Source organism: Paroedura picta, chromosome 4 (genome assembly GCF_049243985.1).
Source record: "Paroedura picta isolate Pp20150507F chromosome 4, Ppicta_v3.0, whole genome shotgun sequence".
Taxonomy (NCBI): Eukaryota; Metazoa; Chordata; class Lepidosauria; order Squamata; family Gekkonidae; genus Paroedura; species Paroedura picta.
In genome coordinates this window covers 10,396,500-10,466,241 of record NC_135372.1, presented here as the reverse complement: position 1 = coordinate 10,466,241, position 69,742 = coordinate 10,396,500, and the positions used below count along the sequence as shown (strand labels likewise).

The window sequence follows — 69,742 nt, the reverse complement described above, 5'->3', positions numbered from 1 at the left end:
GACTAGACCAAGGTCGCCCAGCTGGCAGCATGCGAAGGAGTGAGGAATCAGATCTCGGTCTCCAGATTCGAAGCCACCCCTTAATCACTACAACACGTTGGCTCTCCCCACAACCTTGTGAGGTAGGTGAGGCTGGGAGAGCTCTGAGAGGACTGTGACTGCTTCAAGGTCTCTCAGCAGGCTTCATGTGGAAGAGCATGGAATCAAACCTGGTTCTCCAGATTAGAGTCTGCTGCTCTTAACTACTACAATATGTTGATATAGAATAAAATAAAACACTGCTGGCAGCTGCTAGCAAAGCAACATTTTTAAAATCTGCATTGGCTACACCAGGGATTCCCAGCCAGGGTGCCCTGGAGCCCTAGGATTCCATGAGAGCTCCCCCAGGGGCTCCCCGGCCTTTCCCCTATATTCTGCCTTAATGGACTTGGCCACAAGCTGTTTAGCCATGAAAGCAGGGAACGGCTGCTTCCATTGATCCGGGGCTGGTGTTCTCGCATGATTACCGTGCCTGGGAAAGGAAGCAAAGCCTGAATGCCTTCTGCCTCAAATTACCTCCTTTCTCTCTCTCCCCCCCCCCCTCCATTCAGGAAGGTGTGGCATCTGACATAGCTTCTTGCCCAGTTCCGGGGCTTCTTGAAGACTGAAAAATATTTCAGGGGCTCCTCCACGGTCCAAAGGATGAAAAAGGCAGGGCTACACAGATCTCTAACAGTGTACCAGAAGTTTCTCTAGGCTGGTGCCCCACCTGATTTTCCCCACTTTTTGAAAAGGCTAAGCTGGTGCCAAGCAAGATAGTAATGGGAACCACAGTGCCTATGGGTTCTCTGTGGGAACTCCTGACGTATGCTGATGAGAACAATTGGAAAACAGATCACGTGGGCCAAAAGATTCCCATCAAATGGGCATTCAAGCAGAACTGCTGAAGGGAGACACTCCACTTTTAACCATTTGTCTTCCTTAAGCAAGAAACGCCAAACCCAAGGTTGCCTGTTCATGTTGTATCTGCAGCATTCGCTCCCTCCCACATTAAACTGGTACTTTTTTCCAAAAAGTTCATACTTGTCTGATTTTGTGAGTAAATGCAGGCTATGCTAGTGATAAGGAAACTGAGCACATTCCTTTGGGGTCATTAATATGAACTGGAAATTCAGGCATAGCAAGAATAGTGAGCACAGGGGACATTCCGGTTCAGGATACAAAGTCTGTGTGGATGATGGGAAAGAAGAGCTAAGATACGCACTCAGTTGTTCCTTTGTCCTGACAAGGACAAACTGCCCCTTGGTGAGAGGAGGGGTCAGACTGTTCACACCAGGTGCCACCTGTGGCACCTGGTGTGAACAGTCTGACCCCTCCTCTCACCGAGGGGCATTTTATAGATAGAAAATCATGGGCACCTATAATATGTCAAATGTTAACTGCGATGCCCTGCATGGCTGAAAATGACATAGAAAGAAATCATAAGCCCAAATACACTGTCTGGCCTGACAGGACAGAGATATTGATGAGAGCCAGAGATAAGCCTCCAGGACAAGCCTGTGTCAGATCCCCGTCAGTGTTCTCAATTAAAGCACTTGGCAATACCAGCATAAGCAGTTTATTGAGGTAGTGATACTAAGTTAATGATTATTAGCTTCTTGCTAAAACAAAATGAGTACCCAGCTTGCTGGGGGGTAAACGGTAATGACTGGGGAAGGCACTGGCAAACCACCCCATATTGAGTCTGCCATGAAAACGCTAGAGGGCGTCACCCCAAGGGTCAGACATGACTCGGTGCTTGCACAGGGGATACCTTTACCTTTTTAAAACTGATTTGATAGGCAATACACTGCTCAGTCCTAGAGGAGATCAGCCCTGACTGCTCCTTAGAAGGCCAGATCCTGAAGATGAAACTCAAATACTTTGGCCACCTCATGAGAAGGAAGGACTCCCTGGAGAAGAGCCTAATGCTGGGAGCGATTGAAGGCAAAAGAAGAAGAGGACGACAGAGAATGAGGTGGCTGGATGGAGTCACTGAAGCAGTAGGTGTGAACTTAAATGGACTCCGGAGAATGGTAGAGGACAGGAAGGCCTGGAGGATCATTGTCCTTGGGGTCGTGATGGGTCGGACATGACTTCGCACCTAACAACAACAACAACAACAACAACATCTATATCACCTCAGAAACCACATCCTCCAACTGACAAGAAGTGAGCTTCCCTATGTTCTCAGGAAAAGTGCATAAACAAGTCTTGCACCCAGGTGCCCATGACAGCATCCGTATTCAAGGCTCACCAATAACATCCCTTTTACACAGTTCCATCCTCCCAAGAGAAAATTGGCAATTAGACTACACAAACAAGCATGCAATGCAAAGCAATAAAAACAGTTACAATCAGTTAACTTTCCCAGGCCCACGCCCACCAGCAAATGTGTATACAGAATGACAAGGGACATTGGCAACTGACCCTAACAGAATCATGACAGGAAGCTGGCAACCAGGAAGATCCTTACAGCCTGGACATATAGTTTAGAACATGTGGGAAGGAACAACTGACCTTCTGTAGACCTCCTCCAACCCAAGGAAGTAACATAATTTAGGACAACAGGTCTCCCAAGAACCCACGACTAATTCATCCATTTCTGATCTCACGTCCTCTGCACCTCAAGAACCACTGATACCTATGGTTCAACTCCCGGAAAACTTATCACGTTTCTCCCAAATCATTGTTTATATTGTTTTGGGGGCAAATATGTCAGCACAGCCTTAGGGAAAATTTTGCCAAATAGCAAGAGGCATAGAATCATAGAAATATAGAGTTGAAAGGAGCTACACAGGACATCTAGTCCAACCCCCTGCTCAATGCAGGTTCAGTCCAAAGCATCCAAGAAAAGTGTGTATCCAACCTTTGACTGTCAGTGAGGGGGAGCTCACCACCTCCTTAGGCAGCCTATTCCACTGCTGAACTACTCTGACTGATGTGATGCCCCTGTTGATACAGCCCAAAATGGCATTTGCCTTTTTACTGCTGTATCACACTGCCTGCTCATGTTTAGTTTACAATCCACAAGTACCCCAAGGTCTCGTTCACACACAGTGCTACCTAGAAGCGTATCCCCCATCCAGTAGGCATGCTTTTCATTTTTCTGACCCAGATGCAGAACTTTACACTTATCTTTATTAAATTGCATCTTATTCTCATTTGCCCATTTTTCCATTGTGTTCAGATCTCGTTGAACTCAGTCTCTATCTTCTGGAGTATTTTCCAGTCCTCCCAATTTGGTGTCATCTGCAAACTTGATGAGTAGTCCCTCCACCCCCTCATCCAGATCATTAATAAATATGTTTAAAAGTACCGGACCGAGCCCTGAGCCCTGAGGTACCCCGCTACTCATCTCCCTCCAGTCTGATGAAACACCATTGACGACAAGTCTTTGAGTGCGGTTCTCTAACTAATTCCTTATCCCCCTAACTATCTGAAAATGCAGATTGCAGTCCTTCAATTTATCCATCAGAACATCATGGGGAACCATCAAAATCTTTACTAAAATTCAAGTAAACGACATCAACCGAATTTCCACGATCCAGCAAACGTGTTACTTGGTCAAAAAAGGAAACCAAGTTGGTCTGACAGGACCTGTTGGAGACAAATCCATGCTGACTTCCTTGGATCACCAAATTGTCCTCCAGATGTTTGCAGATCGCTCCCTTTAATATCTGCTCCATTATCTTCCCCACAACAGAGGTCAGACTCACTGGTCTGTAGTTTCCCGGGTTATCCTTCCTCCCTTTTTTGAAGACCGGAATAACGTTTGCTTATTCGAACCGAATCACCCATGCCTACTGGGAATGAAGGAAGTAGCAATGGAGTTGCCAGCTCTGAGTTGGGAAAAATCTGAAGATTTGGGGGGTGGAGCTGAGGGAGGGGAGGTTTGGGGAGGGGGGAACTCAGCAGGATATAATGCCACCAAGTCTACCCTCCAAAGAAGCCATTTTCTCCAGGGGAACTGATCTCTGCTGTCTGGAGATCAGGAGCAACAGAATGGGATCTTTAGGACCCTCCTGGAGGCTCAAAAAACCAAAAACAGCTGTTCAGTAAAGGCCAAGCTATTCCTGCCAAAACCTGAACAAAGGCAAAGTAACAATACTGAATGAAAGAAAACTATTTCACTGTTTCTTTTCCGTTTCTTTTTCTTTTTTTTTAATTTCATTCTCTCCCGGAATGACATCTGGTTACAACAGTGAGGGTCTTTCCGCACGAGTTTAATGTAGCAGAAGGCTTTCATATTGTAAACGCTACTATTTTGCAGTTCCACAAGACGTCGCACACAATCTGCAACATTCCTGAAACAGTTCCGCGAAAAGCAATTCATTGTAGCGCTTCTAGGGAAATCGGGAAAAGTGGATTCACCCTCCGAAAAGCGCTACACTCTTGCAAACAATCTGCAACACTAGCAAAAAAGACCTGTGCATTCTCATTGTTGCGGTTTCAACAAAGTCCCTCCCCCTGGCTCTCTCCTCCGAACTTCCGGCAAAGTGATCACCATTTTTCCCCCTCGGAGCAAGCGGGGAAAGCAACAAACCAGTGAGGCTTCATTCACCCAACAAACTCCCATTGGCTGTTCGTTTGATTGACGGCCAGGGGCAGGACCAAGCACAGAAAAAATAGCTTCCTTTCTAGCAATTCCTGCGAGACTTTCTAGCAATTCCTGCGAGACCCTGTGGGGAACGAGTGAAGCGCTACTGGATTCCACTACAAATTCAGGTATGTATAACGCTGAGATTCCACTATTTAAAATAGCATTTCCGCTTTGTAGAACCAATTGGCAACATTGGTCCCTGTGCGGAAATACCCTGAATTTCACTTTCATCAGTGGCAAAGAGCCCTCAAGGTTTTGTGTTCAAATTCTTCAGTTTTCCCTTGTGTACAATGAGCATTCATAACATTCAAATGATTTAGTTATGTACTTCCACTGTTCCTTCAGGGAACCAAACCTTCATGATGGCAACATCTGTTTTGATGTGCCAACCCTGCCTCCCAGGCGAGAAAAGATGTGCTAGTCCAGACTGTGAATGCTTTGGAATAATTTTTTTAAATCACAGTAAATCAGCTGATGAAGCAAAGTCAAAAGAGATGCACTAGAGGCAAGCCCAGGAACACAGTCCCTAGGGACTGGTATCCTACATATTCTCAGGCATCAAAGAACGGGCTGGTAGTTTGGCCAGCATAGCTAGAGGGGAAGCAGCTGGTTCCGAACAAAGAAGTGGATATTTGGTTCCATTTGCTTCCAAATGGAACCAAAGGAGTTCAAATGCTATCCTGCCTCTTTGGGTGGTCCAGTAGCAATCCACCTAGCTCTGTAAATTGATTTATTATGGTCCAAGACCATCAAACAAAAATGGATTCCAAAGTACAAACTCCACGGTAATACAGTACTGAAATCTCAAAAGTGGCATACATATCCTTATCCATTGTTGTTCCTCTATATATTTATGAAACAGCCTAGGGGGTGGTACGTGTCTGGCTATCCAAGTTGGAATAGGGCCAATCAGGGTGCAGCCAGCTTTGCCCTGATTGGCCCTGCCCCTGCAGCTCCCGCCCTCTGTCCCTGGACTCTAGCCTCTTTGCTCTCAGATGCCTCAGTGCCTGGAGCCAGCAGCAGGTAAGGGGAGAGGCCCTGGGCAAAGGATCCTGGTGGAGGGCCTCCTAACGAGGGCCTCTTGGCCTGCTGATTGTTTGTTAAGGACTGCTAAGGAGCTGACTAACTGACTGCTAAGGAGCTCTGTCCCGGCCCTGCTAAAGAGCTGCCTAGCCCCCACCTGCCCCACTTGATCTGACTGCGAGCTGCCGCCCAAGGCCACCTTAAGCTGCCTGGTCAGGGGCCAGGGCAGGGGACCCTTTCAAGACCCGTTCTTAGGAACGAGCTTTGAAGCTAGTAATAATATAATATAAAACAGCATAAAATACATGAAATACATAAATCAGTAAACTATACATATTTGAAAACCTTACGCTCTGCGGGTGAAAATTTACTGGTCGTTCCCGGCCCCAGGGAAGCGCACCTAGCCTCAACCAGGGCCAGGGCCTTTTCAGTCCTGGCCCCTACCTGGTGGAACAAGCTCCCGGGTGAGCTGCGGGCCCTGCAGGATCTTTCAGCAGGCCAGGACTGGATGCGATCACCAGGACCGGATGCGATCCCTCCTGAGCTGCTTAAAACTTTCTCAGTGTTCCGCAGGGCCTGCAAGACGGAGCTCTTCCACCAGGTCTGTGATTGAGGCTGGGGCCCTGGGGGTTTGAGTAGTACATCATCAGACCTCCTTCTCCACCCTGCTAGTAGTGGGGGTTGGGAGTGGGTTTTCCGCCATGTTTTTTTTTTTTTAAAAATGTCTTTTAATGGGTGTTTTAATGGAGATTTTATAAGACCCTGTAACCCGCCACAAGCTGGCCAGGGAGTGGTGGGAAATAAACAAACAAACAAACAAATAAATACGACGGGTCACTTGCTACCAGATTGGCCCTTGGCCTGGAATGACCCTCCCCTGTAGCTGAGTCCCTATTGGGAGGCAGCATTCAGCCAGGAAGGGCTGATCAGGAGTCAGCTCTCTGCCCCCAGCTTTCTGCCACCCTCATCATGTGCTGGATCCAAAGGAAGCCAGCCCCACTGAGGAGCTGGGGCGTGGAGGAAGAGGATAAACAGCAGCAGCAGAAGAAGAGGCTCCAGTAAGTAGCTAAGCCCTGGAAGGGGGGGAGAGAAAAGGACAGCCTGCCCCAATGAGTTTCCCTAGTGTAGAGGTTGGTGGAGGAAGCACAGCTTGCCCCAATGAGTTTCCTTACCTGTATGGATACACAGCCTGCCCCAATGGGTTGCCTTGGTGTAGGGTGGGGGAGAGAGCACAATCTGCCCCAATGAGTTTCCGTGATGTAAAAGGTGGAGGGGGGGGAGGAGCACAATCTGCCCCAGTGAGTTTCCTTGGTGTAAAAGCACAGCCTGCCCCAATGAGTTGCCCCAGTGTAGAAGCTTGGACCCCTGGAAACCTGTGGGGCACAAGGCTGCAGCCCCCCCTCCCCCCAAGCAGCCCGTTTCTCCAGGGCGACTGATCTCTGTGGTCTGGAGATGAGTTGTCATAGCAAAATTTCCCCTCCAAAAAAGCCATTTTCCCCTCGGAAATGAGATCTGTATTGCATCTAGGTTGCACCTGGAGTGCAATTTAGGTTGTATCTGGAAGTTGGTGACCCCTGGGTTAGGAATGTTCCTTGAAGCTTGGAGGTGGGGCCTCAAGAGTCTGAGTGGGGGGGGGGGAGAAAGAGTCAAGGCTGCCCACCAGCCCCATGGGACCCAGCGTGGCCTCTGCTCTCCCTGCCTCTCTTCTCCAGAAGAACTGGTGCCTGTTCAGTTGTTATTCCTGATGATCTCCAGGCCTCCACCTAGAGGTTGGCAACCCAGCTGGCTGCACATGAAGGAGGAGTGGGGGATCAATCTGGACTCTTGAGATTAGAGTCTCCTACTGTTTGTCCACCTCCAACACACTGGATCTCAAGATCCAGCAGGGAACAGGGCTGGGAGCAGGTCAGCACCCACGAAAGCCACTAGGCAGGCCCATTGTATTTCTGGGTACAACAGGCTTTGCCCCTAGTTTCAGAATAAAATAATTCCTTCCCTCAATTAATCCAGAGGCTTCTGAAACATGCAGCTAATAGCAGGAGAATGCTGGATCTATTATAAGGCATGGAGATCAGTCCCATTCCGCACACATAGGCTAATGCACTTTCAATGTGCTTTAGGAACTGGATTTTCCTGTGCAGAACACAGGAAAAGTGCACTTTCTAATGTGCATTGAAAGTGCATTTATGTACACAATAGGGCCAAAACTCTTGGAGACACACCTACAAAAAGTTCTCCCCATCTCTAGAGAGACACCTCGGTGTAGTGGTTAAGAGCGGTGGCTTCTAATCTGGAGGGCCGAATTTGATTCCGCACTCGTCCACACGAGGCCAGCTGGCTGACCTTGGGCTAGTCACTGCACTGATAAAGCTGTTCTGATCTAGCAGTAATATCTGGGCTCTCTCAGCCTCACCTACCTCACAGGGCATCTGTTGTGGGGAGAGGAAGCCACTTTGAGGCTCCTTTGGGTGGTGAAAAGCGGCATATAAAAACCAAGTTGTCTTCTTCTAGAATCATACGTTATGAATTTGTAGCAAATAAGCAAATATGGACACCCCTCCAAGAAAAGCAGAAGCCCCACTCACTTCCAAATCCTCAATGGGACTGAGGAGCAGAAAGGATTCGAAACCGCGTCTCAGACGGATTCGCCAATCACTACCCCACTGCCATGCATGTACAGTCACAAGATAATTGCAATCCATGCAAGGAGTCAAGGCCTTACCTGTCTGGATACATTTTAATAGGATGAGTATGATCTGGCCCCTCCAACAGTGGCTGGTCCAGTCCATTCACCCAGCCTAAAACGAGACCCGTTTCATAAACACGAATGCTGAGAATAAATGTCAGAGGCGTTTGGCTCTCTCCGATTTCACTTCATGGCTCCACAATGGGTCGATGGTGAGTATTGGTCAATAATCTCCTGGGCCCTGCCTCTCGAGACAAAAGGGTATCGGATTCATTTCCTGGTGAAAACTAACCCCCTATAATAGGATTCCTATCAAGTCCGGTTGAATAGCTAAATTGATTTCCACACTGTATTCCTCACAACTTAAGGCCGATGGGAAAGAGAACATGGGGTGGCGCCACAAGAGCCAATAGCAGAGCCTCCATGTTGGCAGGATACCATAGTACCAAATGGTATGGGACAGATAGTGATGGCAAGTCTTCACTGGCCACTAGGGATGTGCGGCTTGTCTCGGCTGCCTCGGGCTTTGGTGATCGCCAAGGCGTACATCCCTACTGGCCATTAGTGGGGGGTAGGGATGCCATATCCAGGTTGGGAAATTCCTGGAGGTTTGGGGATAGAGCCTGGGGAGGACAGGGTACAAGGCGATAGAGTTTCCCCTCATCACTTTTCACCATAGAATCATAGAATCATAGAGTTGGAAGGGGCCATACAGGCCATCTAGTCCAACCCCCTGCTCAATGCAGGATCAGCCCTAAGCATCCTAAAGCATCCAAGAAAAGTGTGTATCCAACCTTTGCTTGAAGACTGCCAGTGAGGGGGAGCTCACCACCTCCTTAGGCAGCCTATTCCACTGCTGAACTACTCTGACTGTGAAAATGTTTTCCTGATATCTATCCTATATCGTTGTACTGCGTGTCCTCTCCTCTGCAGCCAACGGGAACAGCATCCTGCCCTCCTCCAAGTGACAACCTTTCAAATACTTAAAGAGGGCTATCATGTCCCCTCTCAACCTCCTTTTCTCCAGGCTGAACATTTCCAAGTCCCTCAACCTATCTTCATAGGGCTTGGTCCCTTGGGTAACTGACCTCTGTAGTTTGGAGAGGAGCTGTAATTCCAGGGGATCCTCATGTCCCACCCGAGGTCAAGCACCCCAGTCCCCTTCTCTGGCCTTCAGGTTGGGATGAAGGAGTCTGGTCAGGGTGGAGGCAAGGAAAAAGAGCCCCAGAGAAGTAGTGTATTTCCACACAACATGTGAAAATCAGATTGTCCCTAATTTTATTTAATGAAAGGCAGACTGTGTTGGAAGGAGAGAAGTTGACAACAGGCATAGAATTACATTTTACAGAGAGCCCTGCAAGGCCACATGACTATTTTGCATACAAAGAAGCTTGATTGACTCAATTAATGCTGGGGCATTCAAAAGGCAACCCCACAGTTATCCTCTTCCCAAAAGGAAAATGCAAACAACCAAGGATAGGATCTTCTTCATTGGAGTTAACATTTCATTTCTGTTGGATGCTTAGGATGGCAGGGAGAGCAACGTACAGATAATTGGTTAAATTAGGACCAGCAATAGGGAAAGGCATGTGTGCATGTGCACAAAACATTTCTTGCAGAGTAGAAAGCAGCGAGTATCCACAGCATCTCTAAAGGTAAAGGTAAAGGTATCCCCTGTGCAAGCACCGAGTCATGTCTGACCCTTGGGGTGACGCCCTCTAGCGTTTTCTTGGCAGACTCAATACGGGGTGGTTTGCCAGTGCCTTCCCCAGTCATTACCGTTTACCCCCCAGCAAGCTGGGTACTCATTTTACCGACCTCGGAAGGATGGAAGGCTGAGTCAACCTTGAGCCGGCTGCTGGGATTGAACTCCCAGCCTCATGGGCAAAGCTTTCAGACGGCTGCCTTACCACTCTGCGCCACAAGAGGCTCTCAGCATCTCTAGGACTAACCAAATTTGTGGCAGAGGAGCAACTTTTGTGAGTCACTGCTCACTTCTTCAGGCACCTCTGCAGCAGCAGAAAAAAGCAAGACCATTTCCGCAGTTATTATTTTCACCACATTGACTTCTGAATGCTGACCCTGATTTTGTGCCTGGCTTTCTACAATTGTGGATTAACCCAGTGTTGTCCAGGAGTTGGTTTGTTGCTTGCATTTTACACTTCCTTCAGAAGAATAGGTATTCCTGGCTCCTGCCACCTCCCTTCCCTTTTAAAAAATAAATCCAAGCATATACAATAACACCATAATCATTGCCATCCTCCCTCCTTTCCTCCCTGTCCCATGGGAAAGGTGCTCAAGCACTCCCCTTTTCCCTATTTTGTGCAACTCATCTCCCCTCCCCCCCAGCCATCTCCGGAGCAATGCAAATTCAAAGACAGCTTGGGAAAAATGGTTCCTGTTTGCACCTTTTTAAAAAATTGCCACTTCAGTCAAGCATTCTGTGCTGTCAATTGCCTCCCGCCTTTCCCCAATATAGTGCATATTAATTTTTTAAAACCCCTCAATTATTATGTAAGACGCTCCTGCATTATAACACGACAGGTCTTTTTTTGCACTCTGTGAAAGCCCGGGAGGCTGCTGGATGAAATTAATAAGGTTCCTAGTCTCCCTGCATGAAATTGACCAAGGCTCCATTTCCCGCCATGAAATTGACAAAGAATGTTGATCATTCAATCTTGCTGGACAGAGAAACAGGGAGGGTGTGTGCTTGTGCTAATTTGGAACTGCATTGTAACACAGTCATGTTCAAAAACATTTTAAATACAGCAGGGAGGGGAGGAGGGCAGGCAGAGATACAGCATTGGTCAGATCTCAAATGTCGTCATTCTGAGGTAGGAAACAGTGGAGGAAGCCCATGCAACTTTTGAGCTTCCACTTTAGGTTACTGCTGATTCCCTCTCAGGGGAGGGGGGGAATTTGCATTTTCTCAGGATTCACAAAATGCACAGCAAACTCAGAGTGCATTTGGCACTACACCTAAATCCCAAGATTTGATTGTAAAAATAATGACATTCCATGGAGCTTTATGAGTGCTGCCACAAAGTTTTTAATGACTGCAGACACCAGGTCCAAGAATCCAGAAGCACCTAAAAGACTAACCAGGTTTTGGGCAGGGGAGGAGCTTTTGTGAGTCACTGCTCACTTCTTCAGATACCTCTGTAGCAGGAGAAAGGAGCACCTGAAAGACTAACCAAATTGGTGATAAGGGAGGCGCTTTCTTGAGTCACAGTGCTCATTTTTTGTCACAAATTGTGATAGTCTTTAAGGTGCTTCTCTGCTCTTGCTCTTTTCTACTTTCAGTAGAACAATAAAAACCCTACAGCCAATCAAAATTTGTAATACAAATGCATTGTGGATTCTGATGAACACACACTAGCGTTGCCAGGTCCCCACCCTGACCACCAGTGGGGGATGGGGGTATAGAGTTGTCAGCTCCTGGTTGGAAATTCTCCAGGACAAAGCAGAAGGGCTGGGGGACCTCCAGTGCCTGATAAAGGTGGAAGCTGTGAAGGAGAAGTAGTGACTGTATAAAGTCCCAGACGTTACAGAAGATTCTGGTTGTTGCCCTATTAACTTCTGAATGGTGTTACTATTGATCAAAAAGGAGACCCAGAGGAAAAAAGGAGGTACACATGGTTTGCTGTCACCACGCCAGGTAAAGTTGTTGTTGTTATTTGATTTATAGAATGCCATTCCCCAATTAGCTCTCATGGCGGTTTACAGCATGAAATAATTAAAATACAATAAAATCCCCCATAAAAGGTAAAGGTAAAGGTATCCCCTGTGCAAGCACCGAGTCATGTCTGACCCTTGGGGTGACGCCCTCCAGCGTTTTCATGGCAGACTCAATACGGGGTGGTTTGCCAGTGCCTTCCCCAGTCATGACCGTTTACCCCCCAGCAAGCTGGGTACTCATTTTACCGACCTCAGAAGGATGGAAGGCGGAGTCAACCTTGAGCCAGCTGCTGGGATCAAACTCCCAGCCTCATGGGCAGAGCTTTCAGGCTGCATGTCTGCTGCCTTACCACTCTGCGCCACAAGAATCCCCCATAAAACCCTCAAATTACACATATATCACACATCATACAGCGGCAATAATCACAGTTCCAGTCCCAATTTCCCAATGTTCAGGATGGTGGGGAAATAACATTTAAGCATTTAGAGAGAGTGGGCACCAATCCGGTAGATCTAATCTAACGATCTCGATGTTACAGATCTCAGCATTGGAAGGGATCCTCAGATGGACCATGGGAAAAACTGCCCTGGCCTCAACCATACGCCTGGCGGAAGAGCTCCGTCTTACAGGCCCTGCGCAAATTTACCAATAGTTACTATATTAGGGAAAACTATTATAAATTGCATTATTGTTGGTACATGGCTCCACATAAATTATCAAAAATGAATAAAAGCTTATCAGGTAGATGTTGGAAATGCGGGGAAGTGAGAGGGATGTTTCATATGTGACGGACCTGCAAGCAAGCAAGACATTTTTGGCAGGATAGCCATAAAGAAATCTCAAAAATATTTAAGGACAGAAGCTTATCTTTTAGGTTTTCTGGTAAATGAAAAAGATAAAAAATATGGAGAGTTATTTAGATATTTGACAACGGCGACAAGGCCTTCACACTCTGTGCTTGTTTGCATTCCCTCCCTAGTAAAGTAGACCTTTCATCGGTGGTTGTTTCCTCCTGTGATTGTGAAACTTATCCTAGAGGTTTTCAATATTTCAATCGACTCCAAGTTGTAATCGAAATTCTATGCACATAATACCGGCCTTCAGCTCGCAGGGATGATGGGAGAGCTTTGTCCAGATCCCACTTCAGTAACCTCAGGGCCCTCTCAGCCTCACCCACCTCACAGGCTGCCTTTTGGGGGACCTCCATGCCCCCTCTTGAAACTGCCCCTAAGAACTGAAGAGGATCCGCTCCTCCTGGGAGTCTGAAATCCCTCCCTTAGGATGGGGCCCAGGCCCTATGGAGGTGATAATGAATCTGTCCTTTTTGGGGCATATCCTCCTGTATGCCTTTCTACTTTCTTATTTGCATTTAAGAGCTGCCTGGCAGGCGGAAACCAAACCGGAACTGGAGAGATGGGTGTCCAGAACCTGTGCAATTATCGGAGGATGCCGAGCTCCATCTCAGAGTTGTCAAAGTTATTGAAGCATCTTCTGTCCATTCTGGATCTTTCTCCCTTGAACACACAAAGCTGCATTGGGCTGAGTTAGACCCTCGGTCCTGCCAGGGGGGTCTTGTCTCCTCAGACTGGCCGCCGCTCTCCGGATTCTCAGTCAGGGGTCTTAACCATCCCCACGGCCAGATCACGCTTCCTGCCCCTGCTGTGGGTGCTGTGCCTATAAACCTGTTGTGGACCAAAGCTGAGGTGGAAGGAAGGATCAAATTCCTGCACCGCCATCAGCCAATGTGCAGCTGGACCTTGACTGCCGGATCCAGTCCGTTGGATCTGAAAGGGATCCCTGGCACACCCTGGCGGAAGGTGGGTGGTTGGAGGGATTCTCCCGTTCAGTTCGAGTTTTCTGTATGATCAGGAGGGGTCCCAAGAAAGAGCCGAAGGGAACTCTCAGGGTTCTTTGAACCCACAGATTTCACAGTGGGGCTTGCAGCTGGGTGCCCCAAGGGGGGAGGGGGCGGTGCCCCTCCCCTGCCCCCTGAAATCACCTCCACCGGATGATGCCCCAAATAATGCTGTGATCCAATGGGGACGGCATTGGCTTACGAGACTTCAAAGAGTTTGGATTTTGGAGAGTCTGATAACAAATTGAGTTTGACAACTATTTTGAGGGAAAGCCACTCATGTGGGCAGGAACTGCGGCCCTCTTGATGCGTGACACGGACGAGGCCTGCTAAGTGCTTATGGGGCTGGTCATTTGGGTCGCTGACCTCCAGGGGTGAATGGCATTCTGTGAGCCGCAAAGCAGAAAGAAGGGAGACTGTCCCCGTGGCGTAAAATGCCAGTAATTAGATGTTCAAACAAGCAATGTCCTTCCTCTCCTGGGTTTTGATTGGTTTCTCCAGGACTTCTGCCAGAACGGTTTCCAGATCTCAGCCGTTTTCAATCGCCAATATCTCCTCAGTAGCAAGTCCTGAGTTAGGAATAATAATTATTGTTAAGATATCACAATTGTAACCTATTAGAAGAAGATCAGTATATTTAGTACAAAGACTATTCAAGTAAAGCTTCTGTGCCTCTTTTTTTCATTATTTTTTGCAGGAATTGCCAAGAAGTTTCAAGCTTTCGAAACCTGCCAGTATAAACTAGGAGTCCACCAGCAGAAGTTCCTATGTTACATTATAGTATCACTGGGGCCAAAGCTCATTGTGTCCAGGAATACACCGGACGCTAGAGCTTGGCAGTGGGAAGGGGAAGGGGAGGGCTTGTCCAGTCTGGAAGGGCATGGGGTTGAATGTGTGTCTTGTGGGGGGGGGGTTGTGGTGGCATGGTGGCAAATGAGTGGAGAGATGGGTGTCAAGAACCCGTGCTTTGGAAAGTTTGTTGGGTGTGGGAGAGGCCTGCCCTTTGGGAATTGTGGCATAGTGGTTACAGAAGAGGGAGAGCTTTCTCCAGCCTCCTGCCAGCTCCGTCAGTCTTCTGAGGCAGTTGGATATGACAGTTAGGACAGCCCTGAGGTGAAAAGGGGGCAGCCCTAGGGAGAAAAGGGGACAGCTATGGGGCAAAAAGGGGGTAGCCCTGGGGAGAAAAGGGGACAGCTATGGGGCAGAAAGGGGACAGCCCTGGGGCGAAAAGGGGACAGCCTTGGGGAGTAAAGGGGACAGCCTTGGGGAGAAAAGGAGTCAGAAAAGGAGTCAGCCTTGGAATTAAAAGTGGACAGCCCTGGGGCGAAAAGGGGACAGCCCTGGGGTGAAAAGGGGAGTAAAGGGAGCCTTGGAGCAAAAAGGGGACAGCCTTGGGGCGAAAAGGGGGCAGCCTTGAGGAGAAATGGGCTGGCACAGCCTGTCCAAGCCTCTGTTCTCATCCCCCTCTCGGCAGCCCTACTGAGCTCCTCTCCCTGCGGTGGTCAGGACTTTGGCCCAGTGATTGGGCCAAAGTCCTGAGTGGGCGTGGCATGTCAGAGGCAGGGCCCAATTGCAAAGCCATCCCAAGGCTGACAAGATTAACAGAACTGATACAGGATAAAGAAAAGTAAAAAGTCTCTTTTTATTATGTAGGTTTATTGTAGCATCCTGCTTTGTAAATATTACTACATATAAAGCCCATTGTATTGCTAAATAGAATGGGCGCTAGCAGGCGCTCCCTGTCCCCGTGGGCTCCGCGCTCCCCCCAAGTTTAAGGTGACCAGATTTTAACATTGGCAAAGCGGGAGACCATTGACTGGGGGTGGGGGGGGTGTTCTTGATTAAAAATTTGGTCTATATGGAGCATGAAAAAGTATAGAACGCATAGAACTCAAAAATAGTATTGTAATATATATATATATATAAAAATTTCAACATAAGTACAATTTGCCAGGTGCTCCCAGATGTCCCTCCAAAAGTGGGACAATCTGGTCACCTTACCCAAGTGGTTGGACAAGGAGGCGGGGCAGCACATGTGCGGCGGAGGTGGGGCGCGGCAGGGCAGGGGTGGGGATAGGGCAGCTCAAGGCGGGGAAGTGCACCCGGGCAATCAGGATGACGTCTTCAAGCAGGCAACCACCCTCCTTCGCGTGTCGTGGGCAACGTCTCCCGCCAGGCAGCCCCCGGCCACCCCCGTCGGCGCGGTGGGCCCCCCTCGCCAGTGGGCGGTGAGCTCAAAATTACGAGATAAGAGAAATAAAGAAATCGTCACAGAGTACCTCCAAAAGCTCCTTTCATTTTCAACACAAGAGGACGGTCCTCCCGAGGTCCACGTCAGGGAGGCTGCAGAGCCCTCTGACTCCCCTGAGGCCGAGCAGAGCGGAGAGTCACTCAAACCTGGATTTACGAAGGCGGTTTCAAGACGTCTCCCTCGCCCTCACCTCCCAGCCCTGTGGATGATACATCTGTTTGACTAACGGAGACCTTTTCTGACCCTTGCCAGATCCCTCTATATCAGGGGTAGTCAAACTGCGGCCCTCCAGATGTCCATGGACTACAATTCCCAGGAGCCCCCTGCCAGCATTCGCTGGCAGGGGGCTCCTGGGAATTGTAGTCCATGGACATCTGGAGGGCCGCAGTTTGACTACCCCTGCTCTATATCAATTTGGCTCCAAATTAAGAGAGGCAAAAAAACAAAGAATTGGTTAAGGAATACATCCAAAAGCTGCTCCCAGGAGGAAGCAAAACAAATGGTGAGGAAATGCCTGCGGTTTCCACAGACTTCTGGGGAAATATTTCACGCTGCTGGGCCTTCAGTTTAGTTCGTCCTCTCCAAAACACAAACACCAATGGCTTCCACCTTAAGAACATCAGAAGAGACCTGCTGGGTCAGGCCAGGGGTCCATCCAGTCCAGCCTCCCATCTCACCAAGGGGCCAAACAGTTCCCCTGGAGGGCCAGCAACAGGGCAGAGAGGCCAAGGCCTTCCCTGACCCTCAGAAGAGCCCGGCTGGGTCAGACTAGTGGTCTCTCCAGCCTCCTGCCAGCTCCGTCAGTCTTCTGAGCCAAAGGGAGGGAAGTTACAGTTGGACATGACAGTTAGGACAGCCCTGAGGCGAAAAGGGGGCAGCCCTGGGGCAGAAAGGGGGGCAGCCCTGGGGAGAAAGGGGGGCAGCCCTGAGGAGAAAGGGGAGCAGCCCTGGGGAGAAAAGGGGGCAGCCCTGGGGAGAAAGGGGGGCAGCCCTGGGGAGAAATGGGCTGGCACAGCCTGTCCAAGAATGTGTTCTCATCCCCCTTGGCAGCCCTACTGCAGTGGTCAGGGGCAGACTGGCAGCCATGTCTCCAGACTGCCCCTGGCTGGGCGGGCCTTCTCAGAACTTTGGCCCAATGATTGGGAAAAGCCGTAATTCTGGGAGCTCTCCAGCCACCGCCTAGAGACAGGAAGGTCCTCCCGAGGTCCACGTCAGGGAGGCTGCAGAGCCCTCTGACTCCCCTGAGGCCGAGCAGAGCGAAGAGTCACTCGTACCTGGATTTACGATGGCGGTTTCAAGACGTCTCCCTCGCCCTCACCTCCCAGCTCTGCGGATGATACATCTGTTTGACTAACGGAGACCTTTTCTGACCCTTGCCAGATCCTTCTATGTCGCTATATGGGAAGCAAATTACGGGACACAAGACAAATAGATATCGTCGCAGAATATCTGCAAAGGCTCCTCGGATAGAGCACTCAAGAGGAAACAAAGCAAATGGTGGTGAGGTGCATTCAGTCCAGAACCCTGTCCCACAGGCAGCTCCGGGTTGGGGGAAACTTGGAGACCTTGGGGGAGGAGCCTGCACGGGGCGGGGTTTGGGGAGGAGCTTTGGTGAAGTCCACCCTCCGGGGCAGCCGTCTTCTCCAGGGGATCTGGTGTCCGTTGCCTAGAGATGAACTGCAATTCCAGGGGATCCCCAGGTCCCACCTGGAGGCTGGCATCCGTACAGCCATGCCCCCCTGTGGCTTTGCCGCAGGGGCTTGAACGGCATGCAGGCTAGAGTGGCCCCCTCTGGGTCAGGAAATCCCTGGAGACTGGGGGAGGCTGCGGATTGGGGCAGGGAGGGGCGTCACAGAGCCCACCTTCCCAAGTGGCCCTTTTCACCACGTGATCTGAGCTCTGATACCTGGAGAACAGCAGTAATCCTGGAAGATCTCCAGCCGGTACCTGGAGGTTGGCAATGCTAGTGTGGGCTCAGGGATAGGCAGACTTTGAAAGGCCTTGAACTGACCCTGCCGGAGGGGCCAAGAGAAGAACGGCTGTGGGGAGCAGGGTTGCCAACCTGCAGGGGAGGCCAGGAGTTGCCCTGGAACTGCCCCTGATCTCCCGAGGACAGAGCGCTGTCCCCCTGGAGTCAATGGTGGGTGGACGGTGGGCGATTCTGCCCCGCTTGGGCCCCAACCAGCCTGCGTTCTCCAGGGGTTTCCCGGGGGTCGGGCCAAGACTATGGAAATCAGATGGAGCTAGGAGATCTCTTTCTGGGGAGAAGACAGCGGAGGTACAGTTGCAGAACCATTTCCTTATCAGTTGATTTATCTCGCTTGTGGGAGCTGACCCCCCACAGCTCGGCCTCCCTAAGTGCCGCCAAGGTGGCTGACAAGTTCGAGCCTTAGGCATTAGAAACCCCAAGTGGAAAACTGTGACACACGTCCAGCCAGAGCTAAGAGAAATGGGAAACGGTAAGAACGGCAAATAAAAAGGTTGAGTGCGGAAGAGGGATCATGCGGCTTGGTGGAATGGGGGAGCCCGCTTGGTGGAGTGGTTAAGAGCGGCGGCTTCTAATCGGGTGAGCTGGGACTGAGCTGGGTGACCTTGGACTAGTCACAGCTCTGATAGTGCTGTTCTCACAGATCAGCCTCTCCCAGAGCTCTCTCAGCCCCACCTCCCTCACAGAGGGCCTATTTTGGGGAGAAGAGGGAAAAGAGATTGGAAGCTGCTTTGACATTCCTTTGTGGAGAGAAAAGCAGCATATAAGAACCAATATTCTTCTTCGTGGAGGGGACATCAGCAAGACAAAAGCCTTTACCCAGCTGAATCTATTCTGAATTCAGCTGAAGATCCCAAAGAACCCTAGGGTGAAGAGATTTCTCAATGGGCAGCATTGTATCAAAAAATATGGTCTCCGTCTCCTCTTTTTCTACATCTTTAAGCTTAATTTGTGGATAGAAGAGTTGGTTCTTCTATGCTGCTTTTCTCTACTCGAAGGAGTCTCAAAGCAGCTTACAGTCGCCTTCCCTTTCCTCTCCCCACAACAGACACCCTGTGGGGTGGGTGAGGCTGAGAGAGCCCTGAAATTACTGAAGAAGAAGAAGAGTTGGTTCTTATATGCCGCTTTTCTCTACCCGAAGGAGTCTCAAAGCGGCTTACAGTCGCATTCTCTTTCCTCTCCCCACAACAGACACCCTGTGAGGTGGGTGAGGCTGAGAGAGCCCTGATATTACTGAAGAAGAAGAGTTGGTTCTTATATGCCGCTTTTCTCTACCCGAAGGAGTCTCAAAGCGGCTTACAGTCACCTTCCCTTTCCTCTCCCCACAACAGACACCCTGTGGGGTGGGTGAGGCTGAGAGAGCCCTGAAATTACTGAAGAAGAAGAAGAGTTGGTTCTTCTATGCCGTTTTTCTCTACCCGAAGGAGTCTCAAAGGGGCTTACAGTCGCCTTCCCTTTCCTCTCCCCACAACAGACACCCTGTGAGGTGGGTGAGGCTGAGAGAGCCCTGATATTACTGAAGAAGAAGAGTTGGTTCTTATATGCCGCTTTTCTCTACCCGAAGGAGTCTCAAAGCGGCTTACAGTCACCTTCCCTTTCCTCTCCCCACAACAGACACCCTGTGGGGTGGGTGAGGCTGAGAGAGCCCTGAAATTACTGAAGAAGAAGAAGAGTTGGTTCTTCTATGCCGTTTTTCTCTACCCGAAGGAGTCTCAAAGGGGCTTACAGTCGCCTTCCCTTTCCTCTCCCCACAACAGACACCCTGTGAGGGAGGGGAGGCTGAGAGAGCCCTGAAATTACTGAAGAAGAAGAAGAGTTGGTTCTTCTATGCCGCTTTTCTCTACCTGAAGGAGTCTCAAAGCGGCTTACAGTCACCTTCCCTTTCCTCTCCCCACAACAGACACCCTGTGGGGTGGGTGAGGCTGAGAGAGCCCAAAGCAACACGAAGCAACTGAGCCAATTAGTGGTGTCTCAACAGTTTGTCACCTGGCTAGATCCGTCTGCTCAGATCTCAGCAGCTAAGCCAGGCTGGCCTTGGTGAGTCCTTGGTTGGGCGACCACCACGGACATCCAGGGCCGCCAGACAGAGGCCGGCAATGGTCAGCCACCTCTCTACCACTCTTGCCTTGGCAGGCGCTGGCCCCGGGTTGGCTGTGCTTTCCACCAGGGAGAAATCTGGCTCTTTTAAGGTCTTTCCTTGACATTTTCACCTTCTTGCCTTTCTCCTGAACACTCTCAGGACCTGACGGTGTCCAGAGGCTGATTTGAACTGTGCTTTTGCTCAATATACGGCTTAATGGTTTCCCTTTCTGCCCCTTCACCTCCAGGATCTGCAGAGCCGTGTTCCCATTCAGGTTCGCATCACATTGATCCAGTGCTACGGGCATGCGGCCGCTGGGTCCAAGACAGAAGACCTTCTCATGCTGATAGAGTTCATCATCTCAGAGCTGCTGAGACAGTTCTGTGTGGGCCACAAGGTAAGTGTTTATGACTCCATGGGAAAATGAAACTGTGGAATGATATACCTGGAAGGGGGCCTGAAGACCACCCAGCCCACCCCCCTGCACTATGCAGGATGACCTACAGGGTCCCCGAGCAATAACCCGGTAATGTCTGCTTCCGTTTCCCTCCCAGGAGGGAGAGCCCACACGTCTGGAGACGCGAACTCCCCGTGAGCAGCCTGCGTTGCTCAGAAGCTCCTCCCCACATCCGGCTGATATTCCCGCCTCCATCATAGGGAAGCTCAGCCCACATTGCCATGACGTTCCTCCATCCCTTCCAAGGTGGCCCGGAAGAGACGGCATCATGCCGCGATGGTGGGGCAACGCTCTGGTGTTTGCACGAAGACTGTGTGGTCCACTTGACTTCTACCCTAAAGCTTTTGTCCGAAAGCCAGAGTGTCACCTCACCACCACTGACCTCATGGCGTCACTTCCGGGTCACACGGGATGTGACGTCCCCAACGGGATGAGGTAGTGACATAGAGGCACTGCTGCAATATTGACCGGACCCCATTCTTTTTCTGGGCAAGGTCCCCCTCCTCGTCAGGTCATTGGTGGTGGCCAGTGGGGCCTGGTGGCGAGGGTCCTTCCACTGGAGGGTCTGGCCATTCTAGCTGAGATTGATCTCCGTATAAACGCTGGGTCATTCCCCTGGTGAAGACTGTCTTGGTGGTCCTGGAAGGGTTTCCCCAATTGCTGGGGCTTCATTTTGTATATCCATTTTTTTCAGTTGTTAAACTTTTATCAGGTGATATGACCAGAAATGGTCATGCCAACCCCCCCCCCTCCAAATAAATAAATTTGGGATTTTCTTGAAGCCTAAAGAATGTTTCAGGGGTTTCTCAATGGTAAAAAAGAGGGGAACGTACCAGCCAGCTCCTGGGATTGCCTGAGTGAAGGACGCTGGCATTCCCGTCTCCCTCCAGCCGGGTGCCTCCCCCAGCACCCACTCCTGGAAGGGGGTCTAACCTCTCTGCCCCCTGCTTCGTTCTCCTCCATCTAGAATGAACTGCTGAAAACAGCGTTCCTGAAATCGGTCCTCATGGTCAGCAGAGCCCTCCAGGGGAGCCGGAGGGAAGGTGTCCTTTGCCCCCAGAAATCTGAAATGGTCAAAGGCATAATCGTAAGTCAAAGAGGAGACTTCTCTGCATCGTAGCGACCGAAGTGAGCGCTCCTGTGGAAATGGACGGCCTTCGTCAGGGGAGGGACTGGAGCGGAATCCCAGGCTTTGTCTCGCATCATCTTACGGAACCTTTCAATAACGGTAGTCCAGGGACATCTGGAGAGCCACAGTTTGGCCACCCCTGCCTAAAAGCCTTACTTGGAAGTGACCCTCTGTCTGTGTGTTTTTCCACTGCAGGAAATGATCGAAGAAGAGCCACAGGAGTCAGTGGGCTTCCTGATCCTCCCCCTTGCTATGACCACCATTTGCTCCATCACGTACGTACCCAAGGCTTGCTTCTCCTTAGCTCTCCTGGCCAGGCTCCTTGTGCCTTGCAGTGGGAGAAATGCCAGGCATCTGTTGTGTAGAGAAGGTAGGAGGAACAACCCAAAGGAGGCTAAGGGAAGGACTTAGTTTGAGGGCAGAAGAGCTTCAGGTAGGGTCCCCAGGTGCCCACTTCAAGCCAGACACTTCCTGTACTGGCAGCCCTTGTCCACCCAAAGGAGAAGTATCAGGTGCCCTCCGAGGCTGGCGGGCAGAAGCAAGACCCAAACCATGACCATTTCTGCATGGAGGTGGACAATTCGTGCCGCCTCCTGCTTGTAAAAGTGCGATTGTAAACCGCACGCTTGACCGCTTGCTGATGGGAGACCCCTCCCGCGTTATTCTGCCATCTCATCATGGCTTTTCCCTTCCCAACAAGGTGGTGGAGAAGCCGGAAGTGTGGATAACCTGCAGGTTTCTTCCTGCTCCTCAGGTTGTCAATCATTGTAAGCCACCAATCCCCTCTCAGGGGTGGTTTTGGGGATTCAAACATTCCTTTCTTCTTTTTCTTCTTCCTCTTCTTCCTCTTCTTCTTCTTCTTCTTCTTCTTCCTCTTCTTCTTCTTCTAAATACCGTATTTGCCGGCGTATAAGATGACTTTCCCCCCCTGAAAAACATGCCTCCAAGTGGGGGGGGGGGTCGTCTTATACGCCGGGTGCACTTCCGTTGGGATAGACAGAGCTGCCCATAGTGGCCTCCCGATGCTCGCCCGGTGCCCATAGTTTAAGGTGACCAGAATTAAGGGACGCCGAGGCGGCGGCGGCGCTCCCCCCCTCCACTGGGCTCACCAACTCTGCTGCTGTCTTGTGAACTCCTCCCGGCTCGGAACTCGCTGGGCTCGCCAAACTTGTGCCTGCGTGGACGCCCCCCACCTCGCCCCCCACCTCGCCACGGCAGCAACGGGCCCTCCCTCCCACAGAAGACTCTGAAGCAGGAGGGGGAGAGAGAGAGAGAGAGCTCCCGAAGGGCCGGCCGGGCGAGCGAGTGGTGGAGGAGTGGAGAAGGAGGAGGATGCTGGGGGGGGGGAGGTGCCAGCCTCTGCTCCCCCTCCCTTACCCTTTCGTGGTTCCTGGTGTTTTGAAGCCGCCCCCATTCAGGAAGAGAGCAAACGCGTCCGGCCTGGTACTGGGGCCTGAAAGAGAGAGAGAGAGAGAGAGAGAGAGAGAGAGAGAGAGAGAGAGAGAGAGAGAGAGAGAGAGAGAGAGAGAGAGTTACCCATCTCCTCTCGCCGTTTTGGGGGGAAGGGAGATAATCACTAATCCAAGCATACTTTCTTGCTTTCTTTTTTTTTTTATGGCGCTCTCTCTTTGTCTCTCCCCCCCCTTCTGATGCTCTTTTATGTTTTATTTGGTGTGTGGAAGGTGTGCGGAGGGGTGGGTAGTCTTATACGTCAAGTATATAACAAACTCTGTATTTTGAGTGGAAATGTTGGGGGGTCGTCTTATACGTCCAGTCGTCTTATACACCGGCAAATACGGTAGTAGTTGCAAAAACAGCACACTGCAAGCCTCTATGGCTGCCTCATGTCAGCAGATCCTTCATGGAGGCTCCTTGCTTGCTTCTGCAAAGCACACTGACCTTCTCTGGGTGGGGCGGCTCAGATTAAACAGAGCACATGGCTCAGAATTCCCTGCAACCTCAGAGTGATCATTAGGTGTCACTAGTGAGCTGCTTACACTGCTGAACAACAGCCCCACAGGGCTGACTTCACCAAATTACTTGCTGATTGCCATTCCAACACAGTTCTCTTAGGGCTGTTTCCGCAGAGCAGTCCTGTCAGAGGACTCTCAGCCTCACCAACCTCCCAGGGTGTCTGTTGTGGGAGAGGAAGGGAAGGGTGTCTGGAAGCCACTTTGGGACTCCTTGGGGTCATGAAGAGTGGGATATTTAAAATCAGCTCTACCTCTTCTACTCTTTCTCTTCAGATACCCTTCAGGTACCCTTCAGATTTGGCATCTGCTCTGCTGTTTGATAATAAAACATTCAGAGCTGATCCTGTTGAATCGACTGTAGGGGAAAGATGTGTGCATCCTTGGGGGGGTGCTAATATTTCTTCACCACCACCTCCACCACTGTTTTATTTGTAGTCTTCTGAAGCCTGTGCTGGACTGTGAGGTCAGATCCAACTTGGTGAGCAAGACCATCAGGAAGGTGTATTCATTGTTGTTGTTGTTGTTAGGTGCGAAGTCGTGTCTGACCGATCGCGACCCCATGGACAATGATCCTCCAGGCCTTCCTGTCCTCTACCATTCCCCGGAGTCCATTTAAGTTTGCACCTACTGCTTTAGTGACTCCATCCAGCCACCTCATTCTCTGTCGTCCCCTTCTTCTTTTGCCCTCAATCAGTCCCAGCATTAGGCTCTTCTCCAGGGAGCCCTTCCTTCTCATGAGGTGGACAAAGTATTTGAGTTTCATCTTCAGGGTCTGGCCTTCTAAAGAGCAGTCAGGGCTGATCTCCTCTAGGACTGACCGGTTTGTTCGCCTTGCAGTCCAAGGGACTCGCAAGAGTCTTCTCCAGCACCAGAGTTCAAAAGCCTCAATTCTTTGATGCCCAACCTTCCTTATGGTCCAACTTTCACAGCCATCCATTGCAACTGGGAATACCATAGCCTTGACTAAATGCACTTTTGTTGGCAGGGTGATGTCTCTGTTTTTTAGGATGCTGTCGAGATTTGCCATAGCTTTCCTTCCCAGGAGCAAGCTTCTTTTAATTTCTTTGCTGCAGTCCCCATCTGCAGTGATCTTGGAGCCCAGGAAAATAAAATCTGTCACTATCTCCATTTCTTCCCCATCTATTTGCCAGGAATTCAGAGGGCCGGATGCCATGATCTTCGTTTTCTTGATGTTGAGTTTCAAGCCAACCTTTGCACTCTCCTCCTTCACCCACATCAACAGGCTCTTTAGTTCCTCTTCACTTTCTGCCATTAGAGTGGTATTATCTGCATATCTGAGGTTGTTGATATTTCTCCCTGCAATCTTGATCCCAATTTGTGACTCCTCTAATCCCGCCTTTCTCATGATGTGCTCCGCATACAAGTTAAATAGGCAAGGCGACAGTATACAGCCTTGCCGAACTCCTTTCTCAATTTTGAACCAATCAGTGATTCCATGTTCAGTTCTCACTGTTGCTTCTTGACATGCATACAAATTTCTCAAGAGACAAATAAGATGCTTCTTTGGCATTTCCCTTCTTTGGGATTGGAATGTAAACTGACCTTTTCCAATCCTGTGGCCATTGTTGAGTTTTCCAAATTTGCTGGTATATTGAGTGTAGCACTTTTACTGCATCATCCTTTAAGATTTTGAATAGTTCAACTGGAATGCTGTCACCACCACTAGCTTTATTGTTGCTCAGACTTCCTAAGGCCCATATGACTTCACATTCCAGGTTGTCTGGCTCCAGGTCAGTAACTACCCCATTGTGGTCATCAGGGATGTTAAGCTTGCTCTTGTATAGTTCTTCTGTATAATTTTGCCACCTTTGTTTAATCTGCTTCTGTGAGGTCCCTGCCATTTTGGTCCCTTATCATTCCCATCTTTGCATGAAACGTTTTCTTCATATCTCTAATTTTCTTGAAAAGATCTCTGGTCCTCCCCATTCTATTGTTTTCTATTTGTTTGCACTGGTCATTTAAGAAAGCATTCTTATTTTATCTCTTCTAGCTTTTTTCTGGAATTCTGCATTCAATTGGGTGTATCTTTCTCTTTCTCCCTTGCCTTTCACTTCCCTTCTCTCCTTAGCTATTTGTAAAGCTTCCTCAGACAGCCATTTTGATTTCTTGCATTTCTTTTTCTTTGGGATGGTTTTAGTTGCTACCTCTTGTACAGTGTCGCGAACCTCTGTCCATAGTTCTTCAGGCACTCTGTCTATCAGATCTAATTCCTTAAATCTATTTGTCACCTCTACTGTATATTCGTCGGGGATATGATTTAGCTCATACCTGAGTGGCCTAGTGCTTTTCCCTACTTTCTTCAATTTACGCCTAAATTTTGCAACAAGAAGCTGATGATCTGAACCACAATCAGCTCCTGGTCTTGTTTTTATTGACTGTATAGAACTTTCACATTCAAACTGGCCAACGCATATTTGCACCGTCACGAATTGAAGGAGAGGACAGTTAGAATGGCTTTTTTCACCGAGGTGAGACCTGGATGACCGGGATGCATGCAGACACTTCTGCTGGATAAAGCCATGGATCGTGGCCTACTGGACTCTTGACATCCTTGAACCCTTTCCCAGCCAGGCAGGACCACAAGGAGATCTCCCTGGGAGCACCAAGACCCTGTTCCATTCCCGTCTCTCTTGCTGTTTATCATCCGGTGTGTGTAGCGCAGCCAGCAGATCTGGGGGCTGCCTAGCAGGCGGTTTGCCATTTCCTGGCTCTGCATCCTGACCCCTCGTGTTCCTTGGAGGCTGTGGGAAGGGTGAGGGTTGTCGGGAGGGTTGCCAAGAGATTCCTGGAGACCTGGGGGCAGAGGCTGGGGGGTGCTGCTGGGGGGAGGGCGTACTGTCCTCCTGTCGACCTTCCAGAGCTGCCGATTTCACCAGGGGAATGGGTCTCTGTGGCCTGGAGGGAAACCAAGAAATCTCCAGGCCACCCAAGGAAGTGGATGACTTCAGGGGCTGCTGATGTCATTCCAGGATCTGGGGCAAGGACCACGATGGTTTCAACGTGAGGAGGCCTACCTAGTTTGAGCCTCCCTTTGGATTTCCTTTGGAGGCTGAGGGGCTTTACGCACCGGGATCTTTGTTGCAAATTGGTCACTGAATGAAAAATCGCCATTTAAAATAGTGGAATTCGTCGTGGTATCCAGTTGCGTTTTGTAGCGTTTCCCACAGGCTTCCGGTCTCGGCAGAAATCGCTAGAAAGGAAGCGCTATTGCCGAGCTCGTCCCGCCCCTGGCCGTCAAGCAGCCAATGGGCAGCCGTTAGCATGCTCCCAAACATCCCCTTTCCCTTTAAGAAAGGTTTTTTTAAAAAAAAAAAAACACACCCATTGTAACGAATCTGTGTAGATTCGTTGCAACGGAGAGACCCATCCAGTTGCCTAATGTGTTTGAGCTGTCGTTTGATCGTATGATCGTTACCACGCTGCCTCGAGTGAAAAGAAAAAAATCCCCCCTCCCCCCCCTCTCATGGGCCGATTTTCGGCTGAATGACTGTGTTAAATGTGTGTGCTTAGTGACTGAAGGGGAGGGACTGAAGCCGGGGAAGTCTCTGTTTGAGCTGTCATTTGATCGTGGCCACGCTGCCTCGGAGTGGGAAAAAAAAATCCCTCCCTCCCCCCCCTCTCACGGGCCGATTTTCGGCTGAATGACTATGTTAAATGTGTGTGCTTAGTGACTGAAGGGGAGGGACTGAAGCCAGGGAAGCCTCTAAACTGAAAGAGGCTCGCTGGTGCGTTTATCCCCGCTCGCTCAGAGAAAAAAAATGGCGATCGCTTCACCGGAAGTTTGGAGGACAGGCTCAGGAGGAGGGACTTTGAAGAAACCGCAACAATGTTAACGCACAGGTCTTTTTCGCTAGTGTTGCAGATTGGTTGCAAGAGTGTAGCGCTTTCCAGAGGGTGAATCCACTTTTTGGGATTCCCCTGAAAGCGCTGCAACGAAGCGCTTTTTGCTGATCGGTTTCAGGAGTGTTGCAGATTGTCTACGACGTCGTGCATTAAGGCAAATCAATAGCGTTTCCAATTAGCAACCATTGTGCGATTTTGAAGCCGTGCAAAAAGCCCCTGAGAGTTGACTTTCGCCTACCTGCATCTGGGCTTTTCTCCCCTCATTTCCCCGGCTTTCTGCACCGAGTCCCACGGAGGCTGCCTCCCATCATGCTTTGCTCCCTTCCCCTTTTCCCAAAAATGTGTTTTTCACAACATGAAACAAAAACCAAAAGGGGGGGGGACCTGGAAGTGGAACCCTAAAAACCCAACGGGTGACAGTTAGGACCTTCAAGGGTTTAAGGACAGTATATATGTCAAAATGATATTACTTTCATATTACTTTTATTGTGCACAATTTTGTTAAAAAGCCAAGGAATTAAAAACATATATACAGCTCACAGGCTATCGCAAAACAGTATGCTGTGCATTATATGAACCACTGGAACGACCAAAACGCTATAGGGGCCAAAATGCTAGGAGGGCCGATATGCTCTAAGGCAGTGGTCCCCAACCCGCGGGCCGCGGCCCGGCACCGGGCCGCGGCTCTTTCTCCCCTCCCCCCCCGAAGCGAGAAGCTCGCCAGGCCGCTTTAGCGGCCGATTTGCTCGTGGCCCGGAGTCAATGGTGTCAATGGTACATTCCATGAGAGGAGGCAGGTGGGCCTCCAGAGACTCGTCCTGAAGGGAGTATAATATAATGTGGGCAATTGATTCAATTACACCTGAATTGCAAGGGCATAGTCGGTCCTCTATGGGCACACGCTGCAGTCTTCCATTTAGCAGTGCTGATGGAAATGCATTGAACTGGGCCCTCATAAAAGCCCATCGAAATTTAGTAAAGGTGATATATGTTAGGTATGGTGCAGCAGAAAATCCCTCCCAGGACTTTAGTAACCTATATGGGCTTGGGAGTAGGGCCATCTCATTTCGCAGCTCAATATCCATAAGTCGTTGATAGACCAGATGTTTTGCTTGTCTGTGCCCCGTTTCTAATAGATGATCAGGGGCTAAGCCAATTTTAAGAAGTTTGTTAATTATTTCTGTACACCAAGTGAGTTGTGGGTTAACTGACAAGAAAGAAGGAATAAGGCCTACAGGTTGAAGATGAATTTTTAGCCAATAGTTCATCTAAGAAACCCTGATCAAGCCAATCACACAATCTTAAACTAAGGTGTTTAGAGTATAATTTACTGATTGTGCTAAGGAGACCTATGGGTCTATAATTGGCCGGTTCTTCTCTACTGCCTTTCTTAAAGATGGGAACTATGACTGCAAGACCCCAGTCTTGGGGAATCTGAGCTGTCTGGTCAATGTACGTGAATAAGAGGGCTAAAATTGGAGCCCACCAATCTGCATTTGATTTCAATAAGTCTGGAGGAATGAAGTCACTGCCTGGGGCTTTCCCACTCTTTAATTGTTGGATTAATTGTTTAATTTCTTGAGATGCTACTGGTGGCCATGGTGGTAAACAATTAGTTGGAAAATCTAGTTGAGTATGTAATTGATGTTCACTATACTGGCTAGAGAAATAAAGTTCCCAAGTCTCAGCTGTGATTGTATTTGCCATATGACTTATTGCAAAGTCAGAGCAGGTAGATGTCAATCTCCAAAAACCCACAGAGTCCTTGTAATGCTCTTAGCAGGCCTCGCCCTCTCTGCCCTGTTCTTGGCCCTCCAGGGGGACTGTGTGAGGCAGGATGCTGGGCTAGGTGGGCCACTGGTCTGACCCAGGTTTTCATGAAGGCCTCGGTCCCTAGGCCTTGTGGTTGGCGGTCCAAGCTCTTCCCTAACCAAGTGCCCTCCACAAAGCTCCAGGAATTTCCCAGCCTGGGAATGGACAACATTGCCTGGGACGTAGAATTCCCGCCAGCTGATTGAAAGGAGGTCTCTCTGAGCTCACCATCAGCTGCATCCCTCCCTTGGTCACGAGGGCTCTCTTTGGACCACGATGGGGAACGTTCTGTCAGGAGGGAAAACTCAGAGGCAGAATGAGTCCTGCTCTCGGTTGGTGGCACAGGCCATGTGCCTGCGCCGGGAACCCGGAATAAAGGTTTGAGCGTGTCTCACCCTCGGTGTGGCCACCTGGTCTCATCCCTCATTTCCTCCCTTCAGGACGAGTCTCTGGAGGCCCTCCTGACTCCTCTCATGAGTTGCGCCGTCAGCATGGACAAGAGCATAGTGAAGGAGACCATCAAGATCCTGCAGTCTGTGTTCGATCGAATCGACATAAAAAAATACAGCTCCCTTTGCATCGGCCCGATCCCAACAGCAGTCCTGCAACATTTCAATGATATAAGGCAGCAAGCAGGTAAGACCGTACCGTTGCCACCTCCAGTTTCCGAAAATGCCTGGAGACTGGAGTGTGGGTGGGACCGAGGGAGGGTGGGGTTTGCAGGGGAATACCACAGTGTCCTCCCTCCGAAGCAGCCCTTGGCTCCCAGGTCATTAACCGCTGCAGTCCAGGAAGCAGTTCTAATTCTGGGAGATATCCAGGCCACACCTAGAGACTGGCAACCCTTGCAATAAGGGGTTTAAACTACAACCATTTACTCAGGAAGCAGGTGGGGCTGGGAGAGCTCTGACAGAACTGTACCTGGCCCAAGGTCACCCAGCTGGCTGTATGTGGAGAAGGAGTTGGGAATCCACCATTCTCAACCACCCCACCCCACCGTCTCGCGGTGGTTTTCAAAGAAAGGGAGGGACAGAGGGGGTGGCCATCGCCTGCCTCGGACTTCCTCCAGGGTGGACTTCCATCCTGGGACTCACCCGGACCGACCTTGCTTTGGCTCCAGTCTCTGAGGGGCAGGGGCCAGCCTGAGCTCTCTCGGTCTGGGCCTCTGGCTTTGAGACATGGGTCCTTGTGTCCAGTCTCATGTCCCTCCTGTCTCCCTATGCGCCGCACATGACAACGGATGAGGTCAGTGCAAAAGCCATTGAGGAGGCCTATTTGGGTTAGTCCAGAATATTTCCTGCCCAGCTCTGGTTCCTTTTCTCAACAGCCGTCCAAAAGCAAACCATTCCTCGGCACTAATCTTTCCCCTCCCGTTATTTTTATTTTATTTTATTTATTTAGTTTATATCCCGCCACTCCCTGGAGGCTCGTGGCGGTCACAATATAATATAATATACGGTCCATACATAAAATATCCCAATAAAACACCCTTAAAGCTAAAAGCCACAGTTCAAGACATAAAGCAACGAGAAAGTTATAAACATCCCCATTATCCCCCCCCCGGGGGGTGGGCATGGGGAAGCAATTGTAAGCCGCTGACAGAGTGGTCTGCCCCCCTCCTGTCCTTGGGCACCCTTTTATCTCACAGCAGCTGCCTGGTTTGCTTTCCCTTTGAAGCTTCCCTCGTTATTTGGGTTCTCATGGATGAAGGGGGGGGGCAGAAAGAGATACATGCTGTGTTTAATTTCTTGAACCCCAGTTCCATCACAGCTTGTGTTGAGTTAACTCTCCTGCTCTAGAATAAACCTGTCTTTTGTTTCAGGTCAAAGACTGTTTTCTTGCAACTGAAGAAACTTGACATCTGTTCTGTTTCCAATTGGGAACTGCAAGAGCACTTTTGCTGCTCGACAAACCAGCCCTGTGAGGCAGGCTGCTGTTCTTGCTCCGTTCAGGGTTGTTTTCACAGTTCCATGACCCCTCTGCCTGCCCTGTTCTCCTTCCAGCTCTCTGGGTTCTTCAGTGGGACTGTGAGGAGTCCGTAGCCAGCGCCGCCCTCGCCCGGCTCCTCAGAAACTGCAGACACCAGATAAGCCGCCGCCTCCTCCAACGTCCGTAACTGTTCCCGCTCCTCACCAGCCACGCAGACAAGGAGATCCAGACCTGGCTGTCGAACCAACAGCTGCTTTATTGTGACAAACTATTGTTTATAATTATACACAGTTACTCTTGTTGCCTGTTTATCTATCAAGTTCCACACTTTAATTTAATTTAAATATAACTCGTCAAACATTTACCGGATGATAAATGACCCTAAATGATTATGTCAACCCATCCCCCAATGGCGGGCCTGGAGGGGAGGGCATGTCCACGGCTCTGCTTCCCAACCCTATTTTGCACCATCGTAGCCCCTCTGGCATTTCTGGAAGCCTGGGAATTGTTTCTGGGGTTTCTCAATGGTAACAATGTTGAGGGAAGCCGCCCCAGTGCCTGCCCTTGCCAACTCAAGCCCATGAACGCTAAGGGCCGAGCTAGGGGTTACGACAGCCACAGGCTCGACCCCTGGCTGCTGGGACCATTGTGGGGGGGAATCTGACCATTTCTCATTTCTGATCAGGTGTACAGGGGAGGGGGCAGAATCCGTCTCCCACCTGTCTCCAGGTACGTTTTGCCCCCTAAAGCTGTGGATCAAGAGCCATGGAACAGTGGTGCCGTTCTAATGACCCAAAGAACCATCTCTTTCTTGTGCTCTTCATCCATGAGGAAAGGGCTCTGAAGCAACGCAGATTCATTGCAACGTGTGTGTGTTTTTTAAACCTGTCTTAAAGGGAAAGGGGCTTTTTGTGAGCATGATAACGGCCGGCTATTGGCTGTTTGTTTGAGTGACGGCCAGGGGCGGGACAAAGCACGGAAAAAATCGCTTCCTTCCTAGCGATTATGGCGAGACCGGAAACCTGTGGGAAACGATTGCAACGCTACTGAATTCAACTACAAAGGCAGGTATGCATAAGGCCGAATTCCACTATTTTAAATTCCGGAATTGCTTAGTGCAGGGGTAGTCAAACTGCAGCCCTCCAGATGACCATGGACTACAATTCCCAGGAGCCCCCTGCCAGCTTTCGCTGGCAGGGGGCTCTTGGGAATTGTAGTCCATGGACATCTGGAGGGCCGCAGTTTGACTACCCCTGGCTTAGTGTAAACAATTGGCCCCATTGATTCTTGTGCGGAATGGGCCCGAGAATCCCCTGGGAGTACAACTCATCTCCATGCAGTTTGGCTGAGGGGAAAGCTCTCCCCTCACACGCAACCCTCCAAAAGGGATTGGTTGGTGATGTCTGCCCTTCCGAAGCCTGAGGCCTACTCCTGGCAAATGCAGTCCCTGTTTTTGTCCGCAAGGCCACGTTGTTCTCTAATAAAAATGGATCACCTAGTTCCCCCCAAAGTCTCACTGTCTACTTTCCTGTAAAGCTAACTGCACTTGAAATTCAAAAGAACCTCCGCAACAGCATCCAATTTTGTCCGCACAACAACCCTGTGTGGTAGGCCTCAAATCTGCAGAGCGTTGCTTAGCTGTTTCTTCCCTCCAGCAGCCAGGCCGGCCACAGCAGTATTTTAAGTGAGAAGGGGCTTTTTTTCAGCCAACCCTTTGGCAGAAGGCTAATACTCCCCCTCCCTTAAAAAGAAAGCACAAGTACCCCCCCAGACTCTGTTGGGGCTGTCAGAGGCTCCTTTCCAGCAGGCCTAAGGGGGGGGGGGTGACGGAGAGCCCTGACCAGCCTCCTGCCAGCTCCCTCCATGGTCCGGGGCAAAGGGAGGGAAGTGACAGTTGGCCGTGACAGTTTGGACATCTCCAAACTACTTAGAGCAGAGAAAAGTACGAAGTACAAAGCTAAAGCCTGAGCTGTTTCTGTTGGGACGCCTCAGTCTTTTAGGAAGTCATGATATTGCTCGCACATTGAAGGAGGCCTATCCCGGTCAGAGGCGCAGCAGCTCTCCAGGGTCTCGGGCCGAGGTCCTTCACTGCATCTCCTGCCTGTTCCTTTTAGACTGGAGAGGGCCAGGATGGACCCTGGGACCTTTTGCATAACCACTAACTCCCCCAAATGCTCTGGGGCACCCCCAAGCCCTTCTCCACCAGAGAACTGCTGCCAGATAGGGGACGATAACTCTGATGTCGATGGACCGAGGGTCCCAATCCTGTCTTGCTGGCTTTACTCACAAGATACTTGCAGAGCTTACCGTGGAGGTGGTCAAGTTTGGTACAATTCTCTACAGCAAAAAATCCTGAAGGGACGTCTGTCCATTTCATAAAGTTGGTGCACGTCGAGAGAACGTTCTTCAATATCTAGAGGATGAAAAAGCAGACCCCGGAGTCAGCCAGGCCAGGATGCGGCCTCAGCAAGGGCAGCTCAGAAGGGACAAAGGGGGGGGGGGATGCAAAGATGCTTTTACAGCCCTGCAGTGGAGGAATGGCTCTCTGGTCTCAGAGCTCAGCAGGGGAGGGGGAACCAGTCAAGGTCTGTCCAGCACCAGAAGCTAAAGAGGATCAACCCCGGTTAGTCCGTGGAGGGGAGACCACTGAGAAAATCCACGGTTCCTACACAGAGGCAGGTTGTGGCAAACCAAGTCTATTTGTCTTTTAGAAGAACAAGAGTTGGTTGACATACCCCGCTTTTCAGCAACAGGGTCTTTTTGCCCCCATGGAGACCTCCTTGTGGTGCTGCCTGTCTGGGAAAGGGTTTGAGGAAGTCAAGAGTCCAGTCGGCCACGATTCATGGCTTTCCCCAGCAGAAGATGGCTTGAGAGGGGATTTGATCACCATCTCCAATTATTTAAAAGGCTGCCATACGGAGGATGGAGCAGACTTGTTCTCTCTTGCCCGGGACGGACGGACCAGAACCAATGGGATGAATAATTCAAAAGAAATATTGTCTAAACCTCCAAGCTGTTTCTCAGAGCGGTTCCTCAGTGGAACAGGCTTCCTCGGGAGGTGGTGGGTTCTCCATCTTCGGAGATTTTTAAGCAGAGGCTGGAGAGCCTTCTGATGGAGAGGCTGATTCTGTGAAGGCTCAAGGGGGTGGCAGGTGACAGCGGCTGAGAGTCCTGCCTAGTGCTGGAGAGGGAAGATGACCCGGGAGTTCGCTTCCACCTCTATCATTCTATGAAAAGTGTCGGCAGGCAACCCGGGTGTCCAGGTCTCACCTCGCTCATGACAGCCATTCCCACCGTCCTCTTGGCCACTTGGCCACTGTTCAGATAGGCACAGGCCCGTAAGAACAACATCTTCAGGTGCCCTTTGCTGGACGTAAACAGCATCCTGCATTGGGAAAACACGAAATCCAGTTAGGCCAGGGCCTCTGAGGGTTCAGAGGAAGGAGCGACTGAGGCCTGCTACTCCCGGGGTTGCTACCGCGCCGGCTGAATCCCCTCTTCTGTTTCAAGAGGCTGCAAAGTGAGCCAGAAGAAAGTACTGTCTTTTTGGAAATAGCATCCTAATGGACAAGAGGGATGCCGGACCCCAGGTGGGACCTCGGACTCATCCCCAGAGGACTCCAAAGCATTCTCCTCCCTACCCCAAAGCCCACCCATTCTCAGCTCCACCCCCAAAGTCCCCATCTAGTGTCCAAATCCAGTTTTGCTTGCAGGAGTTTCTCCACTTTTGTCTACCTATAATAGTCATTGTATATAGTCATTGTTGTGCAGGGTGTTAAGGCAGCCGACATGTTGTCTGAAGCTCTAACCATGAGGCTGGGAGTTATTTTTCTATCAGTACTGTGACTAGCCCAGGTCACCCAGCTGGCTGCATGTGGAGGAGGAGCGGGGGATCAAACCCGCTTCTCCAGATTAGAGGCCGCTGCTTGTGACCACGCCATGTATTGCCCAACCCAGAGCTGGCTCATCAAGAGTCGTGGCCATCCACTCAGAGGCAATGGGGCCATGGAGGGAGATCTGATCCAATCACAGGCCACGCTGATTGGTTTGGGGAGGGGAGTGACCTCAGCACGGGGCCATAATCGGGGGGGGGGGTAGACAGGGTGATGTCTATCCCCCAATGTGTGCTGCCCCCTCAAGAAACGGCACCCAGGACCCCAGACCCAGCCCCCATCAGGAGGGAGAATAAGATAAAGGAAGCTGCGGAAGGGACGGGGGCGGCATTGCACGTTCGTGCTCTCTGTGCCACAGCAGGGCATGCGGCCTCTGAGCCTGGGTGCCCCAGGCTCCCCCTGCAGGGCTCCAGTGAGGTCTGGCGTGGTGGGGGCAGTGAGGAGGGGGAGACACAGGGCCGGAGCGGCCTGTCAGTGTCGGTGCGGGAAACGGCCTGCTGCAGAGGGACCCTCCTGCAGCCACCTGAGTGGAGCTGGACTTCAGCCACAGCTGACCGCTGCTACTGTGCCACGCCCACCATCAGCACCGCGGCCACCACGTGAACGGGGCCGGACCCTCTGCTGCGGCTGTTCCACCGCTGAAGGTCGACAGGACGCCATTACCACGCCGCACCTTCCACTCGCGCCCACAGCTGCCGCCCGATCAGAGCCAGGACCCCGCGGGAACGGAGCCTGGACTTCTACTGATTCCGCCTCGCCATAGCTGCGCCACGTCCACCACCCGTGCCCAACCGCTGCCAAACAGAGCCTGACCCTCTGCTGCTGCTGCCTGCCCATCGCCGACCCTGCACTACAGCCGAGCGACAAGGAAAAGAAGCAAACAGAAAAGAAAGAAGAAGGAAAGGAAAAGGCTCACCTACAGAACAATAAAGAAAGAGAAGTACCAAGCCCTGGGGGGGGGGGGGACAGGACTTGCCATAACTATCCCATCTGTAGGGGGGAGGGAAGAAGGTACAAAAGGACCATTTATTTATTCTCAGAAGGGGGAAGGGAAATCAAACGAACTAACTGAGCTGACTAAGATTGATGCCTACTTCAAAGGGGAGGGAGGAGGGCACACCCAGAAGAAAAAAAAGAACACCAAACAAACCACTAGAAATTAAGCAGGAAGAATTTAGGCGGGAAGAAAAAAGCGGGAAGAATTTAGGCGGGAAAAACTGTACAGACAGAAAACGGAGGGGAGGGGGAGAATAAGAGGAAAACTTCAAACAAACTAAGAGAAGAATCAAGTGGAAACATTGAGGTGTGCACAGAAAAGGGGAGGGGAAAAAGAGGGGGGGAGGGAAAGAGCAGAGGGGGTGGGGGGAATAGAAAAAGGAGAAAAATTTTTAAAAGGGAGGGAAAGAGACAACAATCTATGCACAAGAATTATAAAAAAGGGAGAAGGATTAACCTCCAACCCTCAACCTAACGACAACCCATCTGACCATTGACTGACCCCAAATTAAATTAACACCTTACCCATCTACCCATCCAAACAATTATCATCAACTGATCTACCACAGCCCCCACCATCAATTTAACTACCCCAAACCCACCCAAAACAATTAATTCCACCAATTAATCAACGAAATCCTAAAACTGAACTACCCAAACCCAGCCCAAAACAATCAATTCTACCAAACAATCAATTCTATCAACTAATTGAACTACCCAACTATTGGCTGAACTACCCAAACCCACCCCAAATCAATCAACTCCACCAACCAATTGAACTACCCAACAACCAACTGAACCACCCAAACCCATCCCAATCAACCAATTCTAACAACTAATTAATTCAGACAATACCTAACCACCCAGCCTCCACTTGCCAAACAACGCTAACTGTCCAACCCAATTCCACCCAACCCACAAACATCCAGTCCCAAACCACAACATGAAATAACACAGAGGCCACACATACACCACACCCACCGCACACCCTGGACTGGGCAACCCTGAGGTGCCGCAAAAGGCGATTGGGGCTACCCCTCCAGATACACATCCTACACATAGCACATAACTGTCACAATTCGAACTAGGAAGTCCTGAGAGGCTATAAATAGCGATCGGGACCAACCTTCCACAGATACACAAAACCCTACACCTACATTAGAAACCAGCAATAAGCACAGAACCAGGGCGGGCAACAACCCTAGCTAAACCGCAAAACCAAGAACTAAAACCAACAGCGTCCATGGAGCCCATCATATTCGAAAGAACGGAGGAAGGAGAGAAAGCGGGGGCCCTGAAAGGGTCAGGGATCCCAACAATAAGGGGCAGAGGCAGAGACAGCGGATGGCGGCGACCAAGGGGCCCGGAAATCAACCATACACGGGTCCCCTCTAGACTCCGCCCCATCCCTCGCGACACTAGGGTGGAGGCAAAGGTGAATAACCCGCCTCTGACACTGGTGCTGTGCAACGCCAGGTCAATAAACAACAAAACCTCTACCCTGCAAAACTATTTTGCAGAGCAAAGAGTGGACTTGGCGTTCGTGACAGAAACCTGGACCAGGAAAGGTGAAACAGTCGCCCTCAAAGACCTAGCCCCTGCCGGGTTCTCTGTCCTCCACCACTCGGACAGCGGGGCGGGGAGGAGGGGTGGCAATCCCCAGAGGGATTGAAAGAGGCTGTGGTACGCCCACTGCTGAAAAAAACATCCTTAGACCCGCAAGAGCTCAACAACTATCGACCCGTCTCGCATTTAGCGTCTCTGGGGAAGATGATTGAAAGGGCTGTCGCAAACCAACTAACAGAGTACCTGGAAGAAGCTTCGGTCCTAGACCCATCCCAGTCAGGCTTCCGGCCTGGCCATGGGGTAGAGACAGCGCTAGTCGCCCTGACGGATTACCTCCATTGCCAGTTGGACTGAGGTGGGTCGGCACTGCTGATATTACTAGACCTCTCAGCAGTGTTCGACACAGTCGATCATGAGCTTCTAGCTCGCCGCCTCACCGATGCCGGAATACGAGAGACAGCCCTCCAATGGCTGATCTCCTTCCTCCGGGATCGTGGACAGAGGGTTGCAATTGGAGACAAAACATCAGACCGTCGTCAACTTACTTGTGGAGTCCCACAAGGAGCGGTCCTCTCTCCTATCCTATTCAATATCTTTATGCGCCCTCTCGCACAACTGGTACGGAAGTTTGGGCTGGGTTGCCATCAATATGCCGATGACACCCAGCTCTTCCTCCTGATGGATGGCCGCCCTGACTCCCCCCCAGAAGCATTAGCCAGCTGCCTGGAAGCAGTGACGAGATGGCTGAAGCAGAGTCGTCTGAAGCTCAATCCTTCAAAGACGGAGGTCCTGTGGCTGGGTAGGAAGGGCCCATGTGAGGAAGCGCGCCTGCCTACCCTGGATGGAGTACAGTTCTCTACGGCTGACTCCGCCAGGAACCTAGGCGTGATTCTGGATGCTTCCCTTACAATGGAAGCCCAGATCACAAAGGTAGCGCGGCTGGCATTTTACCATCTCCGCCAAGCCAAACTACTAGCGCCCTACCTGGCCCCGGAACACCTAGCCACAGTGATCCATGCGATGATCACCTCTAGACTGGACTTCTGTAACTCGCTCTACACAGGCCTGCCCTTAGCCTTGACCCGGAAACTACAGCTGGTCCAAAACGCAGCGGCCAAGATCCTCACAGCAACACCGTGGAGGTCCCACATCCGGCCCATTCTCCACCAACTGCAGTGGTTGCCAGTTGAATTCCGGATCAGACTAAAGGTTCTGGTAATTACCTTCAAGGCCATTCGCGGTCAGGGCCCAGTGTACCTGAGGGACCGCCTCCCTGCCTATGCCCCTAAAAGAGCTCTGCGCTCCACCGCCACTAACCGGCTAATGGTCCCTGGCCCTAAAGAAGACCGCCTGGTCTCGACCAGGGCCAGAGCATTTTCTTTCCAGGCCCCCACCTGGTGGAACGAGCTCCCGGAGGAGATCAGAGCCCTGATGGAGCTAAAACAGTTCCGCACGGCCTGCAAAAAGGAGCTCCTCCGCCAGGCATTTGGTTGAGACCAGGCACAACCAACAGCGAATGAAGGGCCCCCGCTCCCCGCTCCCCCCTCTCAACCTTCGACTGACTCAGAACCTTCGCATCCCGCCTGGTCCTTTAACTGGAGATGCCAGCCTGATCCCAGATAGCCTACAATACTTCAGTGATGTAAGGCAGCAAGCAAGCAAATCTGTATCGTTGCCATCTCCAATTTCCGGAAATGCCTGGAGACTGGAGTGTGGGTGGGGCCCAGGGAGGGTGGGGTTTGCAGTGGAATACCACAGTGTCTCCCTCCGAAACAGCCCTTGGCTCCCGGGAAATCGACCTCTGTAGTCCAGAGGCAATTCTAATTCTGGGAGATGTCCAGGCCACACCTGGAGACTGGCAACTCTTGCAATAAGGATACTGGTCAGATATCAGGATTAAAATGTTTCACAGTCCGAGTAGCTCAGCAGTGGGATGGGCTGCCTGAGGAGGTGGGGAGCTCCCCCTTACTGGCCATCTTCAAGCATCGGCTGGACAGATCCTTATCCTGGATGCTTCAGGCTGATCCTCCTGGGCAAAGCCCATCCTGGTTCTGTCCGTCCCTGTCCAAGTCCTGCGTACATACAGATTGGCCCAGCCCTAATGGCACCCGCCTCCAACAACCCAACCAGCCAATCAGGCTGTATCTGCCAGCCAATCAGGATGTGTCTCCCGCCCCTAACTGCCGCGTCCAACTGTCACTTCCCTCCCTTTGGCCAGACCAGGAGGGGTCAGGGCTCTCCCTCCGCCCCCTCCCTCCAGGCCTGCTGGGAAGGACCCTCTGACAGCCCCCCCCCAAAGGAGGGGAGGGAGGCCTTTCCTTCTGAGGGCCACGCAGGGGAGTCCTGACAGAAAAGCCCCTTCTCACTTGAAATCCTGCTCTAGCCAGCCTCCCTGCTGGAGGGAAGAAACAGCCAAGCCAGGAGAATTTCTTCTTTGCCACTCTCTGCAGATCTGAGGCCTGCACACAAAACTGGATGCTGTTGCGGATGTTTTCTTGCCTCCTTTTCCTTTTGCACAACAACCCTGTGCAGTAGGCCTCAAGTCTTTCAACTCAACAACGGCCTGCATGGAGACCTTAAATATTTATCCTCCTCCCGCCTGTTCTTTTCAGATTGGAGATGGCAAGGATTGAACCCGGGACCTTTTGCGCAACCACTGAGATGATCCCTCCCGCATACGCTCTGGGGCACCACCAAGCCCTTCTCCACCGGAGAACAGCTGCCAAATCTCGGTCAATAACTCGGTGGACTGCAGGTCTTGACTCTGGCCCCAATCCTGTCTCGTTGGTTTTACTCACAAGGTACTTGCAGAGATTGAGTCTGGCATCATTCTCAACCGCAGCGATGTCTGTCCACTTCATGAACGGGGTAATGGTGGAGAGGACATTCTTCGAGACCTACAGAAGTGGACCCCTTAGAATGAGACCCCTTTTCAGGGGTCACGGCAGGGAGAGCAGCTTGGCCGGGGGAGGGCGCCATCCACACAACAGCCTTGCGGGGTAGATCGGGATAGAGCGTTCATCTGCGTGGAGCAGCGGAAAAGAGCGAGATGGGCATGGTGGGACAAGGGGAAGAACTGAACTTAGAAACCCCGGAAAAAAACCAATTTTTGTATAATCATGAACAATGGATCTTCACACCATTGGTCAGTTTCTGCTTAATTTCTGTGCAAGAACCCTTGCATCATTTTATGGTTGGGGGTCACCACAACATGAGGAACTGTATCAGAGGGTCGCGGCATTAGGAAGGTGGAGAACCACTGACCTACAGGATGAAAAAGCAGACCCGGAGTCAGCCAGGCCAGGATGCGGCCTCAGCAAGGGCAGCTCAGAAGGGACAAAGGGGGGGGGGGGATGCAAAGATGCTTTTACAGCCCTGCAGTGGAGGAATGGCTCTCTGGTCTCAGAGCTCAGCAGGGGAGGGGGAACCGGTCAAGGTCTGTCCAGCACCGGAAGCTAAAGAGGGTCAACCCCGGTTAGTCCATGGATGAGCCATATGAGTCGTGATTCGAACAGGAGATCTCCAGCCCCTTGTTCACCCCACCACGTTGGAGAAGAACGTCTCCTCCCAGAGTGGATGAAACAGTGGGGCAGCCAAGCCCCCTCCATATCTAGGTCCAGCATTTACCTTTTCTTCGCTCCCAATTCTCAGGATTTTGCTTTGGCCTCCACTGCCTTGTTGTTGCGATCCAGCTCTGCTTCCACTCTGCTTTGTCTCCGCCGTGTTGTTTTAGGATGAGAGAAGAAAGAGACACTCCGTGTTTCTCTAGAATGGGAAAGTCCAGAACTTTTCCAACCCTGCGGGGGAAGAACGCCTCTCTGGTCTCCGAGCTCAGCAGGGGAGGGGGAACCAGTCAAGATCTGTCCCGCACCGGAAGCTGAAGAGGGTCAGCCCATCACAACACCAAGCCAGCTGGCACCTCCTGGGCCCGGCCAGGATCCTGGAAAGGGGTCCAGAGTCCTCCTGGCTTCCTTGGGACTTCTTTCCACCTTTGCAGGTGGTTTTATTTGAACGGTCCTGACGGGCAGCCAGGACAATGCGTTTGCCTCCTTTGCTGTCTCAGGAAGCTGTGGAATCCTCTCCTGGCACTTGTGTTTCCTCTGGCTAGCCCGGGAGCCTTGGCCCTGTATCAAGAGGGGCAGTACAAGGGGGCGGGGGGGGGGTGTAGCCAGTCCTGCCGGGCTGGATCTCCTTGTCCAGGTGGGTGGTAAGGAGCGGCACCAACTACTGACGCTGGAGTTTTCCAGGAGCTGGGCAAGGGTGGCGAGGGCGGCGGGGGACACTGACAACTCACAGTCGAATTGCACAGGGGATACCTTTACCTTTTTCACCTAATGCCGGACTAGGTGGCTGGTGAATTGATGTCCCCATTGCAGTCCCAGGTGTCCGAGGGAAGTCAGGGCGGCAGTAGAAACAGAAGCCTCAAAATAGGTGCAAAATAGGGTTGGGAAGCAGAGCCGTGGGCACGCCCTCCATTTTCGACTACTTGATGGAACACCCCCTCCCCCTCCACACGCACATCATGTGCTGACTTTCTCTGGGAGAAGGATGGGCCACGAGTCTAATGCGGCCTCCTCAGCCTTTTCCCTGTGGAGTCAGCAAGGCTCTAAGAATCAATTCTGAGAGGGGGGGGGGAAAGGGACAAGCCAATGGGGGGACTGCGGCAGAGTCATCTCTTCCGTCCCGTTCCTTTTCCATCGTGTGTGGATTCAACCAGGCCATTGCAGATCAGATGCAGGAAGCAGAATTTCCTGCAGAAGTGGTGAATTTCCTGCATTCGGAAGGGGGGGGACTAGATGACCCTGGAGGTCCCTCCCATCTCTAGGATTCTAGACTTCTAAAGCCACTCTGTCCCCCTCCCCAGGTTTGTTAATGTAAATATATATGCATGTATTGATTTATCATATTTCTATACTGCCCTCGCTTTTGGCTCAGGGGCGTTTACATTCTGACTCTCATATGTGGGAAAGTACAATGGACGTTCAACATGAAACTTATGGAATTTGTATCATACAGTAGAATATGATAACAGTTCTTAATAAAAGCATATAAATAGATAATTACATCCCCGCAACTGGAGTAACCCCTCCGGGGCTCTGGAGTAACCTGGGGGCCCATCATTGGGGGATGGGTAGACATAATCCTGTATGGTCATATCATTCAATAAATGTTTGACAGCTTAGTGTGTGTGTAAATGTCATTCCCATCCATTTGGGAAACCCTTCTGGGGCTGTGGTGGAACCGGGCGCCTGCTTGCCTGATGCCAATCCTGTGGGCCCAGTTCCAGCCCTCCACCCTTTCCTGAGTGGGGCCTATCTCTTCCTGTCCGTCGCTGCCACCACTCACTGACTGCGATACCCTTTCCCAAGGGACAGTGAGACCCTCGGGTGGGTTCCTGGTGTTCTTGGGTCAAAACCATCAATCCTTGGTTCCCGCCTGGAGAGCTGGCAACCACCCGGTTTTGCCTGGTTTTCCTCCCCTGGGCCAAGTGGGGGAGACTGGGTGGTCCAGAGCACCAGCCACTTGGCTATGTGCAAAACTCACGTTTATTGAACTATTAACTATCAGATAGATCAACAGACACTCCCTCCAGCACACCGCATGGAATCAAGCCACAGCACATGAACTTAATGGGTAGGCACCCATAAATGTCCTCCTCTTTCCCTGCACTCCCTGCGGAAGTGGGGAGAGGCCCCTGTGGTCACCGGCCTGCCAGTCTCCCTGCCCATCCCCTTGGGGGCTGCTTCCCCTGCGGCCAGGCCAGGCCCTGTCCCTCTGCCCAGGGCAAGCAGGGCCTTCTCTCTGCAGAAGATATTTGCCCCTTCCCCCCTGGAGATCCTGCAGGGACTCCCCCTCCCAGGAGGTCTGGAGCCTCAATACCCACAACAGGACAAGACGACTCTTTCCTGTAAGGTGACCATCTGTTCCACCTTTGGCGGGACTGTCCCGCTTTTCGGGCATCTGCCTGGTGTCCCGTGGCGTTCTCATACTTTAACATTTTAAAATTTACAATTTTTTTTCAATTTCTTTTTATTTGGGGGGGCACGGCAGGCAGCTGAGTAGGCAGGCTGGGCTTAGGAGGCCCCCAGGAGGCCCCCACGCAGGCACCCGGGCTCCGGGGTGAGGCTTGCGCGGCGCCACCATTCCTGAAGTCACAGCTACATTCCCGGCCGGGCCTGCTGCTGCTCGCTCCTTTCTGACTGAGCTTTCCCCGGGATGCCGCCCTGAGACCGTTTGGGGGGGGAGGGAGGGAGGATGGAGGGGGGGCCTGGCCGCTGCCGCCCATGGGCCGCCACCCAATGCCTGCCGCCCACCGCCGCCGGTGGCTCTTCTGCCACTGTCTCGCACCTTCCGCTGGGCTCTTCCCCTGCTGCCACCGCCCTTGAGCCCAGGGAGGGGGGAAAGGATGGCCTGGCAGGGGCGGCGGCAGTGGTGCGGGCAGCAGGCAGGAGGGGCGGCTGCTGGCCAGCCAGAGCTCTCTCCACCGGCCAGAGTGGGGCTCAGTCGCCCTTCCTCTCCCGCAGTGAGGCTGAGGGGCCCTGCAGATTCCCCTTGGCTCAGGGCCTGGGCGGGGTGGACTAGGGGCTTTCCAAAGCTGCCCCTGGGCCTGGGAACAGGGGAAAGAACTTGCTTCCAGGCTCTGGGGGGGGGGGAAACAGCTCTGCTACACAAAAGAGCCCATATCTGAGATCCGCCAGCATGTCCTCCTTCCACTGGACACTGCCCCTGACCCTGGGCCTTTGGCTGGGAGATTTGTGGCTGGCGTAGGCCTGTGCTGTGGTTTGCCTGGGATTTCGGGGTGCCCCGTCAAAGGCCCCTGTCCCCCGCGGACACGAAGCCACCAAGTCTGGTTCTGAGCAGAGTTCGTCTGCAGCTCTCTCCTCCTTCTGGCCTTCCCTTGCTCCAGGCCCCCCTTGTCCAGGCTGCATTTGAGGATGGGCGCAAAGTAGGGACAGATGGGGTGGCGGCTGATGCACTGTCCGCAGCGTTGGAGGAGCTGCTCGAGGGCCTCGATGGCGGCAGTGGACACAGAGTCCAGCCTAATTAACAGATTACAGGTATGGGCATTTCTGGTAGACCTGGCCCCCACACTGACCATTTTTTCTTGCAGGAGTTTCTTCACTTTTGTCTACCTATAATACTCTTTGTATATCTTTTATGCCTTTGAAACAGTCCTGTCAAAGGCAGACAGACTCACAACTAGGCTTCTGGATTGAAAGAAAGTTTTATTGGAAGTAGATCTGAACACTCCGACTTCTGTAATCGAAGCTAATCGATACATGGCAAGCAAGCAGTTATCAATATATCCTTCCTGCCCAAATGCCCCCTCTTTCCCTGGGTAGAATTACACCCCCTCTTCCAGGTGCCATCCTGGGCTTCCTGCCAGACCGTCTCTGGCCTATCCGGCCTTGGGGGACCGGAGCCCTCCCTTGTAGATAACAAAGTACAGAGCAACATTTGCAAGGAGGTGTCACAGCAGGGAAGAATACACAAAGCAGTGTGAAATAGTTCAGGGTGGTAAAAAAGGTTGCAAAAGTTTCTTCAAACAACATACATCAAACCAACATGGAGTTTCTCCGGTCAATCACAAATCATGGCAGAGATCAGAGGGGCTGATCCTGACAACTCCTAGGGAAGAAAAGGGTTCTCAACTGTGATTGACTTTTTCATTTTTTTCAACAGCTTGGATATTTCCAGGTCTGCACACAGGACTATAGAGAGTGCTTAGTACATTAATCACAGAATCACAGAATCATAGAGTTGGAAGGGGCCATACAGGCCATCTAGTCCAACCCCCTGCTCTGCATCCTCCGTTAGAGTTTGTCCATCTGCACCCAACAGTGGGCCTATTGCCTCCTTTACTTTACGTTTGCTCCTCACATAACTGAAAAATCTTTTCTTGTTACAATGGGCTTCCCTGGCCAATCTTAGCTCACTCTCAGCTTTGGCCTTTCTGATGATTGATCTACGGTGCCTAGTAACTTTTAGGTACTCTTCCTTAGAGCTGTGTCTTTCCCTCCATTTGCTGAACATTTCCCTTTTCTTTCTTAGTTCCTCTTGATATTCTCTATTCATTAACCTTGATTCTTATCCCCATTTTATTCCAGGGGGGGGAGGGGGCGGAAAGTTCTGCTCCGGAATCGGGCCCTCCACTCTGTGTGTCCAGCTGAACTGGCTTCTCCTTCTTGCTCTCTGACTCTCTCCTGGGGTGAGGACTAGAAATCAACAGGTAAATAATCATTAAACTCGGCTTCAGCTTCCTTAAGATAAAGGCGTGCTCTGTATATATAGGAAATACTCCTCCACTAGGAAGAAACTTCAGATTCTGCGACATTAAAGGAGGAAGGTGGGCTATGCTGCCCCTGGGGAGTGCTGGGATATTCCCCCAAGAGAAGAGACGGGCTATCCCATCTGGGACCAGCCACAGGAGAATGAATTATTTTCCATAAATACGCGGCTGTGAGTAAACGCGGCCTCCGATTGATGATTGGGGGGCTGGCAGGCAGACGTGGCGATACTCGCTTGGGATCATGCACCCCCCCCCCACTTGGGCGGGCGCGGCTTTGGCGGCTGGGGTGGGCCCGCAGGTGCCTATTTAAGGTGCCATGTGCAAAAGCCTGGCCTTTCTGCCGGCAGCTTCCACTGGAACAGCTTCCTACCCTCCGGCCCTCGTTTATTGGTTTGCTCCTTTCTGTTTTAATCATTTCCTTCACAGCACAGAGATGCTCCAAGCTGAGGGAGGCATCGTGTTTGGCTGTGAGAGTAGTCGCAAAGGTTACTGAATTCTCTATCCAAACACAGGAGAAGTGAAAGTGAGAAGCAGGAGAGCAATACTGTCAGAATTGTAAAGAGGATCAAACTAACGAAAACAGATGCAATTTACGGAGGGCTGAACATGATCCAGTGAATGTGACTTCATAAACGGAAATACAGAAAATATACCAACGGAAGAAGAAACGGAGTCAGAAGAAGGAGCAGTGTGTAAATAAATGAATGGACAAGAAGAATCAGTTATAAGATTGTAGGGAGCGGTTGACAATGTCCGTGAGCTGCTCTCCTATCCGCGGACCCCTACCTTTGAGGAGCCACGACAGACACAGATCTCCCCCCCCAACGGGCGCGATTTGTGGCTGAAATTACGGGCAGTGCCAAACAGGGGGCTGTGTTGTGCTTGGGAACTTAGGGAGGTTTGTTTTACTTTAAATCTCTTCTGTGGAGGGACTTTAGCCAGAGAAGCCCCGCTCACAGGTCTTCCTGCCACAATTGATACAGTAAATGAACTGGACACCTGTTGGCCGCCTTCGGAGGTGACGTTTGATGGCTTCAGGTGGCTCTCTTTAACCAAAGTGGACGGGTTGCTGGGAAAGGTGAGGGCTACCACTTGCCCCCTTGATCCGTGTCTATCGTGGCTCCTCAAAGGTCCGCGGATAGGAGAGCAGTTCACGGACATTGTCAATTGCTCCCTACAATCTCATAACTGACTAGAAATTAAGCCCGCTGTTGTGTGAATACAGTGGGCACTAGGGTGAGAAGCATGGGGGTTAGGGCACAGCGGAGGCCGGGCGGTGGGCGGTGGCTGGGATGCGACCCCGTGGCGGTGCGTACCGGAGAGCAGCGGCGTGGAGGTGGGCCAGCGGTTCCCGGGAGTCCCGGGGCAATGGTGGGCCCATCTCCGATCTTGGCTTCTTACCTCAATGCTCCGGGTGGTTCTGAGGCCTCCGAATTATTTGACCTCCTGGATCCTTTCCTGCTCGATCCCAGGGAGTCACTGATTTGAGTCACCAGCGCTATCAGCAGGGGTGGGAATTCTCCCTGGATAACTTTAGCAGCGTTGGGCAGGGTCAGGATCCAGCGCAAGGCATTGGTGGCCTGGGGGGGAGGAGAAGGAGGGATGGATTCAATAGAGGCCACCAAGAACCAGAGAACCTGCCAGGCAGCCCCTCCTGCGAACCCTGCGCAGAGACCAGGGGCTGTTCCAGACCACAGAGGCCAGTTTCCCCGGAGAAAAGGGCTACTCTGGAGGTCTGGCATTAGGCACCATCCCTCCACCACAACTACAAGGCAGAAGACACAGGAGGGAAAAACCTGGGTCTAAAACAGGACAATTTTAGATGCAATAAACAAACTTGCTGTCTTTTTCTTAATTTGATTTTGGCTGTAGCGACACACCAAACAATGGTTTCTGCCAAAAAGCTTTCAGCAGCTATGGTCGAAGCAAATTTCTTTTTACAATTTCCAGGAACAAAAGGCTTACGGGTAACAATTCTCCTGGGCTGCTGATGTCATCTTTACTTGGGAAGCCTTTATCGATTTTGCAGCATCAATTATTTTTCTGGATGGATGCTTGCCTCTTTTCTCCAGTTACGAGAACATTGTCCTCTTAGAATTTTGAGAATCTTTAAGAGTTCATTTACTTACAGATAATGGTGTCAAAATGTCTTGTACAAAACGAAATGTACTCTTTAATACTTATTGGCTCATATTCGTGTGCATGCACACCTCCTCACCCAGGCCTTAGAGGCGCCATGGGACTCAAATTGTGTTGCGATGGACATGACGTTTTCTTTATTGAGGTGAGTGCTTCATATATTGTAAGATAAGATGTATTTATTTATTATATTTATATACCGCCCTCCCCGAAGGCTCACACAAAACAGAAACAATACAGATAACTTAGCTGAACAAGAATAACAGAAGAAAAAAGGAAACCACGAGGCACAATGAGAGAGTAGTCTTCTCTATGTTTATAGGTGAAAAGGTTAGAACATGAAGTCTAAGTGGTCAAACATATGATCAAACATAAAGAGTCAACCAAAACAGGATCCTAGGTTAAGTGTTTTCTATTTTTCTGTTTTATCTTCGTCAGTGGTTGCTCTGCAAAATGAATAGACAAGTAGACAATATATGCAAGTTCATAATTTTACAAAGCAGCATAACATACCTTCCAATATACTGTCATAGTAGTAGTCGTAGTCTCACATTGGCGAAATGCACATAATCGTCCGGGGATTTCATAAAGTGCCCATGAGGGCTACCTTCAGTTAGTATTTATAGAGAAGCTGGCAGTTACAGGTGTAGTCAATTATTTAAAGGGGCCAGATCCATTAAAGTAAATAACCAAAACATATTTTGACAAAAAACAATTGTAATCAGTGTTGGCATTAAGACCCCCCCCCCCCCGGCATCACAGTATTCAAATGATGAATGAAAAAACTTTCCCGTTGTTGAAGGCGGATGATAATGTTGTCCTTGGCATATAGTGAAGGTTGAAGTTGTTCCAGTCCTAAGAATATGAATTCTTCTAAGCTATGATTATGTTCCAAACAATGTGAGACGAGAGGAGCATCTTTAATCTTGTTTCTCAGTCGGCTCCTATGTTCTGATATTCGAATTTTAAGAGGTCTGGATGACATTCCCACATAACACAGTTTGCATTTGCGTATAATTCTCCATCAATATCGGATAATTTCTTCTGAAAGTTCTCAGAAAGATTAGTAGATCCCAATGCCCCTCTAATATCATCAATTTCTTTATCAATTTTAACAATCTAAAAAGATTGGTCAATGATAAGGAGCATCAAATCAAAGGAACAATGTGTCAAAATAGCGGCCCATTTTTCTATAAAAGCCTCATCATCAGTGAATAGAGTAGGATATTTCGGAATACGCAACCCTCGTGGGATGCAATTGTGTTTCATATATTCATTAAGATAAGCCGCATGTAAATGGGTCTTGATCTTTCTTTTGTTAATATACATAAACTGATCCCAGTACCCCGACAGACCTTCGTTGCCAGTCTCCAAAGGTGGAAGAAGTTGTTGTATGCAATCCTTCTCTTCAGATGAATAAGTAAAACCTTGTTGCCACGAGGCCATCATGGAATAAGTTACCAATCAAGTATAGAACCGTGGATTCCTCAATGTGGACTCAGAAGAAAAAAGGAAATCACGAGGCACAGTGATATAGTAGTCTTCTCTATATAGGTGAAAAGGTTATAACAAATAAATAAATTTTGCAGAGCAATCACTGTCGAAGATAAAACAGAAAGCGGGTCACTTAACCTAGGATCCCGTTTTGGTTGACTCTTTATGTTTGATCATATGTTTGACCATTTAGACTTTATGTTATAACCTTTTAATACTGACCAACAGGCAAGAGTTGGTGGATGAGGTGAAGGAGGTGGGGACCCTAGGGGGAAGTGACCATGTCCTCATAGAATTCCTTTTGAGATGGGGAGCCAAGGAAGCTTGTAGCCAGACACGGATGTTGGATTTTCGTAGGGCAAACTTTAATAAACTCAGTGACATAATGAGTGTCATGCCATGGACGAGAATGCTGGAAGGGAAGGGAGCATGTGAAGGGTGGGCGCTACTCAAACAAGAGCTATTGCATGCTCAATCAATGACTATCCCAGAAAGACGAAAACACTGCAGGAGCTCTAAGAAGCCTATTTGGATGAACAGAGAACTTCAAGAGGAACTAAGAAAAGGGAAATGTTCAGGAAATGGGGGGAAGGACAGAACTCTAAAGAAGAGTACCTACAGGTTACTAGGCACTGTAGATCAATCATAAGAAAGGCCAAAGCTGAGAGTGAGCTAAGATTGGCCAGGGAAGCCCATTCTAACAAGTAAAGATTTTTCAGTTATGTGAGGAGCAAACGTAAAGGAGGCAATAGGCCCACTGTTGGGTGCGGATGGACAAACTCTAACAAAATATGCAGAGAAAGCAGAAAGGCTTAGTGCCTATTTTACATCTGTTTTTTCCCACAGGTCAAAGTGTTTAGGCACATCTAGAGATGGCCATAGCCAAAGGACAGTGTCTGGGTGGCAGGTTAACATGGATAGGTTGTCGAGAGGCATTTAGCTGCACTGGATGAGTTCAAATCCCCTGGTCCGGATGAAATGCACCCGAGAGTACTCAAAGAACTTTCCAGAGAACTTGCACAGCCCTTGTCCATCATCTTCGGAACCTCTTTAAGGACTGGAGATGTCCCGGAGGACTGGAAGAGAGCAAATGTTATTCCGATCTTCAAAAAAGGGAGGAAGGATGACCCGGGAAACTACAGACCAGTGAGTCTGACCTCTGTTGTGGGGAAGATAATAGAGCAGATATTAAAGGAAGCGATCTGCAAACATCTGGAGGACAATTTGGTGATCCAAGGAAGTCAGCATGGATTTGTCTCCAACAGGTCCTGCCAGACCAACCTGGTTTCCTTTTTTGACCAAGTAACATGTTTGCTGGATCGTGGAAATTCGGTTGATGTCGTTTACTTGGATTTTAGTAAAGCTTTTGACAAGGTTCCCCATGATGTTCTGATGGATAAGTTGAAGGACTGCAATCTGGATTTTCAGATAGTCAGGTGGATAGGGAATTGGTTAGAGAACCGCACTCAAAGCGTTCTTGTCAATGATGTTTCATCAGACTGGAGAGAGGTGAGTAGCCGGGTACCTCAGGGCTCGGTACTCGGCCCGGTACTTTTAAACATATTTATTAATAATCTAGATGAGGGGGTGGAGGGACTACTCATCACGTTTGCAGATGACACCAAATTGGGAGGACTGGCAAATACTCTGGAAGATAGAGACAGAGTTCAACGAGATCTGAACACAATGGAAAAATGGGCAAATGAGAACAAGATGCAATTTAATAAAGATAAGTGTAAAATTCTGCATCTGGGTCAGAAAAATGAAAAGCATGCCTACTGGATGGGGGATACGCTTCTAGGTAACACTGTGTGTGAACGAGACCTTGGGGTACTTGTGGATTGTAAACTAAACATGAGCAGGCAGTGTGATGCAGCGGTAAAAAAGGCAAATGCCATTTTGGGCTGTATCAACAGAGGCATCACATCAAAATCACAAAATGTCATAGTCCCATTGTATACGGCACTGGTCAGACCACACTTGGAGTACTGTGTGCAGCTCTGGAGGGCTCACTTCAAGAAGGACGTAGATAAAATTGAAAGGGTACAGAGGAGAGCGATGAGGATGATCTGGGGCCAAGGGACCAAGCCCTATGAAGATAGGTTGAGGGACTTGGGAATGTTCAGCCTGGAGAAAAGGAGGTTGAGAAGGGACATGATAGCCCTCTTTAAGTATTTGAAAGGTTGTCACTTGGAGGAGGGCAGAATGCTGTTTCTGTTGGCTGCAGAGGAGAGGACACGCAGTAATGGGTTTAAACTTCAAGTACAACGATATAGGCTAGATATCAGGAAAAAAATTTTCACAGTCAGAGTAGTTCAGCAGTGGAATAGGCTGCCTAAGGAGGTGGTGAGCTCCCCCTCACTGGCAGTCTTCAAGCAAAGGTTGGATACACACTTTTCTTTGATGCTTTAGGATGCTTAGGGCTAATCCTGCGTTGAGCAGGGGGTTGGACTAGATGGCCTGTATGGCCCCTTCCAACTCTATGATTCTATGATTCTATGATTCTATGATTCTTTTCACCTATAAACATAGAGAAGACTACTGTGTCATTGTGCCTCGTGATTTCCTTTTTTCTTCTGAGTCCACATTGAGGAATCCACGGTTCTATAATTGAACAAGAATAACAAGCAACAACAATCATAACAACGAGCGAGATGGTATGATGAATGCATTTTTACACTAGAATTATGACTTATAAGCCTTCTGTTACTCGTAAAATACTGCAAAGCGTTTTTTTGCTCAACTGATGGAAGCGGTCTGGCAGAAACGACCGTTTTGCATATCACTGCAAGGAAAAGGAAATTTAGAAAAAGACAGCAAGTGAGTGGGCTTATGGCTTCTCAAACTGTCCTGTTTTAGACACAGTTTTTTCCTGTGGTGTGGGAATTATGCCCCCTCTGACATCCCTCCCCCCTCCAAAACATTTCCTGCCCAGGCTCCCCGGCCCTGGATCGCCAGGCTTTTCCCAACCCGGAGCTGGCGACCCGAAGGAACCCAGAGCAGTCCTGGTATGGTTTTGTACCGCCAGAGGCAGGAGGGACTTGCTGTTGCACCTTCTAGAGTTTTCCGAGCGGGGGTCTTCATCCTGCAGACGTTTCAGCAGCAGCCCCAGGAGCTTGGTGTTGGAATAGGGATCGGAAACCAGGGCTTTCCACAGCTCCTCGGCATTGCTGCAGCTCGCTTAAAGTATCTCAAAGGTTTTCATTTGGAGGCGGGCAGGGAACAGTTCCTGGTGATGGCAGAGGATAGGACCCACAGTCATGGCTTTAAACTATGTGTAGAAAGGTACAGGCTACAGACCAGGGAATCTTTTTTTACAGTCTGAGTACTTCAGCAGTGGGATGGGCTGCCTGAGGAGGTGGTGAGCTCCCCCTCCCTGGCGGCCTTCAAGCAGCAGCTGGACAGATCCTTCTCCTGGATGCTTGAGGCTGATCCTGCATTGAGGAAGGGGTGAGACTAGATGGCCTGCATGGCCCCTTCCCACTCTAGGATTCTGTGAGTCTAGTTCAGCAGTGGGATGGGCTCCCTAAGGAGGTGGCGAGCCCCCCTCACTGGCCGTCTTCAAGCAGCGGCTGAGCAGATCCTTCTCCTGGATGCTTGAGGATGATCCTGCACTGAGCAGGGGGTGGGACTAGATGGCCTGCATGGCCCCTTCCCACTCTAGGATTCTATGAGTCGAGTTCAGCAGGGGAAGGGGCTGCCTCAGGAGGTGGGGAGCTTGCCCTCACTGGCAGTTTTCAAGCAGTGGCTGGACAGATCCTTATCCCGGATGCTTGGGGCTGATCCAACTCTATGATACTACGCTGCAATGATTTTACAATTACAATTCCTTAGCTTGCCTGAGGAATTGGGAAAAGGAGATCTTTTAATTAATATATATATATATGAATTGGGAGGGGGCTTCATCACACATGGAGAGGGTTCTGTTGGGAGGGGGGTGCCCTCTAATCCTGCCAGAAGGAACAAAATGCACAAGCTTCTGTTGGCCAGGATGAGGCCAGTTTTGTCTCAGCAGGAGACAGAAAAGAGTGGGGTTGTTTTGTTGGCCATCAGTTGTCTGCTGCTGGAAACATGAATTCAAACTACATTTCATCTGGTCCCTGAGGACTTCATGGGATTTTAATAGTGTTGCAATCCCCCCCCCCCCGGCCCGAGTCTGCCGGGAGAGGACGGCATCAGCATTTCAACCGCAAACAAATAAATAAAGACGAGCTTTGAGCTGGTGGTTTTCAGATTTCCCAGCATGCCCCTCACCCATTGTGCTCATGGTCAGGTGGTGGAGGTGGGCCGATCTCCTTCACGCTGTCCATGGTCCGCATGCCCAACACCGCCACCAGCTGGCCAAGCAAGGAAAATTCCTGCGAGACCTGAAAGGGAGAGTTCTTGGCATTGGGAAGGAGGGTGCAGGGACAGATTGGCAGCTTCGACTGAGCCCTTTCCCACCAGTTCTGCTGGCATCTCCGGGCTGGGAATGGGTCCCTGCAAAATGGCCATTGGCCCCAGGCTGCAAAAACAGTCCCCCTTGGGGCCAGGCATTCCAGAGAGAGGGGGGGAGAATCGAGAAACAGCAGCTGGGATGGTTGCTTGGGGGAGGTGCCAAATTCGAGGAGGGGAACAATGATGGCCAAAAGAACAACCAGCTTTCAAAGGGGAGGAGATCAATTCAGGGAGGAGAAGGCTGTCAATGGCTGCGAGCTATTGTGACTAAAGGGATCCTCCACATTCAGGGGCACTAATCCTCTGAATTGCAGGGCCAGGAGGGAAACTCAGGCACAGGCCTGGTCCTTGTCGCTGGCCCTCCCTCCGGAGGAGCTGGTGGGCCGCTGTGTGAGCCAGGATGCTGGACTGGATGGGCCACTGGCCTGATCCAGGAGGGCTCTACTCGTGTTTTTACGAGTCAGCAGCTAAAACAGTAGCAAGAAGATGCAGCAGGACAGGAGAAAGTTTAGGGACAAAATCCAGGATAATGTGGTGACCCTCTGCTGATGGTTGCCAACTCCAGAGGGGGAAAGTCCTGGGGATCCCCTTCCAAAACCTCACTCCCCCCCCCAGGCTCCACCTCCAAACCTATACAAAATTCCCAATCCATAAATTGGCAATGCTAGACTTGACTGTGACTCTTCTGCAATACTGAGGCCGTTTTGCCAGCGACAAAGTCTCAGATCTAAATGTTTGACTGCAGGCCTTTCAAGCAGGGGTCCTGGCCCTTCCTCAGCCCGTGGGCACCTCTGGAATCCTTACACAAGAGTATGGGCTCAGGCACAGAATGGCTGCCTCAGGGGGCGGAGCCAAGCACAGAAAGGCAGGGAATGAGGTTGGGCATCTCTAAGAAGAAGCCAACCAGCATCTTGGGCTAAGGTGGAGGTTGCTGCTGAAGCGACTTTTTAAGAAGTCTGCACAACCTACCAAATTCCCAGGGGCCAATCAGAAGCCCAGTTGGGCTACAGGGCCACGAGCCCTTGGTGGGCACCTGGTAGACTGCTCTCAGGGTGCCTGCAAAAACCACAATGGGGGTCCGTGCCCTGCAACCACAGGCATGGGTTAGGCGATCCTTTGTGTCCAGTTGCAAGGAGATGTCCCATCCCACCTGCCCTGTCTCTGAATCTGAACTCAGTTCCTGGCCAAGAGATCGTTTTTCAGTTTTGACCCCTGGACAGGGAGGGGGAGGCACCTGAGTTTGCATTGGGTGCGTCGGGCTGCCTGCTTTCAGCTTGGTCATTTTGAGAGCTGGTAAAGAATACACCTTCCTGATGGCCTTGCTCACCAAGTTGGATCTGACCTCACAGTCCAGCACAGGCTTCAGGAGACTGCAAATAAAACAGACAGTGGTGGAGGTGGTGGTGGAGAAATATTAGCACCCCCCCCCAAGGATGCACACATCTTTCCTCTACAGTCGATTCAACAGGATCAGCTCTGAATGTTTTATTATCAAACAGCAGAGCAGATGCCAAATCTGAGGGGTACCAGTTAAAGAGAAGGAGAAGAAGAGGTAGAGCTGATTTTAAATATCCCACTCTTCATGACCCCAAGGAGTCCCAAAGTGGCTTCCAGACACAGTTCCCTTCCTCTCCCACAACAGACACCCTGGGAGGTCTGTGAGGCTGAGAGTTTGACAGGACTGCTCTGCAGAAACAGCCTTAAGAGAACTGTGTTGGAATGGCAGCAAGTAATTTGGTGAAGTCAGCCCTGTGGGGCTGTTGTTCAGCAGTGTAAGCAGCTCACTAGTGACACCTAATGAGCACTCTGAGGTTGCAGGGAATTCTGAGCCATGTGCTCTGTTTAATCTGAGCCACCCCACCCAGAGAAGGTCAGTGTGCTTTGCAGAAGCAAGCAAGGAGCCTCCATGAAGGATCTGCTGACGTGAGGCTTGCAATGTGCTGTTTTTGCAACTACTATTTAGAAGAAGAAGAAGAAGAAGAAGAAGAAGAAGAAGAAGAAGAAGAAGAAGAAGAAGAAGAAGAAGAAGAAGAAGAAGAAGGGAAGGGAAAAGCCATGATGAGTTGGCAGAATAACGCAGGAGGGATCTCCCATCAGCAAGCGGTCAAGCGTGCAGTTTACAATCGCACTTTTACAAGCAGGAGGCGGCACAAATTGTCCACCTCCATGCAGAAATGGTCATGGTTTGGGTATTGCTTCTGCCCGCCAACCTCGGAGGGCACCTGATACTTCTCCCTTGGGTGGACAAGGGCTGCCATTACAGGAAGTGTCTGGCTTGAAGTGGGCACCCGGGGACCCTACCTGAAGCTCTTCTGCCCTCAAACTACGTCCTTCCCTTAGCCTCCTTTGGGTTGTTCCTCCCACCTTCTCTTCACAACGGATGCCTGGCATTTCTCCCACTGCAAGGCACAAGGAGCCTGGCCAGGAGAGCTAAGGAGAAGCAAGCCTTGGGTACGTACGTGATGGAGCAAATGGTGGTCATAGCAAGGGGGAGGATCGGGAAGCCCACTGACTCCTGTGGCTCTTCTCCGATCATTTCCTGCAGTGGAAAAACACACAGACAGAGGGTCACTTCCAAGTAAGGCTTTTAGGCAGGGGTGGCCAAACTGTGGCTCTCCAGATGTCCATGGACTACCTTTATTGAAAGGTTCCGTAAGATGATGCGAGACAAAGCCTGGGATTCCGCTCCAGTCCCTCCCCTGACGACGGCCGCCCATTTCCACAGGAGCGCTCACTTCGGTCGCTACGATGCAGAGAAGTCTCCTCTTTGACTTACGATTATGCGTTTGACCATTTCAGATTTCTGGGGGCAAAGGACACCTTCCCTCCGGCTCCCCTGGAGGGCTCTGCTGATCAGGATGACTGAGTTCAGGAACGCTATTTTCAGCAGTTCATTCTGGATGGAGGAGAAAGAAGCAGGGTGCAGAGAGGTTAGACCCCCTTCCAGGAGTGGGTGCTGGGGGAGGCGCCCGGCTGGAGGGAGACAGGAATCCCAGCGTCCTTCACTCAGGCAATCCCAGGAGCTGGCTGGTACGTTCCCCTCTTTTTTACCACTGAGAAACCCCTGAAACATTCTTTAGGCTTCAAGAAAATCCCAAATTTATTTATTTGGGGGGGGGGGGGTTGGCATGACCATTTCTGGTCATATCACCTGATAAAAGTTTAACAACTGAAAAAATGGATATACCAAATGAAGCCCCAGCAATTTGGGAAACCCTTCCAGGACCATCAAGACGGTCTTCACCAGGGGAATGACCCAGCGTTTATACGGAGATCAATCTCAGCTAGAATGGCCAGACCCTCCAGTGGAAGGACCCTCGCCACCAGGCCCCACTGGCCTCCACCAATGACCTGACGAGGAGGGGGACCTTGCCCAGAAAAAGAATGGGGTCCGGTCAATATTGCAGCAGTGCCTCTATGTCACTACCTCATCCCGTTGGGGACGTCACATCCCGTGTGACCCGGAAGTGACGCCATGAGGTCAGTGGTGGTGAGGTGACACTCTGGCTTTCGGACAAAAGCTTTAGGGTAGAAGTCAAATGGACCACACAGTCTTTGCGCAAACACCAGGGCGTTGCCCCACCATCGCAGCATGATGCCGTCTCTTCCGGGCCACCTTGGAAGGGATGGAGGAACGCCATTGCAATGTGGGCTGAGCTTCCCTAGGATGGAGGCGGGAATATCAGCCGGATGTGGGGAGGAGCATCTGAGCAACGCAGGCTGCTCATGGGGAATTCGCTTCTCCAGACGTGTGGGCTCTCCCTCCTGGGAGGGAAACGGAAGCAGACATTACCGGGTTATTGCTCGGGGACCCTGTAGGTCATCCTGCATAGTGCAGGGGGGTGGGCTGGGTGGTCTTCAGGCCCCCTTCCAGGTATATCATTCCACAGTTTCATTTTCCCATGGAGTCATAAACACTTATGGGGCCACCTTTGCGTGTGTGTTTGGGGAAATTATACACCCACAAGGCCCATTATTTTTCCACCCGAATTCTTGGCAACGCAGCATGATTTGAAAGGGTTAAGGTAGGGTTGCCAGCTCCAGGGTGAGATATTCCTGGAGATTTGGGGGGCGGAGTCTGGGGAGGGCAGGTGTTGCAGGGAAGGGGCCAGAATGCCACTGAATCTGCCTTTTGAAGCAGCCATTTTCTCCAGGGGATTCAAGAGATTCGGGAAGGAGAAGTATATCAGTGGCCAGTAACCCTGGTGACTGGGGGAACTTCCACAGCCAGGAGCAGTCAATCTCTGGAACCCAGAGTGAGGAGGTCACAACAGGGGAAGGTCATGGCCTCTCTGCCTTGTGGTTGCCCTCTGGGTATGACAGGATGCTGGACTAGAGGGACCCCTGGCCGGATCCAGCTGGGCTCTCCTGATGTTTCCTAGGACCTTGTGGCCCGCACAGAACTGTCTCAGCAGCTCTAAGATGATGAACTCTATCAGCATGAGAAGGTCTTCTGTCTTGGACCCAGCGGCCGCATGCCCGTAGCACTGGATCAATGTGATGCGAATCTGAATTGGAACACGGCTCTGCAGACCCTGGAGGTGAAGGGGCAGAAAGGGAAACCATTAAGCCATATATTGAGCAAAAGCACAGTTCGAATCAGCCTCTGGACACCGTCAGGTCCTGAGAGTGTTCAGGAGAAAGGCAAGAAGGTGAAAATGTCAAGGAAAGACCTTAAAAGAGCCAGATTTCTCCCTGGTGGAAAGCACAGCCAACCCGGGGCCAGTGCCTGCCAAGGCAAGAGTGGTAGAGAGGTGGCTGGCCATTGCCGGCCTCTGTCTAGCGGCCCTGGATGTCCGTGGTAGTCGCCCAACCAAGGACTCACCAAGGCCAGCCTGGCTTAGCTGCTGAGATCTGAGCAGACGGATCTAGCCAGGTGACAAACAGTTGAGACACCACTAATTGGCTCAGTTGCTTCGTGTTGCTTTGGGCTCTCTCAGCCTCACCCACCCCACAGGGTGTCTGTTGTGGGGAGAGGAAAGGGAAGGCGACTGTAAGCCGCTTTGAACCTCCTTCGCATAGGGAAAAGCGGCATATAAGAACCAACTCTTCTTCTTCTTCAGTAATTTCAGGGCTCTCTCAGCCTCCCCTCCCTCACAGGGTGTCTGTTGTGGGGAGAGGAAAGGGAAGGCGACTGTAAGCCCCTTTGAGACTCCTTCGGGTAGAGAAAAGCGGCATAGAAGAACCAACTCTTCTTCTTCTTCAGTAATTTTAGGGCTCTCTCAGCCTCACCCACCCCACAGGGTGTCTGTTGTGGGGAGAGGAAAGGGAAGGGGACTGTAAGCTGCTTTGAGACTCCTTCGAGTAGAGAAAAGCAGCATAGAAGAACCAACTCTTCTATCCACAAATTAAGCTTAAAGATGTAGAAAAAGAGGAGACGGGGACCATATTTTTTGATACAATGCTGCCCATTGAGAAATCTCTTCAGCCTAGGGTTCTTTGGGATCTTCAGCTGAATTCAGAATAGATTCAGCTGGGTAAAGGCTTTTGTCTTGCTGATGTCCCCTCCACGAAGAAGAATATTGGTTCTTATATGCTGCTTTTCTCTCCACAAAGGAATGTCAAAGCAGCTTCCAATCTCTTTTCCCTCTTCTCCCCAAAATAGGCCCTCTGTGAGGGAGGTGGGGCTGAGAGAGCTCTGGGAGAGGCTGATCTGTGAGAACAGCACTATCAGAGCTGTGACTAGTCCAAGGTCACCCAGCTCAGTCCCAGCTCACCCGATTAGAAGCCGCCGCTCTTAACCACTCCACCAAGCGGGCTCCCCCATTCCACCAAGCCGCATGATCCCTCTTCCGCACTCAACCTTTTTATTTGCCGTTCTTACCGTTTCCCATTTCTCTTAGCTCTGGCTGGACGTGTGTCACAGTTTTCCACTTGGGGTTTCTAATGCCTAAGGCTCGAACTTGTCAGCCACCTTGGCAGCACTTAGGGAGGCCGAGCTGTGGGGGCTCAGCTCCCGCAAGCGAGATAAATCAACTGATAAGGAAATGGTTCTGCAACTGTACCTTCGCTGTCTTCTCCCCAGAAAGAGATCTCCTAGCTCCATCTGATTTCCATAGTCTTGGCCCGACCCCCGGGAAACCCCTGGAGAACGCAGGCTTGTCGGGGCCCAAGCGGGGCAGAATCGCCCACCGTCTGCCCACCATTTACTCCAGGGGGACAGCGCTCTGTCCTCGGGAGATCAGGGGCAGTTCCAGGGCAACTCCTGGCCTCCCCTGCAGGTTGGCAACCCTGCTCCCCACAGCCTTTCTTCTCTTGGCCCCTCCGGCAGGGTCAGTTCAAGGCCTTTCAAAGTCCGCCCCTCCGTGAGCCCACACTAGCATTGCCAACCTCCAGGTACCGGCTGGAGATCTTCCAGGATTACTGCTGTTCTCCAGGTATCAGAGCTCAGATCACGTGGTGAAAAGGGCCACTTGGGAAGGTGGGCTCTGTGACGCCCCTCCCTGCCCCAATCCGCAGCCTCCCCAGGTCTCCAGGGATTTCCTGACCCAGAGGGGGCCACTCTAGCCTGCATGCCGTTCAAGCCCCTGCGGCAAAGCCACAGGGGGGCATGGCTGTACGGATGCCAGCCTCCAGGTGGGACCTGGGGATCCCCTGGAATTGCAGTTTTCTCTCCAAGGCTGCCCCCTTTCTGACCCAGGGCTGTCCCCTTTTCACTCCAAGGCTGCCCCCTGTCTGCCCCAGGGCTGTCCCCTTTTCTCCCCAGGGCTGTCCCCTTTTCTCCCTACGGCTGTCCCCTTTACTCCCCAAGGCTGTCTACTTTTCGCCCCAGAACTGTCCCCTTTCTGCCCCATAGCTGTCCCCTTTTCTCCTTAGGTCTGTCCCCTTTTCTCCCCAGGGCTGTCCCCTTTTCTCCCCAGGGCTGCCCCCTTTCTGCCCCAGTGCTGCCCCCTTTTTGCCCCAGTGCTGCCCTCTTTTTGCCCCAGTGCTGCCCCCTTTTTGCCCCAGTGCTGCCCTCTTTTTGCCCCAGTGCTGCCCCCTTTTTGCCACAGGGCTGCCCCCTTTTCGCCCCAGAGCTGCCCCCTTTCTGCCCCAGTGCTGCCCCCTTTCTGCCCCAGTGCTGCCCCCTTTTTGCCCCAGTGCTGCCGCCTTTTCGCCCCAGGGCTGCCCCCTTTCTGCCCCAGTGCTGCCCTCTTTTTGCCCCAGGGCTGCTCCCTTTTCACCCCATAGCTGTCCCCTTTTCTCCTTAGGTCTGTCCCCTTTCTGCCACATAGCTGTCCCCTTTTCGCCCCAGGGCTGTCCCCTTTTTGCCTCAGGGCTGTCCTAACTGTCATGTCCAACTGTAACTTCCCTCCCTTTGCCTCAGAAGACTGACGGAGCTGGCAGGATCTGTTGTCATCTCTAGGCAACAGACACTAGATCGCCTGGAGAAGACGGCTGCCCCGGAGGGTGGACTTCACCAAAGCTCCTCCCCAAACCCCGCCCCGTGCAGGCTCCTCCCCCAAGGTCTCCAAGTTTCCCCCAACCCGGAGCTGCCTGTGGGACAGGGTTCTGGACTGAATGCACCTCACCACCATTTGCTTTGTTTCCTCTTGAGTGCTCTATCCGAGGAGCCTTTGCAGATATTCTGTGACGATATCTATTTGTCTTGTGTCCCGTAATTTGCTTCCCATATAGCGACATAGAGGGATCTGGCAAGGGTCAGAAAAGGTCTCCGTTAGTCAAACAGACTTATCATCCGCAGAGCTGGGAGGTGAGGGCGAGGGAGACGACTTGAAACCGCCTTCGTAAATCCAGGTACGAGTGACTCTTCGCTCTGCTCGGCCTCAGGGGAGTCAGAGGGCTCTGCAGCCTCCCTGACGTGGACCTCGGGAGGACCTTCCTGTCTCTAGGCGGTGGCTGGAGAGCTCCCAGAATTACGGCTGATCTCCAGAGATCGGTTCTCCTGGAGAAAATGGCTGTTGTAGAGGGTGGGCTCTGCAGAACAGCACTCCCCTGAGGTCCTTCCCCTCGCCCTGCCCTCTCCAGGCTCTGCCCCCAAACCTCAGGCATTCTGGAGCAGGCAGCCTTAGGCCTTGCCCTTGACACAAACCTCCGCCTTCTTCTGCAGGTGGCTCTGAATGGTCTTCAGAATGTCTCTTACATCGAGCATTTCCACCGCCTCTTGGACGCTGGTGACCCGTGGCAGGATCTTGCTGCCCCATAAAATTTTCGTCAGCAAGCTCTAGAAAAGGGCCGGGGGGGTGGATGGGGGAGAGAAAATATTCACAGGTGGGTGAGGGGATGGGTCAGATCCATGCTGAGAGCCGCACCATATTCCTCAGGTGTCAAGGTCCTTCCCTGACAGGACATCCCTTAGGTCAGGGAAGGAGGAAGCCACCACCCCTCTCACAACGGATCTGCGGGGTCTAACTTGGCTTGGGAAACCCATTTGTTTTTTGTTTGACTTGCTGAGAGCTGGAATGAGAGCTCAGGGGAGGCTGGACCATCTCTCTTTCTCATGCCAGAGATTTCACTGGACTCCGCTAAGTGCTGCAGTCCCCAGGCAGGGCCAGCCGCCAGCCCAGGGCGATGACTGATTCACACACCATCTTTTCAGGGGCTTCTCTCTGATGCATCCAGAGCAAAAGCAAAGTATGTGAATGGAAGGGGAGGGGATGGGGCTCAGTGGCAGAGCATCTATTTGGCAGGCAGAAGGTCCCAAGTTCAGTCCCCGGCATCTCCAGTTAAGGGCCAGGGGGTGGGCGAGGGGAAAGGCCACCACGTCAGTCCCTGGAGATCAGCTGCCCATGGAGGAGACAACAGAGACTTCGAGGGTCCAAGGGTCTAATTCAGTAGAAGAAGAAGAAAAAGAAGAAGAAGAAGAAGAGGTAGGTTTTGTATCCCACTTTTCTCCACGCAAAGCAGTCTCAAAGTGGCTTCCAATCTCCTTCCCTTCCTCTCCCCACAACAGACCCCTGTGAATGAGGGGAGGCCGAGAGAGCGCTTTGAGAGCTGTGACTAGCCTGAGGTGCATGTGGCAGAGGGGTGGCCTCCTTGGTCGTATCTGCCTGGCTTGTCACAGCGGTGGCTTTGGGCAGTCGGCGCTGTGTCAAGAGGGGCAGCATGAGAGGAGGCGTCGGTGTCGGCTTCTGGTCCTCGGAGGACGCTGCCGGCTTGGTCAGAGGCGGGAGGTGCTCGGCATTCCTCCGGCCAGCTGGCTCTTGAGAACTGCCTTGGTGAGGGAGGCTTCGGCCTTCCCGATGATCGGTTTTCTCACCCGAGGTGTTTGCATCATTCTCAAGGCTCCTCCTTTTGAGCAGTTTGACCTTTTTAGACATGGAACTCATCTTGCAATGGAGACATTCAGGGACTTTCCCCAAACTAACCAAATACAGTCAAGGAGACACAGTTTATTCCATCCTCATTTCCCTCTCTTGATTGGCCCTGCTGCTTTAATATTTTGCCTCTGTTCGGCATGTTTGCTCCCCCTAGAGGCTGATTCAATATTACATCAGTTTATGTCTGGCATACTGTGGGCCATTCCGCACCAGGATCTATGTTGCAAATTGGTTGCGGAACGAAAAAACGCCATTTTAAATAGTGGAATTTGTCGTTTTGCATACATGCCTTTGTAGTGTAGTTGCGTTTCTATCATTTCCCGCAGGTTTCTGGTTTCGGCAAAAATCACTAGCCAGGAAGCGATATTGCCGAGCTTTGTCCCGCCCCTGGCCGTCAATCAGAGCAGCCAATGGGCGGCCGTTATCATGCTCCCGAAAAGCCCCTTTCCCTTTAAGACAGGTTTTTAAAAAAACACACACACACGTTGCAACGAATCTGTGCAGATTCGTTGCAACAGAGAGACCAATCTAGCTAGCAGGTGGTGTTTGAGCTGTTGTTTCATCATTACCATGCTCCCCCCAAGTGAAAAAAAAAATACCCCCCCCCGCCCGGGGGGGTTTTTTGGCCGAAAATAAAGGGAAAAATAAAGGGAAATAAAGGGAAAATAAACCAGCAAACCAGCTGTGTGGTGCTTCGTGACTTAAAACAGCTCTTGGGAGGGACTGCAGCCGGGGAAGCCTTGCTGGGTAAACGAAGGCTCGCCAGTGCGTTGATCTCCGCTCACTCCAAGAAAAAAAATGGCGATCGCTTCACCGGAAGATCAGAGGAGAGAGCCAGGGGGAGGGACTTTGCAGAAACCGCAACAATGGTAATGCACAGAACTTTCCCGCTAGTGTTGCAGATTGGTTGCAAGAGTGTAGCGCTTTCCGGAGGGTGAATCCACTTTTTGGGATTTCCCTGAAAGTGCTACAATGAAGCACTTTTGCGGATCGGTTTCAGGAGTGTGGCAGATTGTCAACGACGTTGTGCATAACCGCATTTTTGTAGCGATTTCAATTTGCCACACTCCTGCTACAAAGAATCTGTGCGGAATGGCCCTGTGAGTCCCCCTGAGCTGTAAGAAGGGGCAACACATAAAAGGAATTATTATGAGCGATGTGGAACATCTAATGGAAATGGAAGTATCTGGACATGACGTCCATAGCCCTGCCCCCAGGGACTGCGGCAGTAGAAGGACCACGGCAGTGGCGCCTGAACACCGAGGTGCACTCATTGCTCTGGGGTCATGGCTGCCGCTGCCAGTCCTCTGAGTTGTCGGTGGATTTTTTTAAATAATCGGTGGATTATTTGTCGGTGGATTTTTTAAAATAATAATAATAATAATAATAATAATAATAATAATAATAATATTGTTTTTTATTCCCCATGTTTCTCTCTTATAGTGGCCTTCTCTTCCTCTTCCCACAACAGACACCCTGTGGGGGAGGTGATGCTGAGAGAGCTCTGAGAGAACTGCTTAGTGAGAACAGACCAACCAGGACTGTGACTAGCCCAAGGTCATCCAGCTAGCTGCATGCAGAAGAGCAGGGAGTCACGCCTGGCTCTCCAGATTAGAAGCCACGGCTCTGAACCACTACACCAAACTGGGTCTTAACAAGAACAGAATGAAGCACATTCAGATTTTTATGCTGGACTTAAAGGAATGTAAGATCAAATCAACCAGTAAGAGGAGAAAGAAATCTGCAGAACAGAAAATACAGATTCCTTGCTAAGAGGTGTAGAGGCCAAAGTGTGTAGACCAGACTTGTTGTCTCGAGAGGATCAAGGATGTGACAGAATGGCTGGACAGGCTCATCAAGCCAACAGATTATTACCCCTTCCTTCTCATCCATGTAGGAACAAGTAATACTGCCCAGCAGAACATGGAACATATTTAAAAAGACTTTGTGGATCTGGGGGGAAAGGTAAAGGGCCTGGGAGCACAGGTTGTGTTTTCATCAGTCCTTCCTGTAAGTGGCCGAGGCAGAGGAAGAGAGAGGAAAATTATGCAAGCAAATGACTGGCTATGTCAATGGTGTCTTACGGGAACAATTTGGATTTCTGCATCATGATCAACAATGTCAATATGAGGGGCTGTTGTCAGGAGACGGTGTGCACCTCACAAGGGACAGAAAAAGTATTTTGGGGAGAACCCTTGCACACCTGGTGAAGAGGGCTTTAAACTAGACAAAAAGAGGGAGCGAGACGTACATTCAGAACTTGGTGTGAAGGCAAGATCTGAAGAGCTCAAAGTCAGGGGTGCCGGCAGGAAAGCAAGCAGTGGTGGTGACGTCCCCCGGCAAAAGACTACCCCACCCCATGCCTCAGTAAAATTGTCAAGCGTTGACCGGTTCCCGAGGATAAAAAGTTTGGGGACCACTGCGTTAAAACACTCACCTTCCTTTTCAGCTCGAAAGCTAATGCCCTCCCCTTGCCACGGGCTGTGGCAAAACCTCATGAGATCACAACATTATTTGTGGCATCATCAGGTGGAGGTGATGTCAGGAGGCATGGGAGGGGCTGTGGCTCAGGGGCACCTCCCTCCCCCTTGCAAGCCCCGCTGTGAAATCTGTGGGTTCAAAGACCAGGCCCTGAGAGTTCCCTTCAGCTCTTCCTTGGGACCCCTCCTGATCATACAGAGAACTCAAACTGAACGGGAGGATCCCTCCCACAGCTCACCTGCCCGCCAGTGAGGGGCATGGGCACAGCAGGGGCAGGGAGCAGGATCTGGCCGTGGGGGTGGGAAAGACCCCTGACTGAGAACCCAGAGAGCGGCGGCCAGTCTGAGGAGACGAGACCCTTATCCTCAAAGACTACCCCACCCCATGCCTCAGTAAAATTGTCAAGCGTTGACCGGTCCCCGAGGATAAAAAGTTTGGGGACCACTGCGTTAAAACACTCACCTTCCTTTTCAGCTCGAAAGCTAATGCCCTCCCCTTGCCACGGGCTGTGGCAAAACCTCATGAGATCACAGCATTATTTGTGGCATCATCAGGTGAAGGTGATGTCAGGAGGCAACCAATCTGCAACACTTATTTATTCTCTGATTTATATACCACCGCTCTCAAAGACTTTTGTGTGTTTACAATAAAACAGTAAAACCACACTACTCTTATAATCCCCAATTCATTATGCTTTAGGATGCTTTAGGCTGATCCTGCACTGAGTAGGGGGTTGGACTAGATGGCCTGAATGGCCCCTTCCAACTCTATGGGTGTTTCCGCACAAGGACCAATGTTGCCAATTGGTCCCACAAAGCGGAAACGCTATTTTTAAAAGTGCAATCTCGGCGTTACGCATACCTGCTTTTTTAGTGGAATCCAGTAGCGTTTCATTCGTTTCCCACACGTTTCCGGTCTTGCAAAAATCGCTAGCCAGGAAGCGATTTTTCCTGCACTTTGTCCCGCCCCTGGCCGTCAGTCAAACGAACAGCCAATGGGCGGTTGGTATCATGCTCTGGGAAAGCCCCTTTCCCTTTAAGAAAAGTTTGTGGGGCACGGCTACGCTTAAGAAGAGCTGTTCCGATAGGCAAGCCCATGGCGGTCGTCCCCCACCCCCACTTCCAAACGGGGCTGTATTTGTGGGCAGAGTTGGAACAGGCAGTGAGGGCCCAGCACCCGGCTGCTTAACCAACAACTGGTGAAGAGAAACCGCTATGCATAGAAAGAGAGAGGCCAAACTAGCCAGCCGTTCTTCTGCTCAACTGCTGTTCTGGAGGCAAGCAGGGAGGGAGTGCGCTCAAAAAGTCTCCTGTTGAGCCAATCAGGGCAGTGGAGGAAATAATGTGAAGATCATCCATAAACTCTTACCAACTTATCCTCAAAGCCAGGAGTAAGAAAAGAGAGAAAGACCGAATTAGACCCTCGAAGTCTCTGTTGCATTCCTCCGGCCAGCTGGCTCTTGAGAACTGCCTTGGTGAGGGAGGCTTCGGCCTTCCCGATGATCGGTTTTCTCACCCGAGGTGTTTGCATCGTTCTCAAGGCTCCTCCTTTTGAGCAGTTTGACCTTTTTAGACATGGAACTCATCTTGCAATGGAGACATTTAGGGACTTTCCCCAAACTAACCAAATACAGTCAAGGAGAATGGCCCTGTGAGTCCCCCTGAGCTGTAGGAAGGGGCAGCACATAAAAGGAATTATTATGAGCGATGTGGAACATCTAATGGAAATGGAAGTATCTGGACATGACGTCCATAGCCCTGCCCCCAGGGACTGCGGCAGTAGAAGGACCACGGCAGTGGCGCCTGAACACCGAGGTGCACTCATTGCTCTGGGGTCGTGGCTGCCGCTGCCAGTCCTCTGAGGGCGCTCCCACCCTGTGGAGAGTGGGAGGAGCCTCAGGAGACTGACGGCGGTGGGGATTCTTGTCCTTGATGTGGAAATTCTACAGAAGGGGCGAGAATAGTTGTCGGTGGATTTTTTAAAATAATAATAATATTGTTTTTTATTCCCCATGTTTCTCTCTTATAGTGGCCTTCTCTTCCTCTTCCCACAACAGACACCCTGTGGGGGAGGTGATGCTGAGAGAGCTCTGAGAGAACTGCTTAGTGAGAACAGACCAACCAGGACTGTGACTAGCCCAAGGTCATCCAGCTAGCTGCATGCAGAGGAGCAGGGAGTCACGCCTGGCTCTCCAGATTAGAAGCCACGGCTCTGAACCACTACACCAAACTGGGTCTTAACAAGAACAGAATGAAGCACATTCAGATTTTTATGCTGGACTTAAAGGAATGTAAGATCAAATCAACCAGTAAGAGGAGAAAGAAATCTGCAGAACAGAAAATACAGATTCCTTGCTAAGAGGTGTAGAGGCCAAAGTGTGTAGACCAGACTTGTTGTCTCGAGAGGATCAAGGATGTGACAGAATGGCTGGACAGGCTCATCAAGCCAACAGATTATTACCCCTTCCTTCTCATCCATGTAGGAACAAATAATACTGCCCAGCAGAACATGGAACATATTTAAAAAGACTTTGTGGACCTGGGGGGAAAGGTAAAGGGCCTGGGAGCACAGGTTGCGTTTCCTGTAAGTGGCTGAGGCAGAGGAAGAGAGAGGAAAATTATGCAAGCAAATGACTGGCTATGTCAATGGTGTCTTACGGGAACAATTTGGATTTCTGCATCATGATCAACAATGTCAATATGAGGGGCTGTTGTCAGGAGACGGCGTGCACCTCACAAGGGACAGAAAAAGTATTTTGGGGAGAACCCTTGCACACCTGGTGAAGAGGGCTTTAAACTAGACAAAAAGAGGGAGCGAGACGTACATTCAGAACTGGGTGTGAAGGCAAGATCTGAAGAGCTCAAAGTCAGGGGTGCCGGCAGGAAAGCAAGCAGTGGTGGTGACGTCCCCCGGCAAAAGACTACCCCACCCCATGCCTCAGTAAAATTGTCAAGCGTTGACCGGTCCCCGAGGATAAAAAGTTTGGGGACCACTGCGTTAAAACACTCACCTTCCTTTTCAGCTCGAAAGCTAATGCCCTCCCCTTGCCACGGGCTGTGGCAAAACCTCATGAGATCACAACATTATTTGTGGCATCATCAGGTGAAGGTGATGTCAGGAGGCAGGGGAGGGGCTGTGGCTCAGGGGCACCTCCCTCCCCCTTGCAAGCCCCGCTGTGAAATCTGTGGGTTCAAAGACCAGGCCCTGAGAGTTCCCTTCAGCTCTTTATTGGGACCCCTCAAACTGAATGGGAGGATCCCTCCCACAGCTCACCTGCCCGCCAGTGAGGGGCATGGGCACAGCAGGGGCAGGGAGCAGGATCTGGCCGTGGGGGTGGGAAAGACCCCTGACTGAGAACCCAGAGAGCGGCGGCCAGTCTGAGGAGACGAGACCCCCTGGAAGAGCCGAGGGTCTGACTCAGCTGACCCAGGCAGCTCCGTGTGTTCACGGGAGAAAGGTCCAGAATGGGCAGAAGATGCTTCAATCACTTTGACAACCCTGAGATGACGCTTGGCATCCTCAGAGAACTGCAGCTGACCTCCAAGCCACAGAAATCAGGTCCCGGGAGAAAACAGATTCCGGTCACCCCCTCCCCAAAATACCACCCTTCCCGCTCCTCCTCCCCCAAATTCAGGGATATCCTAACATGCTGTTTATTTATTTATTCTCTGATTTATATACCGCCGCTCTCAAAGACTTTTGTGTGTTTACAATAAAACAGTAAAACCACACTACTCTTATAATCCCCAATTCATTATGCTTTAGGATGCTTTGGGCTGATCCTGCACTGAGTAGGGGGTTGGACTAGATGGCCTGAATGGCCCCTTCCAACTCTATGGG

At 51.0% G+C, this 69,742-nt stretch overlaps 2 protein-coding genes and 2 long non-coding RNA genes across 6 annotated transcripts; 2 read left to right on the top strand and 2 right to left on the bottom strand.

Annotated features, from left to right (window-relative positions):
* Positions 1–17,464: 17,464 nt before the first annotated feature.
* LOC143834906 (uncharacterized) lies at positions 17,465–21,526 on the top strand. The gene is made up of 3 exons (XM_077331814.1): positions 17,465–17,615; positions 20,430–20,579; positions 20,737–21,526. The coding sequence occupies exons 1-3, from the start codon at positions 17,610–17,612 to the stop codon at positions 21,076–21,078; spliced, it is 498 nt and encodes a 165-aa protein (XP_077187929.1). The 5' UTR covers positions 17,465–17,609; the 3' UTR covers positions 21,079–21,526.
* A 212-nt stretch (positions 21,527–21,738) lies between these two features.
* LOC143834905 (uncharacterized) lies at positions 21,739–31,592 on the top strand. Of its 2 annotated transcripts, XM_077331812.1 has the most exons (4): positions 21,739–21,867; positions 21,964–22,043; positions 29,858–30,053; positions 31,421–31,592. In XM_077331812.1, exons 1-4 carry the CDS (start codon positions 21,786–21,788, stop codon positions 31,531–31,533), a joined length of 471 nt encoding a protein of 156 aa, XP_077187927.1. In that variant the 5' UTR covers positions 21,739–21,785; the 3' UTR covers positions 31,534–31,592. The 2 variants fall into 2 exon arrangements, with proteins under 2 accessions (XP_077187927.1, XP_077187926.1); XM_077331811.1 differs by having other exon boundaries at positions 21,750–22,043.
* LOC143834907 (uncharacterized) lies at positions 31,464–34,783 on the bottom strand. Its single transcript, XR_013229930.1, has 3 exons — positions 34,617–34,783; positions 33,654–33,759; positions 31,464–31,581 (listed from the first exon to the last, which is right to left on the bottom strand). It is a non-coding gene; the product is annotated as an uncharacterized LOC143834907 (long non-coding RNA).
* Positions 34,784–45,129: 10,346 nt separating this feature from the next.
* On the bottom strand, positions 45,130–61,003 carry LOC143834904 (uncharacterized). 2 transcript variants are annotated; one of them, XR_013229928.1, is made up of 7 exons: positions 59,986–61,003; positions 56,797–58,696; positions 56,621–56,700; positions 55,396–55,531; positions 52,778–52,953; positions 47,493–47,671; positions 45,130–46,017 (listed from the first exon to the last, which is right to left on the bottom strand). It is a non-coding gene; the product is annotated as an uncharacterized LOC143834904 (long non-coding RNA). The 2 variants fall into 2 exon arrangements; XR_013229929.1 differs by having other exon boundaries at positions 45,130–45,430.
* Between the last annotated feature and the right edge of the window lie 8,739 nt (positions 61,004–69,742).

Coding starts and splice junctions, on each gene's coding strand:
- LOC143834905 (XM_077331811.1), top strand. CDS start 21,786: ATGGACGGCCTTCGTCAGGGGAGGGACTGGAGCGGAATCCCAGGCTTT. Junction 22,044..29,857: donor ACCACCATTTGCTCCATCAC/GTACGTACCCAA, acceptor TCCTCCCTTCAG/GACGAGTCTCTGGAGGCCCT. Junction 30,054..31,420: donor TGATATAAGGCAGCAAGCAG/GTAAGACCGTAC, acceptor TTCTCCTTCCAG/CTCTCTGGGTTCTTCAGTGG.
- LOC143834906 (XM_077331814.1), top strand. Junction 20,580..20,736: donor AGTTCTGTGTGGGCCACAAG/GTAAGTGTTTAT, acceptor TTTCCCTCCCAG/GAGGGAGAGCCCACACGTCT.